Source organism: Gadus chalcogrammus, chromosome 5 (genome assembly GCF_026213295.1).
Source record: "Gadus chalcogrammus isolate NIFS_2021 chromosome 5, NIFS_Gcha_1.0, whole genome shotgun sequence".
Lineage (NCBI taxonomy): Eukaryota > Metazoa > Chordata > Actinopteri > Gadiformes > Gadidae > Gadus > Gadus chalcogrammus.
In genome coordinates this window covers 5,400,125-5,472,213 of record NC_079416.1, presented here as the reverse complement: position 1 = coordinate 5,472,213, position 72,089 = coordinate 5,400,125, and the positions used below count along the sequence as shown (strand labels likewise).

General features: G+C 45.1%; 3 protein-coding genes across 3 annotated transcripts; 2 read left to right on the top strand and 1 right to left on the bottom strand.

Annotated features, from left to right (window-relative positions):
- Positions 1–23,128: 23,128 nt before the first annotated feature.
- On the top strand, positions 23,129–31,265 carry ankrd6a (ankyrin repeat domain 6a). The gene is made up of 13 exons (XM_056590620.1): positions 23,129–23,299; positions 23,933–24,031; positions 24,645–24,747; positions 25,037–25,131; positions 25,596–25,694; positions 25,901–25,978; positions 26,571–26,675; positions 27,021–27,203; positions 28,509–28,667; positions 28,978–29,130; positions 29,904–30,189; positions 30,279–30,640; positions 31,086–31,265. Exons 1-13 carry the CDS (start codon positions 23,129–23,131, stop codon positions 31,263–31,265), a joined length of 2,073 nt encoding a protein of 690 aa, XP_056446595.1.
- A 6,114-nt stretch (positions 31,266–37,379) lies between these two features.
- On the top strand, positions 37,380–39,831 carry gja10a (gap junction protein alpha 10 a). The gene is made up of 2 exons (XM_056590619.1): positions 37,380–38,861; positions 39,726–39,831. The coding sequence occupies exons 1-2, from the start codon at positions 37,380–37,382 to the stop codon at positions 39,762–39,764; spliced, it is 1,521 nt and encodes a 506-aa protein (XP_056446594.1). The 3' UTR covers positions 39,765–39,831.
- A 1,976-nt stretch (positions 39,832–41,807) lies between these two features.
- Positions 41,808–62,289, bottom strand: LOC130382729 (transcription regulator protein BACH2-like). The gene is made up of 7 exons (XM_056590616.1): positions 62,249–62,289; positions 54,618–54,623; positions 53,509–53,851; positions 49,750–51,393; positions 45,351–45,557; positions 44,397–44,645; positions 41,808–44,273 (listed from the first exon to the last, which is right to left on the bottom strand). The coding sequence occupies exons 1-7, from the start codon at positions 62,287–62,289 to the stop codon at positions 44,064–44,066; spliced, it is 2,700 nt and encodes an 899-aa protein (XP_056446591.1). The 3' UTR covers positions 41,808–44,063.
- Between the last annotated feature and the right edge of the window lie 9,800 nt (positions 62,290–72,089).

Here is a 72,089-nt window from a genome sequence, read left to right as displayed (position 1 = left end):
TGTTGTTCCAGGTAAAAACAACTATTGTCCTTCCCCAACAACCAGATTTCTCAAAGAAAAGAATTACACTAATTTTGTGCCTATGCACTTGTGTAATATTCATCTATAATGTTGCAAGCGAGGACAACTTGGCATTGTACATGTTTGACATACATCTGCATTTAGTCCTTTAGTCATATCATGTCTGCAATTGCTATCCTGCCCACCAGCAGTACTATGCTATTCTTCTGGCTGAGATACTTCACATACATGCTACATCTATAGTAATATGTGACAAGTGGGTCATATTAAATCTGAAGCCATAATTAAAGTGTACCTTGTCACATCCTGGCACCTTTTCAGCTTGGCAGCAGTTTCTCCAAGTGAATCCAACAGGAGTGTCTTTTTTTCAGATGGATATATTACCTGTATGCAACATAAAGACCTAAGATTATTGTACATACAATACGTTTGTCCACTATATTGACATTTAAAAAAACGCTGCTGGGCATGGTCTTCAAAAATACAAAAGAGCTCTACTGTATGTGGTATTAAACAAGAACTACTTTGGTATCAAGGTGCAAGATGAAGAGTTTACAGAGCTGAACATAAGTCTAAAAGAATACATCACATGATCTGTTACTGTATGTTATACTGTATGTAACGTGTCAATATGTGCTCTCAATAGCTGAAAAGTCAAAACTTACAACCAGGAACCAGTGATGGTGTTCATGCACAACACCAAACAGCACTTCATAATGTGCGGGATTCCACTGAAAAAGTTTCAATACAAAAGCTTTGACTTGCAAGCCATCAACATCAAATGACTGTTACCAGAAAATGTGACAAGACAGTCCGCAACTAACCCTGAATCATGGAATATTTCCGTTCCATAATGAGGTCATTCCAAATGTATCAATATGAAGCGCCTTCCCCTTAGATGTGGCATTGTGTCGACGCGCCAGCATGGCCAAGTAAGCATTTATGACCTAGTAAAATTGATTTGCAATTGTTAACATTGCTTAAAATGAACAGTTACAATTATTATTACATAATCCACATATTAAAGTAATAGGAATTACTTTTCAAATGTATTTTGGTAATTATATTTCACAAAAAATATATTTTACCTCACTTTCAAGCTCCAATCCAGGTGCTGTTCGGCCAATGTCCCAGTAAAACACCTTGTACAAACCAATTTTAGACAGCAGGACATTGGCCTTCAGACCGTCCCAGGCATCCTTCACACCTAGGCAAGGCAAGGCAGCTTCATTTATATAGCGCATTTCATGCCCAGGGGCACCTCATTGTGCTTTACATAAAACAAACATAAAAAACATGTAAATTGAATAATAAAAACAAAACCCAATAATAGTAAAAACATAATTTTCCCGACCACATAAACAACCATTTAACACTGTCTCTTCTATAGGTTCTTGTCATGTACAGTGCAGGGATGACTACATACAAATCTAGTATGTTATGAAATGTGTTTTTTACATTAAAACAGAATTAAATATTCTGAAACTTACATTTTTCAATATTGCCTGGGGCTGAGTCTGTGACTGCAGCAGAGCCTGACGCTGGGGCTGCTGCTTGGCATGTTGGTGGTGCCGGGGCTGTTGGTGGTGCCGGGGCAGTTGATGGTGCCGGGGCTGTTGGTGGTGCCGGGGCTGTTGGTGGTGCCAGGGCTGATGGTGGTGCTGGGGCAGTTGATGGTGCCGGGGCTGTTGGTGGTGCCGGGGCAGTTGATGGTGCCGGGGCTGATGGTGGTGCCGGGGCAGTTGATGGTGCCAGGGCTGATGGTGGTGCCGGGGCAGTTGATGGTGCCAGGGCTGTTGGTGGTGCCGGGGCAGTTGATGGTGCCAGGGCTGATGGTGGTGCCAACAGATTACGTGGCATTATTGGCTGTGGTGTTTTGTAAATTCGAAGGTGATCGATATTCACCTTCGGTAAGAACTGGTTGTCAGACTGCAGGTCTGCGCTCTTTTTATTGATAGCAACTACCGTAAAGGGACCAAGCCAGTTTTTGTCCAGCTTCCCACCTTTCCTTTGCTGACTGCGAATATTTTTGCGCAGCACCTTGTCCCCCACCTGAAAACATGCCTGTTTTGATGATTTGGGCAATTTATATTTGTTTTGGGCTGTGGCTATGTTTTCCCGCACTAGACTATAAATTGCATCCTGCCTTTTAATGGCCTCCGACACCACCTCCTGGTCAAGGTCATTCTCCATGCCTATGTCAATCTGTAAAAGAGAACTTTAATTTTCATTTTTTTCATTGTTATTGCTTCACTGTTACAGTTATTAGACTATATGTGGGAAAAAATGTAAATGACATATTTCCAACTATGTCAACAAAATAGATTAGGTCCCCTTAAAGGATTTAAATGGACACTTGCCTTCTACTAAAAACTATAGACTTTTCCTTGGTCACAAAATATTGATGTACCGAGCATATTACTAATTTATTGTATAGCGTGGAATAAACATTGACACTGATTCTCAATTAACTATATTTTTTCAATTTGTTATTCAAACTAAGAATTAACTGTAGATGTCCTACACTGAGCCAACCTTGTAATCCTCCGGAACCTCACTCGGGAGGCGGGCCTCTGTCCCAAACAGGAGGAAGAATGGGGAGAACTTTGTCGTCATGTGTTTTTTGGTCCTCAGCCCAAACATCACAGCATCCAGATATTTGTCCCAACTCTCTGGACGTTGGTTGACAAGTTTGCACAGTGCCCTGAAAAGTATTATCATATAAATAGGTAAGCCACCTTGTTTCAAATACATTTTTAGTTCACAATATCATAAATATATTCAACATTACATGTATCAACAAAGATATACAGAGTAAAAGTAAGATAATTACAGCAATGTTACCTCTGTATTGTCCCGTTTAACTTTTCCACAAGCCCATCTGTTTGTGGATGATATGGCGCACAAAGGCTGCGCTCAATCCCCAGAACTGAGGCCATCATTTATAACCAGTTGCCGTATGTGCGCACTGCAGCTCAGGTCTGGCATCTCAACAAGGCGCATGCCTTTCAACAAGGCGCATGCCTTTCACCATATTTGCCCCACTGTCCCTGAGCACAAGCATGACCCGCTCCACATCAATTTCCCATTCCTGAAGCATGGACAAAAATGTCTCTCCAATGTACTGTCCTGTGTGGGACTGTGTCAAGGATTTAAAATTCAAGACAAGTTGGACCTTTTTCCAATTCTTGTCAATGAAATGAGCAGTCAAGCTCATGAATGCTTCATTTGAACCTGACCAACAGTCAGTGGTAAAGGAAATGCTCTTTCCTGCATTTTCAACTGACAGCAGTTTCTGTATTTTGCTGACGACTCCTGTATACATCTCGTCCATCTTCTTTGCACGGAAAAAATGTCTCTGTTTTTAACGGGTATCTGGGCTCTGCCTGGGCCATAACCCTTTTAAACGCTGCACCCTCAACAACTGAAAAAGGCAAGATGTCAGTGGCTATCACAGGGCCGGCGATCGGCATAGGCGAGCTAGGCGACCGCCTAGGGCGACAAATGCGTTGGGGGCGCCCTCTGGTGGCGCCCTTAATTAAAAAATATATCAATTAAAATATACGACGCGAACGGAGAAGCGAGGGGGCGCGGGAGCAATTGTCAGGGCGGCCCGAAACCGTCAGTGTAGCACCCCCCCCCCCCCGCTCGCAAGACCTGTCCAGGGCGCAAGTTGATTTCGAGTCGCCTAGGGCTCCGAAACGGCCAGCGCCGGCCCTGGGCTATCATCTCCATCAGGAGTTTGTCAATTTCTTCAGTTCTTGGAACATTTGGAGTCAATTTGGTTTTGACTCCAAATGATGGTTTTCTCCATCACTTGTTTTAGGGTTGGCTGTATCAATGATGTGGTTGGAAGTTGAACTTGAGGCTGTGCATCTTTTTGCGCCTTGTGGTAGATGTCTTTGTGTTTTGATTTAAGGTGTGCCCACAAGTTGGATGTATTTTTTAATTTGAGGCTGCCAGATCCCTGGCTCCCAGAGGCTGTACAGATGTTGCATGTGATTATACTTGATGGGCCTTTCGTGAAATACTCCCATACTTGACTTCGGCCACGACTATTACTACTACTATTATTATTATTATTATTATTATTATTGACAATAATAATTAAAAGAAAATCGATGAGGATATTATTATCATCATCATCATGTAGGCCTACCTGGAACTGAACAATAATATCAGGGTAACTTTCTCTTACAGTTAATAATAATTAAAACAACAAATTATTTTAAATGTACATACATTTTCACATCTGTGCATCTGTGAAAATGCATACTTGGACACAGTAAGTATTTTCACAGAGCAAAATAATCTGAAGCAGCATTTTACATAAAGTAGGTTTACTCACTGTTTAGTTTGATAAATTTCGTCTCCTTTTTGACGAAGTCATTTGGACTAATGAATGTTATAAGAGGAATAGAGCAGCGTAACGTGTGTGTGGTAAATCGTGCGCGCGCGAGCGAGAGAGAAGAGAAGTAGGCTAGTTTAAAAACAAAACATAGTTTTCCAAATAACGGGCCGGGGAGAGATGATACGTCTCATTGCTGTCATGCTATTAAAGAAATACATCTTCAGTCACATTGTCAAGAGTTAAATCGACAGTCAGTCAACTATACTTTAACAATTAACGTTAGCTAAACCCGTTTCACTCTCAGCTAACACGTAACAACAGCAAAACTGGACATGGTAGTCATGAATTAAGTCATGCTTATCGACTTTAGAGAATTGATGGGGATATTATTTTAATTGTTATTCAAGCAATGTATGTCTCGTGACAGTTGCTAACTTACCATGAACACACTTGCACACATGACCAACACCGATGATCTCCCTCGATCTCCGTCATTCACTCTGCCTGAATCAGCGGGTTTGGGACGTTAGAGCGCCCTCTATGCAACGCCAATACGTTTTTTTATATTTTTTTAATATTCATTTATCGGTCATTATTTTGTCGATACCGAATAGTTTGAAAAATGCCTAATATCGGCCAATAATATCGGCCCGCCGATATATCGGTCGGGCTCTACGCCCCTTCATTAAGTAATGGAAGATAAATGTTGTACGGTACATATTGTATGCTTGGTGTTTGAAGTACACATACTTTCCTACGACCTTACATTACACATCCAAGTGGTAAGTACTGATTTATCTCGGAAAAAAAGTAAACCAACCTGAAGACATGCAGACAAGTGTGCCCAGCCCACCCACTGTAAGGGGGATGGATGACTGGTGTGTCATGTCTTCTAGGAATTTCCCATTTATGTTGCGGTTCTGCAGTTCCAAAAGAATCCTGGTGGTGTGTTTGAAATGCACTTCGTTCATTTGAGGAAGAGAGTATCGGATAGCTGCCAACTCCCGATTCAGCTGTTCTGCTACTGATGAGTTTATTTTGGACCGTAAATCAGGGCACAAGTTCAAACTCCACAGACTCTCTTCTGGTCTCTTTTGTTTTTTTTGGTGGAACCGGTCGTAGAATGCAAGCAAGTCATTCTTGTAATGGGATTGGGCAATATCCATGGATTGCCATTCACTGATGGTGGTTGGGGGGGTTGTTAAGATTTTCAACCCATGGCATTTGTATTTTGAGTTTTTTCTGAGCTGCAAGTGCCAGGTTTTCCTTGGTTGTTATACACAATCGTCCTCCATTCGGCTGGAAGAACAATTGCTGGCTGCGATTTTTCATGTGTCTGGCAACTTGGCCAGACACATCGGAGATGAAGCATGTTGGAAAGACTTTAAAACTCAACAAACCATCTACATGGTCCCTGGCAGACCAAAGCAGAAAGTTGACATGTTCCAATACCCGTACTGTCCGTACTTACTAGCCAAAATTTGAGTATGCAGTACGTTCCAATACAGATCCGGCGAAAAGAAGTATACTTCAAGGACCCGGATGCCGTACTCAAAACGGGCTAATCGTGAAGTGTGGATCGAAGGACACTCCCCGTACTCAACGGCAGCCATCTTAGCTACGTAGCGGAAGAGGCGGAGCCAGGCTGAGCCAAAGTCAGCGCATTTTCCACATAGCCTGCATTAATAGAGTCATTTTGTAGTTTTTATAGCTTTTTATAGCTGCTAGGCGTAAAGAGTTCACCGTTCAAAGCGGGATATTTGTTGCGGGGGAGGAGCCGTGGCGGCAGTTGTGATCGTAATTTCCGGTTAGTGCACCACGGAGTACTCGATTTGGAACAGCACTCACATCTGAAAAATTAATGTAGTAGACAGTGCGGATATTATACTTCCTTTAAGTATACTCATGGAAGTACGGGTATTGGAACATGGGGCTGGTCGACATAGTAAACTACTACTAAGAAAAGTGCAATACACCACCTGCAAAAAAGTACAAAAACACAACTGTAGACAAAAATAGATCAATAAAGACATTATGGGTTTAAACACATTTCATTTTTCTATCTCACCTCCAGTGTTTTGCAACTTTAAAAATAGCTTTGGATACACCTCTTTGTAGTTCAGGAGCTCTTCCAGTCGGTTCATGAGGTCAGTGATGGATCCCTCATCACTCACCCCTAAGGCAACACAGGCCTCCTGCAGGCTTCTCTTTTTTGGCTGTTGGTGTTTTGAAAAGTATGTTTTTAGTGTTACATTCCATGGAAATTATTAATAACAAGAGTAACTACTACCAATGTAAAAAGTGCATACCTTCTTGGACTCAATCAGGGTCAGAATGGTGTCCTCGTCCACCATTTTAGTCGACACCTTTTGTATCCTCTTTTCTTTTTTTCATGCCTTTCTTAACCTCAGTTTTCGGAAGACATTCACCACTCCTCACATCCTCCCCCATCCATGGAGCAAGTGTAGAATATGAAGTTTTGGATTGATAAGGATTTATTTTTGATGTGCCTGGTGATATTTTTTAAAATACAATCATAATATTACCAGCATACTGTATCAATTACACACATTTTCTACTGTTAAGACTACTGTGTACTGCACACTATATGTGCAAGCTAAAAATCTGTGAAAGTTGTACTGTTTTCCTGGTGCACTGGGTAACACTGCTCCTTTACTGTAGCTCCATGATAGTTCTGACCACTTTAAATGCAAAATATTAAGTATTGTAAATGGGGAAAAGTATTGAAATTCCCTCAAAGCACTACAGAAAAAGACTGAATCAGAAAATAATTACTTATACGGTCCACTTGCACCTGATAAAGAAGTATAAGTTTCAGATTTATCTGAATAGTTTCTAAATTTCATGCATTCATTACACAACAAGTATCTGGTCACACTTTAACATTAACTAATTCGCTGTTCTTGGGAATTACCCCCATTTGTTCCTTTGGAGATAAAATTGTATGCCAACTTGAATACAACTGGGCTCATCATCATCATCATCATCAGTTTTCCCGCTCGGCGCATATCTGGCCTTGGGGCGCTACTGCTGGAGAGTTGGAAGTCTCTGTTCCAGCAGCAGCAGGATGTCTGTCTTCGACATCATCGCTCTTCTGGCTTGTGTAACATCAACCCCAAGCACTGTCTCTATTTTGCTCCAGACTTTTCTGGGATTTTTAATGTTAAACAATACTTGCTTTTGTAAGGTATTGTTTTCTAACCGGCATACATGACCGATGTATTTAACATGTTGCCGGTAACAGAAGTTGCGGATAGGTAGTGTTTGTGTAATCTCCCGGAGTCTATCGTTCGAAAGTTCAAAACGCCAGTCTAAATCCTTGTCCGTCAGTCCTTGCCTTCCCCTATCTGTGGGAACGTTTTTTCGAACGTACCCCCCTTTCACCATTCTCCTCAGGAACCCAGTCCATATAACCTCAAGGGTATCAAGCTCTGCCTCCGTAAGTGCCCATGCCTGGATACTGTACAGGAGGCGAGACCGCACGCACGTCGTCAGGAACCTAACTCGCGTTGATAATCGTATCCGTCGGTCTGTGAGAACATGTTTAAGTTCGTCCCACTTCTGGAAGGCAGCCCCAATCCTTGCATGAAGGAAGCGAGATGTTTTTGCCTCGTCATTGCTAAGCGTGTACCCAAGGTACTTGAAAGTTCCCACATTCTTGATTTTGTTATTGCCAATATTTATCAGACTTTCATGGTTCTTTATTGCACCATCGACATTGAAGGCCATAGTCTCGGTTTTACTGTACGACATCTTCAAGCCAAAACGTGTGAAAGTCCGGTCATAGATTTCTAGGATGGTCTTCAGTTCTACTACGGAGTTGGCAAAAATTGCTTCATCATCGGCATATAACAGTTCCGTTACCTGGGTAGTCCCGCGAGATGGAGCTCTCGAGCGATACTGCCGTGGCGATACTTCATTTGGGATGGAATATGCAACCTTAATACCTGAGTCTGGTCGTTCCCTCAGTACTTCATGACGGGCAACTCGTACTACGAAATCCATATAAATGTTGAAAAGGATTGGCGATTCCAGTGCTCCCTGTCTACATCCTACCAATGTATCAAAAATGTGCTTACTTCCTTTCACGTATGCCTTCGTACCGGTATAGAGTGCGCGTAGTATAGACACCAAACGAGGGGATTTCAGTCGGATCTCTAGACATTTAAATAAGGCATCCCTCGGAATCCAATCATAGGCAGCCTTCAGGTCCACAAATGCTATAAACAGTGGCCTCTTTGATCTCCTTGCATCCTCGAGTAGATGACGTAGTACATATATGGCGTCAGTGGTCGATCTGTTGGCTCTAAAGCCCAACTGTGACTGCAGGAGGATGTGTTCATATACTTCCCGTATCCTTTCGACAACTATCCCAGACAGGACTTTCGATATTGTAGCTATTATACTTAGCCCTCTATAGTTCTCTGCCAATGACTTCCGGCTTGTATAAACAAGTAATGCTTGCTGTTAGCCACTTTACTGGTACCTGATTGCATGACCATATCAAACCGATGAGTAGCACGATGTAGTTTATCAGTCCTGTTGACTGCGAGTATTTCAGTTGTTCATAGATGTTATCTGTCCCTTGACATTTGCCATTCTTCAGTTTCTTTACACTGTTCTCTACTTCTCCACGTTCTGGTATCGAGTCATCAATCGTGGGCGTGTCATCTGGTGGCACTATGTGGGGGTAGCACTCCGGTTGTTCTAGTTCGGGTTGCGGCTCGCATTTACGGTCACTAAAGTGCGTAGTGAAGTGTTCCTCGAGTTTTCGAGATGAGACAAGTGGTCTATTCAGCCGTGTCATTGAAGTGTGTTGTTTCATAAGCCGGAATTCCTGTTCTGTGTCCCTTTGTTCACTCGCAAAATTCAGTTGGTCTGCCTTAGTTTTGAAGTAGGCATTCTTCAGTTCTGTATGCATCTTTCTGGTCTGATAGTATAGCGACTTTCTCTTTACCGGGTCCTTCTCAGCTAAGAATTTCCGCAATAGTTTGATAGGCTTGACATGTCCATGGTTTTTCTAACTCTTTCTTGCTACACGCTGGTATCGTTTCTTTAGACGCCCTTAAAATCGCATCTCTCACGAGTTCCTCCACATCTTCCATCTCAATATTCTTCCCTACGTCTCCCAGCAGTATAGAGTCGAGCTTGGCACCATATTTGCCTTGGATAGCGGAGTCATCCCTCAGTTGTTTAATATCAGGGCGTATGGGAGGGGTTTTGGGTCTTCGGAAAATCCTGTGTACTTGCTTTCTAGTTGGAAAGGTTGCAGTCATTACCACCTCCTATGGTCTGAGTCGAACATGTGACTTTGCATGGGGTAGACTCGGCAGTTCGTAGTTGCATGCTTTACATACCAGTCCATTAAGATGTAATCTAGTCTACGCTTATACCCGAGGTTAGAGTGGAATGTCCATCTATGTTCATTGGATCTTGTTGCAAACAGTGTTCAAAATATGGAGCTGGTTGCACTCAGCAGTTTCAAGGAGTTTCGTGCCATTGAAGCTAGTGGGATCTTCATCATGGTAGGGGCCAACATCTTTCCATGTATCATGGTTACAGTCCTGCCCAATCATACCTGCCAACATTTGACTAGCAAAATCCGGGAGATTTCGGCGGCGGGGGGCGGGGCCGGTGGTGGGGAGCATGGATGACAGAGGTGGTTACAAATGTTGGTTTTAAGGGATGTTGTGCATATAAGTAGCTATTTATAGAGAACATATTCATCATGTAGTCTTCAGTCAGTGTTTCCCCCACATCGACGAGACTATGGCGCCCCGCATCGATGCCACAGTTGCTGAATATTCGTCACAAAACGAAAACGAGAGGTCGTTTTTGGCAACCAACATTGCCATTTTCAGCTCAGCTTTTTTGCTCAGACGAAGTTTGAAGACATATAGGTGGCTGACTTGGCTGCCCTAAGTGTTTTTTTTGATGGGGTGTACTTCGAGGCAGGCTGAGTGAAGTTGATTTTACATGATAAAAGAGCACACAAAGTGCTGTTATTTAAACTAGTACGATTTTCTGTTACAATTTTCTTAACCATACTAAAAGTCCTCTCTGAGGAGGCATTGTTGTGGGATGCACAGTAATGCCTTCATCAGTCTAGCCAGCTGACTGAAGCGCTTGTCTTTCCCTACAAGGCCCCAGAATCTGTCCACTCTCTGTTCCTGAGGTAACTCCTTGCTGTCTGCAACCTGGTAGTCTGTCAGTTCCTCTCTCAGCTGATCAGGATCAAGTCCCAGTTGAGGAAACAAGCACCCTAGCCTTGACACTAACACATTTTCAAACATCCTATTAGAAGGATTTCTTACAAAATGCTTAATGTACTTAATTATTGTACAAATCTTTGCTCAGTTAGGTGACTTAAAGTCTGACAGTGCTCAATACTTTTTTGTACAAAAACATTATCATTTGAATGTTAGGCAAATGATAAAACAAGAAAGACAACCTGTTTCAGGAGAGAGGTCAAGGCGAGAGGCTGGGTCCAGCACGTCCAGGTCTTGAAGCAAAGGAGAATCAAGGGGGAAGGCCTTGAGCAACTTCCTTATGGCTTCCACGTAGAAGTCCCTGACTGTCCTAAAAACACAATAGTGACAGGAGAACACAATATATTAACCAGGAATCCCAGAGAAATACAAATTAAGCATGAAGGCGTCATAAATTAAGCTATAACTTACTGATAGATTTTGGTCATTGTGACCGATGGTAGTTCCTCTTTCTCGAGGAATGCTCTGGCCTCAGCTCCAATGAAAAGATCTTCATTTTTCAGCTGGTGTTCCTGACCGAGTGACACCTCTCTGACTGGGATATTCGCTATGGCTCTGGCTGGGAGAATGTAGCCCAAATACCTCTTCACCAGTCTAGTCATCTCGTTGTGGAGTTTGTGTATCAGCACCCCCTCTCCCTTTTGGTAAAAAATGGGTAACATGGGTAAAAATGTAATGTGAAAAAACGATTTCATGTATATATAATGCTAGGTGTTCAACATTCATCCTACCTACCTGGAAGGCAGTGTTGAACGCAACCAATGGCTTGAGAGCAGCACTCAGAAAAAGAAAATCAAACTTAATCTCAGGATCATTGAGGTAGCCTGCCAGATCCCTAACTTTAACACTAGTCTCGTCCTCGTAGCTGTTAAAGTAGGCCTGAAGAGCAGGCCACTGATTTAACATTCTCAGAATGCACGTGTGGAGGCTGAGCCATCTTGTTGAACAGTATCTTAATAGCTTCAGTTTGTCTGTGTCGGTGAACTCCACAAACTCCTTGTAGAGTTCATTTCTCTTTGCGCTATACCCGGAAACACAAACAAACAAACAAATATGGACAATAGTAAGAAAAGTTCAAAATGTGATGATGAAATAGCCTAGTAAAGATAAACCATTACATGAAATACTCCAGGTAAAATGACCAAGAATAGGCTGTCAAACTTTTTTTTATTAACTCACCTTTTATCAAAGTGGGAGTATACCCCGACCAACAACTGTTCCACTGGGGCCTTCATGGCCTTGATGCCGCAGCCTGTGGCAAGTTGGGCGAGGTGGCAAACACAATCCACATCCTGGATGTGAGGCTGCTTTGCTTTCAATTTTGTGATAACTGAATTGTGCCTTCCCTTCATAACATTGCAGTTATCCGAGTTGAAGGCCACCAGGTTATCCCATGTTATTCCTCTGGTTCTGTCATTAGTTATTATTTGTTGAAAACATAGGATGAAATTGAACATAGGAGGAAATTGAACTGAGCCTTAAGTGCATTAAACATCATTCCCTTGCTGAACTTTTAACTTTCAGTGACAATAAAGATGAATCTGATGTTATCTAAATCTGCAATAAACTTACGTTAAAGAGGTTGCCAGCTTCTCAAAAATGCTGTCTGCTGTTCCAACATTGCAGACTGGCAAATCAATAAATTTAGTGACCACCTCAAGACTATCTTCATAATATAGACGAGCCAAAATAACGAGCTCCTTCTCTTTCTGAAGTGTTGTTGATTCATCACACAGCAGACCAAATGGCTGGTTCTGGCAGGTGGCTGTCACCTCATCATTTAGCTCTGGGGCAATGGCACCTAAAAAAAAGAAATAAGTAACAGTCTCTTTTAAATACTACTGTTTTGTTTTAATTATGCTGCTGCTTTGGGTCTATCGCTGCACCTGGCCCGTGGGTATTGCTGGGGACATTAGACTTTTCTACGTCAATCTAAATAGACTGAAGGTGGAATATATGCACGGGACGAGGGGGCGTGGCAGCGGCTGTTAGTGATCCTCCCTGACAACGAGGGCGAGCCGGCCGTCACAAACATGGAAAGAAGGGGGCACGGGACTGTAAAATGTTTTAGGAGCCACTTACTTAACTGCCTAACGCCACTGACTAGGGCCCGTTGTTACGCCACTGAACCAATAAATACAAGAAATACACCACCGTTTTATGGAAATTGTGAGGAAAAAAAATGATAACTTACCTTTTAGGAGTTGTGTTGTCTTCGTTCTCCCAGACAAATATTTTTTGGCAATTGCGGAGTCAGGGAACATCGATGCCACAGTTGCTGAATATTCGTCACAAAACGAAAACGAGAGGTCGTTTTTGGCAACCAACATTGCCATTTTCAGCTCAGCCTGGAGCACTTGTTCCTGCTCGTTTTGTCCCTTAGTGATGAAACCCGTTATCGCCTGAGTGCCCTTTTGTGCCCCGGCAGCACGGACATGTTTCAGGGACTTTAAATGTTGACGGACGTCATTTTTACCGCCGTGCCCTATATTAAAATCAACCCGACACGCTTTACAAAAAGCGTGACTATTGTCCAGGTGACTATTTGATATTGAATCATACTCTTTGGTCCATTCCGACTTAAAAGTACACATATATTTAATCTTCTTCGATGGTACACCCGCTTCTGCCATTTTTATACGACCATTTACGGAGTTTGCTCCGCCATGTTTTTTTTTTAGCTCTGCGCTCTTGAGAAGTGACCATAGACGTGATCTGATTGGCTACAGCCTGTGCTGTCGTATTTGCTGCAAATGCATTTGATTGGCTGACGCTTGCGTTGCCTCTCATGCTTGCGTTTGATACATGATCTGGCAACTTTAGAACTCGACACACATTTTGATTTGATTATAAATAAAATAAGTTTGGACATCGTGAAATACGGGAGTTAACCGGGAGAAATGACAAAACGGGAGGGCGGCGGGAGATGGATCAGAAAACGGGTGAAACCCGGGAAAAACGGGAGAGTTGGCAGCTCTGTGCCCAATGGTTGCATTAAAATCTCCAGCCACAATGATCTTGTATGAGGGATGTTCTTTTCTCATTTGTAGCATGGCTCTTTGTAATGTCCGGTGGAAGTTTTCCTTAGAAGAGGTACTGTATTCTTCTGTTGGACTGTAGCATGAGTATATTGCCAGCTTCACTCCATGTACCTTGACTCTAATCATTGTAATTCTACCCTCCATAATATGCTCCACATCCATGAGCCGGACATGTGGTGCCATGACGATTGCTACACCTGCCCGTGCTATATTCATTCCGTTGTATATAACATGCCAATCCTTTAACACACGATCATCAAACTTTATCTCACCCTCGCCTCTTATACGATTCTCCTGCATACATACTATATCTTGTGCTAAATTCTTACATTGAGTTACACAATCCGCTAATTTGCTCTCGCACTTAAAGGTGCGTAAATTAATTGTTCCCAGACGAAAACGATGGTGTGTCTGCTTTGGTGTTGAGTATCTGGTGTTAACCATAACTAGTTGAACGAATAAATGGTATTATAAATGATATTATAATACTATCAGACTATCGAAGACAGTCAAAAACGCCTTTTGAAATAATCTCCTGCCTGGAAGAGGCTACTTCACAACCTGGTGCCAGTGCTCCGTTTGCTCTCCCAGTCGCAAAACCGGGATCCCCGGGGTGTACCTGTCTTAATGACGGAGGTGGAGCTGGCTTGAGTGTGAGAGGCGATTAGACTAACCAGGACTTATAAATGCCTTGTAAGCCTATCAGTAAACTGCAAGTTGCGCGTCACACAATTTACACCAGGTGGCTGGTGCATTTGCTCATGAAGGTTATGAAGGTCTTTTTCAGTTATTTCCCCTAGATCAGGCAGTGTAAATGTACCAACTGCAAAAAGTAATCAGATTTGGAACGGCAGTGCAGAATCATATCAACAGTTCTGGTTGATAATTACATAGATTGCAAACATCAGTAAACTGATGTAGATTATTAACTAAATGTATTGTTCATGTATAAGTTTCAGATGTACCTGGGATGTCAAAGGCTATTTTCCAGTTTGCATCTGCAATAATCACAGGTGGAGAGTAACCACACTGATAGCAGCTGAACTTGAATTCGTAATTCGTCAGGGCGAGAAAGTGATGGAAAGCCTTTCGAACTGTCTGGTGATGGAAGCGGTTATTGTTGAAGAAAGTCAGGGTGGACAACATGCGCCCTGGAGCAGTTTTGTTCTGTAAAGTAATTTTAAAAGTGTGATGACCATACACTTACGGTGGTCACATTTGCACATACTTTTCTCTAGGCAATAATCACAAAAACGAAAAAAAGTAATGTGTTTGTTTGCACAGCATGCAATTTGACAGCTGAAAATAAAGACCGTAGACACTGGGAGAAGTAGAGCAGTATTTGCATTAAATAGTAAAATCGAACATTAAGTTGAATTAAGATATTTAAAATGAATAATAACACCTACGGCCAGTGCGGAAAGAAGAAGTTCACATAATGGCAGAGTCAGGAACACACGGCCGTCGAAGTTGTGGAACCCAGAATTGTATTCCTGGAATCTTACATGGTTTTGTCAGACAGGGCACTGCTTGATGGCAACAGAGATACCTGTAGATGTATTATGATCAAATTAACAAAAAAATGAAGAGGACGCACACTTAATATTCACAGTGTGTAACCAATGGGTGTTAGAGCCACGGAATAGACACCTTTTTCCTAGCTACAGCACTTGCCTTTTTTAACATAGGTGTAACCATACATATTGGCCTGGTTGGTTATTATCTCATGTTGCAAAAGATCTGGTGGAGTGGGCCCTGGACAATAGGGGCATGTTTTTTCCTCTGGGATGAAGCAGGTGGGGGCATCCTTCTCCCTACTTCTCAGATCCACTGAAAGGTCATGTGGTGGTGGAATTTTCTTGCTTGAAAACAAATACTCCGTCATTTCACAAACCTTTTTTTGGCTTTCAGCATAGGAAGACATTTCAGCCTCAGACATGTGGATTTCTGTTTCCAAGTCATCTACACCATCTGTCAGATCTTCTGAGTTTGGTAAGAGAAGATGTGTTGACTCTTGGAAAATCCACCACACTGCCAGCTTACGGTGAATACAGCGATGGGATCGCCCAGTCCCTCCACATTGGCAGTTCCACCTTCCAGACCCTGAATCAAAGCTGACTCTTGTGCGACCAAATTTGTACCAGTTGTCTATTTTGTCAGTGTACACAGAAAAAAACACTCATCTCTTTGAGTAGCCCATATCCCCATAAATGATGGGGTAACCAGTATCTACTCCATGTTCAGCTGCAGTGCCATGTAACTCCTCACACATTTCACTCCACTCTTTTGAAATGAGACCTTTGTCATGCATTTCCTTTAAAGAATGAAGTGTTAGGCTTGCTGGTCGTGCATATGGGTCTGCATGTTTCGTCCTCTCAAGATGGATACACTCTTTGGCTGGGTTTCCTGATGCTCTTCCAATCTTCATAAGTTGCTGGCAGTTTTCAAGTTCGCAATCAGTGACAGGTGCGGTTGTGGATTTTGTCACATGGATGGGAAATAGAGGGCCAGATTGGTATTTAGGGGTGACATATATTTCATTTTGGTGGTCGATGAACATCATGGGCATGGTGTTTACATTGTGAACTTCTCTGAAGTGCTTTCTTAGGTTATTTGGTTGATTGAAAGTTGAATCACAGTGTCGACATGGAAAACTGCCTGCAGAAGGATTTTCATTGCTCAGTTCAGTGCTGTCTTTTTCGTCTGTGAAATATAAAAAGGCTACATCAGCAAGTGTTAATTGTTCAGCGAAAAAGTCTAATATCAAATATATAATAGAAAGATATACCAACTACAGTACATGTCACAAATCATAGAATGCAAATATTAAACCCTTTACATTAATAATATCTGTTTTTAATGACTATACAGTGTAAGACAAATTAATAACTGATGTGTAACAATGGGCTGTAGAAAACTCCTTCAGTTGGGAATATGCATTTTAAGTTAATGTCACGGTCTACTGAAGGAGTATACTGCCTAGAAATATCATACTAACAGTTTAACATGTAAATAAAAAAAAATACATTCCAATCGAAACAACATTATCATGTAATGCCATACCTCCCTTTTGTCCCACAGCACTACCTGGAAATACAGAAGGGAAAAAAATAACGCTTAGCTTTGTACTCTCAAATGCAACAAAGGTGAGAGTCCCTTTAAGGGGTAAAAAAAAAAAGAAAACCTAGGCCTACATGGTTTTTAATTTGATTCTATCTGCATGTGCAGTCCATTTACTATTAACATAATGGAACATGTAGGCTCTTAGGCAATTTTCGCTGCATATAAGACTTAAGTCACATCTAATATTAGCAAAAATGTTTAGTTATTTTGTATCATGCATGACAAATCATAGAATGCAAAAATTAAACTCTTTACTGTGTTGGGTAACAATAAGGTGCCATAATAAATAGAAAACTAGGCTGTAGTGGCAAAATCAAAAATTAAGAAATCAAACAAAGCAACGTAATCAAAATAGCGATTATAATACAAACGAGAAAATAAACATAAAATAGTCATATTATTTTATATTAAGCAATCAAACTAAATAAATGTTTTACAATTAAATCTAAGAACTGCATAGCTCCGCAGAAATTTGAAAAATGTTGCGTTTACTTCACACAAGAGCAGCCATTTCCCCCTGTTGCCATGGGAACTTTCCCATGACATTTTGTTATGGGAACATCCCGTTCCCATAACATTTCTGTAATGTTCTCGAACATTACAGAAAAATAATGCTATTCTACAAATGCAGCAAGTGGCTACGGATAGACTTGAGGTAAAGTTGTTTGCTTATTTGTCGTGTTGTATGATTTTTCACAATTGGTGTGGAGGAAGAAGAGTCACCCGAACGTTGAACAATTGTGGTCATATATTTGTGTAATAACGGTAAAATAACATAGCCTACAATAAATCATCTTGCATCTGATAATGGAAAATCTGAACTGTAAAATGCTGAAATCTTAGTATGCAGCATTTTTCTTTTAGCAACATAAACTGATTTTGCTCTGCTGTTACAAATGGGATCAACATGTAGGCTACTTCATTCAACTCTCACAACCATTCAGCCCCCATCCCCCACCAATCTCAGCACGACGGCCACGACCCCCCTTTTTTGACACCTTGAGGAGCTTCCATCGATAGATTACGATTTGGTTGACCAAATGCTTAGTAGTATTGTTGGGCAATGCTGCCCTACAATGGCAATAAAGACTCCTGGCCGTAGCCAATGCATTGGACTTTTCCTTGCAACGTTTGTTTTATTGTTTATTGTATGTTATTTTACCATTACACAAATATATTACCACAATTGTTAACCGTGGTTCGCGAATGAGTAACAACTCATCATCAGTCAGATCCAGCTCTACCAGTCGATCAAGTGTGGGACCCAAGCGAGCCCTCGACAGCGCTTGAAACCAAGGGCGCCAGGATTAAAACGTGCCCTGCATTGGTGGGCAATTGCTTTTAAGCCTTCAACATTACTAATGCCACATAATAAACCTTAAATGTGAATATTAATGTATGTATTGTGTGTATGTATTGTGAATATCTTTATTAAAATATGACAATCATCCCGTCTGTGTCCTGTTAATTTAATAACTAATTGTGAAATCCCAGGAAAAAAATGCCGATGTGGGAGCGAAACTCAATTGTCCAAGCAAATAACATGGTCGCCAAACATTGTGCTCGGCAAACTCAAATACTCGATTTTCAACAAAAAAGGTATCTGGAGGGCTTATTTGATGGGTTTTTGTGCCAAAAAAAAGACCCTGGGTTCAATTTTCGCCGGATTACACTTTAAGTCTGTCTGAGACGACCTTAGTCATATGATTGCAATGTCTCTATAGTAGTATAGAGGAAAGAACGAAGTTTGAACACAATTGACAATGAAAACAGCTGAAACCAGTCATAGAGTCACAGAAAAACTAGGGTGTTCAAGTGGAGAGGATAAACAAATACATTGAGGGCAGGCCTACGTCGTGATTTTTCATGTTATGTAACAACGGCTTCAATCCATATCTTTCCTAAAATATACTTTTGAAACCTTTAGAACTTAGAAGAAGAATCAAATAACATTAAAATATTGTAAGGAGGATGAAACATATTTTATTTTGTTACATCGTTGTAGTTATTGGGCGTGTGTCAGTGAGTGTCTGGACTGCTTGCATGTTTTTCTTATTTTATTGGTTTAGTTCAGGGACATTGCACACTAATCGACATTCAAAATGTAAGTGAGCCAGAGTTAGCCTGAGAGGCTAGTTTTCATCTGTTGTCCCCTGCCAGATATTCAAAAGGCAACCTAAAATTACAGAAATAAAATGCATATAAACAAAGATTAAAAAACAACATAGTTGTAAGTAGGGCTGAACGATCTATCGTTTTCGACCGAAAATCGCGATTTCAAGCATTACGATTTTGGGATCGTCAAAGCTGCGTTTTTTTTATTATTATTATTATTTATTTTTTTATTTATTTTTTTTATTTTAGAAAAGTGCAATTATTTTGATGCTGATGAGCCATTGAAGCAAGTTTACTTAAGAAAGAGGGCTCCCTTTTTATTTGACTTTTTTGGTTGTTGTTTCTTAGGTACTTGAATAAACAGTCTTGCATTTGAAATCTGTTGCCAGCAGTTTTCATTATTGCATTACCTTAATGGAATTCATTGGTTATATTAATTTATACTGAAACTTGATTTAAAGAAAATAAATCGTGGTTGAAATCGAAACCGCAATCTCTACCAGAAAAATCGCAATTTCAATTTTTTCTTAAAATCGTTCAGCCCTAGTTGTAAGAATGAATTGACAGACAATGGCAAACAAACAATAAAATAAGCAGACAATAAAACACAGTGTACATTAAACATTTTAGGAAAGTGCACAAAACAGTAGATTAGAGCTGGACAAATGCACCTACAATAAAAACACATTCAGCAGCATAGAACACAAACATGCAGAACAAACATATATAGCAGCAAAAAGCACAAACATGCAGCACAGACATACAGCAGCCTAAAGCATAAACACGCAGCACAAACATATACAGCAGCATAAAAACACAAACATGCAGCACAATTAACTTAGACACTAACATGACCTGCACAGGACAGGAGCACACAAGATGTGTATATAGGTCAATGCTGATACTAAATGTATTCAAATAATAAGACACAAATCAATAGACAAAGAAAAATATACTGTGCAGTCATGCAACAAAAAAGTATACCCAGTGTAAGCCTATAGTTTTTATAAATAGCACAAATTTAGTTATTTATATGCAGTTATTTTATAATGGTTTAATGAAAGCTAGCAAGCTTGGCCATTTGTTGAAGACAAAATAGTAGGATTTATAAAAAAACAACTATTAAGCATTTTTTATTTCAAATAAACTTAAATAAAAAAGTATGAGGAGGGATATTGCCTGCTGTTTGTTTGTCCTGGCCATTACCCAATTTCGGTCAACAGAAAACCCAAAACAACATCGCTCAGCGCTTCAAGCGGGCTTGTCGGGCTACAGAGCGTCACAGAAAATAATAATCCAGCACATGATCCCTGACTCAAGCTGCTTTGTGTGCACACAGGGTCGTGCATTAAGACTTGCTTCATAATCAGCCACAAAGCATGCAGATTAACCCTGGGCCTGCAGAAGCCATAGTAATGGGGTCTCTGACCATGTGGACACACTACATGGAAATCCTTTGGCGTCGGGGTCAAACGCTTAACAGAAAAGATTCATTACATTTTGCATCTACATTTAGGACACTTAGCAGATGCTTTTATCCAAAGTGACTTACAATAAGTACATTTGTGAGAAGAAAGTGAAACAATCATATCGCTGTTGGTACAGTAAGAATGTTCATAGAAACAAGTTCTGTGCACATACAAAATGTTATAAGTTCAAGAGGAAGCTCTGTGTGTGTGTGTGTGTGTGTGTGTGTGTGTGTGTGTGTGTGTGTGTGTGTGTGTGTGTGTGTGTGTGTGTGTGTGTGTGTGTCTGTATCTGTGACAATGTGTGCGTGCTGATCTTTGGTGAGTGCCTGCATGCACGAAGGCCTTAATATAGGACATACATACATAAGGCATTTCATACGAAAAATCTATTTATTTCTGCAAAACATATCTAAACTTTAACCTACCATCCATTTCACTTGTCTCTCACCAACAGGGACTTAAATCATTTAAATCAACCAAGAAAACTTAAATCTTAACTTGTCTCAACACAACTCAACTCTGCACATTCAATGCTCAAATGGTCCATATTTCCATCCACTCCAAGTCTGTGCACCGCTGGAATCAGCGCTTATGTTGTGCAATTGTGACATAAAATCAACTACTAGAAGCTGATAGTTGACATTCAACAACAACATTTTGATTCAAATGTACTGGCATCTGGGTAGAGGTCAGTATCTAAATTAAAAAAGAGCACTAAACAGTCTACCTAATGGAAGCAAGAAGTTCTAGATTCTCTTAGCTCCAGTGATAGAACCCAGAGTAAAAATAACTAATTTAATCTTAACACTATTTCAGAGGGATTTTCCCCAAGCAACATATGGGATGTTGCTTGGGGAAATCCCTCTGAAATAGTGTTAAGATAAATCATAAACATCCTCTCTTTCTATCGCTCTATTAACCTTCTTCTCAGGTTCCTACCCGCAAATTCCAGTACATGTAATACCTGAACTGTGATCCCAAGGTGAGCATACTGTAGGGCAGCTGTTGCTCCCAACATTCTTCTCCAATCCTGGATGCAGACAGCCTGGTTCTTAGTGGACTGATTGTGACACAATGAGAGAGAGAGAGAGAGAGAGAGAGAGAGAGAGAGAGAGAGAGAGAGAGAGAGAGAGAGAGAGAGAGAGAGAGAGAGAGAGAGAGAGAGAATCATCTAGTAGTGGACTGATTGTGACACAATGAGAGAGAGAGAGAGAGAGAGAGAGAGAGAGAGAGAGAGAAAGAGAGAGAGAGAGAGAGAGAGAGAGAGAGAGAGATTAACAACTCAGAATCATCTAGTACCAGATGAAAATCTAAGAGGATGTAAGAGGTTAGCTTGCAATCATCTGTGTCTATTACTGCTATTTTTTTTTTACCTTATCTAAAATAATTTCAGAAAGCAACTCTACTGAAGTGTCCACCAAAGACTCCACTTCTGAGCATTCGGGAGCAGAGGGCATCCCTTCCATGAAGGTAGGACAAATCTGATTAATGGGCATGTGATGAATTAGATCAATGCATAAAGCTGGATTTACAGTTCTGCATAGAACATGTATAAGAGAACTTCCACATAGCCTCATTCAGAATGCAGAGCAACCTGGGTTTATACATAATGGTAACATTTACCCAGTAGGCTATAGTGTGTCTCAACCAAAATCGTCATGAATCAACGAGCAAATCAAGAAATAGAATCACAAGGTTGAGTCTACTCCATTGAAAATTAAAATATGTAAAAAAAAAAAAAAAAGATACATCCATGTGAAAAAGATGTTGCAAAACAATCAAATTGTGTAGAGTGGTGGCAGCATCGCAATCAACTGAAGATAGTCTCTTGTTCTCTGCTGGTTGCCTCCTTTTATCTCTCGTGTCTGGCTGTCTACAACAATGCAAAATCCTGTTTCTATTCAAAGCTCGACCAATCAGAGATGAACTTGGTGCAAACCTTCACAGAGCAGGGGGGAAAAAGGGACATTTGTGTTCAGTTAACATTCTCAACACAAATGGAAACATGGACACAACTAAGATCAAACCTGCAATCAGTTCAAAAACACCCCCTCCTACTCTAACCCTATCAACTTATTGAAATGATGCTCTGTACCCAGAAGTCAGAGTTTTCACACTGAATGAGACACAGTGACTATCTTCGCTCAGAATTGTAACTGCACATCTCAGTTTGCAAGTCTGTCGGCATGCATAGTGGTTTGTTTACACGTAATCTAAACTTGTGGATTTGTTTGCTTGGGTGAACAAAAAGAGTTAACAACCTAGCCAGAGTAGTTTGTGTTTGCTTACCTGTGTTGAACAAAGGCAAGACACAGCTTTGGAAGCTACTATCCACTAGCTATGGACAATGGATGTCAATGGCTCGCCAAATGCCCGATTTCTATTTCAACTTGCCTACACCGCAAGAGGGGGTGAGTTGAACAAAAATCATGTCACAGATAATGACAGCAATTTAGTTGGGGTCTGAGCAAACCGGCCACAAACATCTGAGCAAACCCTTAACATGAAAATCAGCCTAAATTGAATAGAATTCCAAGTTTCGATCCACACATGGCTCCAGCAGTAAGGATAATATAATTGTCTGTTTTATACTCCAATATCAATTCCCCTTCTGATACATGTGCATGAACCCCTAAGCGTGTGAGGGCACAACATCTGGATGCATGCCCTGCACACACACACACACCTCTGCTTGCCGCTTCTTTGTGCCTGGTGATGATGGTAGTGATGAGCGAGCCGGCGTCAAAGCACGTCCCCCAGCATCAGACCCGGCCCCCCTGCCCGGCCCAGGGCCACCGGACGGCACTGCACAGGGCAGCCGCCGCGGGCAACAGCGACGCCATGGCTGCCCTGGTCCAGGGAGGCTGCGCCCTGAACCTACAGGAACGGGTGAGTTCTATCGGAGCCATGTATCGTGGTGGTGAGTGAGAGCCGACACCTGGTTCTGGGTATCAGTATCAGCCTATCTTTGGTATCAGTACTGTCGTGCATCTTTTATCTAAGTCCTAGCGGTGACTGCACCAGAGGTTTGTATGTTTGAGTATTGGAAATGTGCAACCAGTATTCAGATAAAGAATCTTTGCGGTAGTGAATCTTAGTATTTGATTTTTATTTTTTTTGCATGAGCCCTTGTGGACTAAGAAAATAAGGATGCATGTTTATTGCACTAAGAAGGGAGCATGGCAGGGAAAAAGACAAAAAACTGTCCGGATACAATTTATGAAATATAATATAATTTAATCAATGACAATTAAAGGGAGATATAGTATACAAGCATGCACCGGGACTGGGGATGTGTGGTGCGGTTATAGGGGAAACTCACATCATTACGCCAGAACAACACATTGTGCAGCCAAATACACTAGTATACAAATATCAGTATAATTAAGATTCAGCCTATTTAGAAGTAGACTCTAGCTTGTGTGTGTGTGTGTGTGTGTGTGCATGTGAGTGTGTGTGTGTGTGTGTATATAATGCTGAGTTACATTAATGTAGTATGGAAACTTTGTGTTTGTATTATAGGATGGCAACACAGCCCTCCACGAGGTGTCCTGGCACGGCTTCTACCAGTGTGTCAAACTACTGGTCAAGGCAGGAGCAGATGTTAACGTCAAAAATAAGGTTAGAGACAGCCGAGATGTCATGTAGTACGGAGAAAACCTGAGTGATGAAAGCATAGAGGATGGTGGATGGAACACTTCATGTAATGCAGTAGCTAAACCTTTTAAGTGATCCAACCGGATCATCCAGCAAGATGACCTTATTGAGAACCACACATTACATTCCCCCAACGTTGACAAATAGGCAGTCTCCTTGATATTGTATCGGAATGCTCCTGGGCTTGTCGTTTCCGTTCTTCAATGTGTACTAAAACGAAATTGGCCACACGTGAAGCAAAACGTATTCATCCGATAAATTAGATTTGTCTGCTTGAGATGCCTAGAAATCAGGCGTACACATTTGAATTTCCGAGTAACAATGCGTAACACAAAGTCGTAATTATGGTGGTCTTGGTCTAAAATCGTGAATGTATTTTGCCTAGAACGTTCACATTTTACGTTTTATATGAGAGGAGACGATCATCGATGAGGTGCTTCAGTGATAAGGATGAAGGACCCACACTGTGTTCTGATTGAAACCGTTTTTCAACATGTATTTAATATCGGAGGATGTCGTACTGGGATGAGTGTTGACATTTGACTGAAGGTAAATGATGTTCCTTCCCTTCTTGCAGGCCGGCAACACGGCTCTACATCTTGCGTGTCAGAACGCACACGCTCAGAGTGCACGCGTCTTGCTGCTCGGAGGTTCAGCGGCTGACGCCAAGAACAAGGCGAGTTACCAACACACACACACACACACACACACACACACACACACACACACACACACACACACACACACACACACACACACACTCGGCAGAAGATAAGTAATTTTGCCAAATTATATTGACCTCAGATGTTTAAGTGAAGCCTGGCTCATTTCCTCAAGGATCCATCAGTCTTTTATACCCACCTGTTCTCCCTGTGTGTAGCATGGTATCAGTCTGTTGCCTCACAGGAGAAGCGGTGCCTCTAACCTACAATGAGATAAAGAGGACTCTGTATGGTGGTTTTCAGATAGGGGACACCTGCCTGCATGTATCCTCTCGTTACGACAACGTCAAGGTGCTGAAGCTTCTGCTGAGCACACTGTGCTCTGTGACGGAGCAGAACCAGGTACTGTGTGTATTCCTCCTAGAATGACAACGCACAACTGACATTGTGCGATGTCAATGCTCCTTGATGCTATGTCGATATTAATCAATTTGACGAGGGGTTTGTTTCCATCAGCGTTTACGTTGGCCTGGCCAGGCTTATGTCTTGGCATGCACTTGAATTGATTAATTCAGTCGGCATCCTAAGTGTTCTTGTAAACGCACGCACACACACATGCACTCAAATGCACAATCGCATGCGCTCAAAAACATGCACGCACGCACACACACACACAGGGCAGAGCAAAATACATGATGTGCACTCCACCGATCTCAATGAGGTCAGTATTACGAGTCCAAATAAGTCCAGACTATTTATTCGATTCAGGGAGCGCCCTTTAAGTACCAGATACGTCCATGCACTTCCTCAGCAGTCCTTAACCAAAGGCCCTCATTCCGCTGACCCTGGTTGTGATGACCCCCCAGGAGGGGGACACGGCCCTGCACACGGCCGCAGCGCTCAACCACAAGAGGAGCATCCAGCTGCTGCTGGAGGCTGGAGGAGACGGGAACGTCCGGAACAACGTGGGTCTCTCACCTCATCCACTGCACGCATTCAAACACTAACTTGTCTTTCACCCTCTTGTCTCGTCTAAGTCAATTGTTAGGATCTCTCTTCTCTGTTTCTTGTCAAATTTGCATGTAGCGGGTTTAAAGAGCAAGTTGTTTGGCTGAATACTGAAGCGTTTAGTTTGACGGGCTCCCCCCATCCCTCCCCACTCTCTCTCCAGGCAGGCAGGACGGCTCTGGACAGAGCGAAGGAAAACAACAGCACAGAGGCAGCGTTGGTCCTCGCCCGGGCTCCCCAGGTGGGTCCATCTCTACGCTGAGCGGGAGGTTGTTTCAGAACCACACGCTCTTCTGCCCGACCGCTGTACATCTCTCACATCATACAACCGCCGCTTCAAGGCAACCAATGGCACAATGAACACTGCACTGTTGGTTCCACAAACAAACGAGTCGATGAGTTGAGCGAGTTGAGCCAACTAAACAATGATGACATTTTCTAGTTCACATTGGTAAATTAACTTTATTCCAAGATGGCGCTAGCACGGTTGCAGTCTTGCATGCTGACTGTACATATATATATATATATATATATACTGTACATATATTCTAGATTTATTTAAACATCTTTCTCTTATTTTGTTCTTAAGTGCACTGTACCATAATATTTTTATCTTCTGATACCATTTTAATTTTCATTATTTACACTGTTAAGGAGAGCTTGGGCTACCAAAATCTCATTGAGAATGACGTTGTGCATTTGAAGAAATAAAATGACTTGAATTTGAACTTTATCAGTATTTGTAAATAACATGGACCAAAACACATGTGTTTAACAATAAAAAAATAAAATAAAAATGGCTAACCAGACTCTAATTATCTTTTGCTTTCCAGGTGCATCGCTTCATGCGAGGAAGAACGATAAGGAAGCAGAGAGAGAGAGTGAGGGCCGAGCGTAGGACCCAGTCCGTCAATAGTGTCGACACACTGGCTAAAAGGGTGTGTACTTTGTTAAGGAGGAGTCAAATACTCCGCCTCTACCACAGAGCTTTTCTTGTCAAGTTAGCATGTTGTCCTATTGGACGTATTATTTTATTCAAATGGGGTTTCCACCAATCCATTGATACATTATCATAAAAATTGAGCTGTTGGCTTGTTTTGTCTTATAACTTAGAAAATACATGCATTCTTCCATACATCAATGAAAATATTCTCATTCAGAGATAATGTTATGAGCTAGAAAGACTAAAAATATTAGGCTACTACAGGGCAGGGAAGAGGAGCCAGAAAAAAAAGAGGCTACTTCATTCCACCACTGTGTCTTGTTACATCTACTCTGAACAGGAGAGCGCCTCGTCCGCCGAAGACAACGAGCTAGACTCTGTGCCGAGGGCTACCAGACTGAGGGCCACCCGACCGAGGGCCACCCGACCGACGGTCTTCGCGACTGGCTACCATTGTCATCCCCACCGTCGCCGCAAGATGGCCGCCCTCACCGCCGGAGGACCGCACGGCCGAGGGAGTGGGGTAGAGTTGCACGGAGATCTATATCAGATCTTTTCGGATACGAAAAGAGGCTTAAATACCCTAAAAATAGCCCCATCCTTCATCAGGACCACACCTGAAAATGACCAGCAATGTAATGTCATACATCAGTAATTCAATTCAGGTCAAGTTTATTTTGTATAGTCCACTTCATAAACAAAAAGGCAACTGAATGTGTATGTGAAGATGAAAACAAAATAAAATGTACATATATATACATATATGCATGAATGGAAGTGCAAAACTGTAGCTATAAGCATTAGATATAAAGATATAAAATTAAGTGAATATCTACATGTGCAGACAAATATACATTTGTAAAACTATAAAAGGGCATAGCGATAAAAACATGAAACAGGAATTAGCAGAAAACTGTCGTAATCCGAAATAGTGCCTTGAAGTCAATTCTGTGTCATACAGGAGGCCAGTGTAGAGATTTTAGTATGGGGGCAATATGATTCGTTCTTCTTGTTTTTGTTAGAATTCTGGCTGATACATTTTGTAAGAATTGAAGCTTCTTAATAGCTTTTTAGATTTTTTGCCTTAAAATTCCTCAGTTTAGCTATATTTCTAAGGTGATAAAATGCTGATTTAGTGGTTGATTTTATGTGGCAGTTAAAATGTAGATCACTGTCAATATAGACAGACAAGATCTTCACTACTTGTTTTACCTCGAGTCCCTTAGAATCCAGAATAGCAGTGCAGTGTTTCCCCCAGCACAGTATGGTTAAGGCGGCCGCCGTAGCAACAATAGGGCCCTGCCTTGAATACCAATGTATAAAAAAATACATATATATAAAAAAAAATATATATTTTTTTTAAAATATATTTCTTTGAATTATTATGCATTAAAAAAGTACAAAACTCCCATAGGGAAGGAAAACATACTTCCATCAAGTACCAAAAATAAAGGTAAATAATGCATCGGTGATACGGTTCAAAACAGTGCCACCTTGACTAAGACATTTTATGGGGGAAACACTGCAGTGACTTTGTGTCTTTCTTCCTTTTGACCAAATACGATCACTTCAGTTTTATCTTGGTTCAGCTGAAGGAAATACCGGGACATCCAGTTATTAATTTGTTCTATACAGTTGCAAAGGGAGTCAAGGGGGCTGTAGTCATTTGATGACAGAGCTAGGTACATTTGGGTGTCATCAGCATTGCTATGGTAGGAGATTGAGTTATTTTTTATGATTTGACCAAGTATGTAAAGGTTGAATAACAGTGGTCCCAAGATGGAGTAAAAGCAAACAAAGTGAAAGTAGTAGCATGTGTCATTCCCAGGCCTTGAATGAAGATCATGCAGGGAGTGGAGAGGGAGTCCCTTCAGAGACCCAAAGGAGGAAAGGACTTCTCCCGTCCGGCAACTGCAGGGAACCTCCGAAGACCAGGGCCTATCAGCTATACACACTCTTCCGAGACAGACACGGCACGGTACGACAGGTCGGTGTCTCAGTGTCACGTCTAAGCTATCAAGATGAACCCAGGAATCTTTGAATTGTTTATGTAACAGACTTTGACCAGCATCTCAACGCGGCTCCATATTGCCTTGACGCTTCTTAATTAAAACATTAGAACGACCAGAGATGAAAATATACCGACAAATATGGCGGCGGAGGATAAAATATGTTTTAAAACCTATGTGAAAGATAAATAACACACAATAAGAAGGTGTTATAAACGTATATGCCATCAACTGTCCATCTACGGTTGGGTTTGCGTGGTGGGCTGGGGTGGTGGTGGGATGTGCCAGGCTCCTGCCAGAGGGAGCCACTGTAGGGCCCGCTTCAGGAAGCTGGGGGGCCAGATCCGAGCCACCCAGGAGGAGATGAAGTGGCACATCGTGAGCTTGCAGGACCAGTTCAATGTCCAGCTGGGAAGGCTGCACCGCAGGAACCTACGTCAGGTAAACTGACTTCATCAGGCAGTGTTTCCATAAAGCAGGGGAGAGTCTCAAGATTTCCAACCACATATCATCTACTTCTAACCTACATTGAATTGCATTTGTGTAGCCCTTTTCAGGGCACTCTAAGTGCTTAACATTGTGCTTAACAAAGTGCTTAACATCTATTACCAGTGTGTAGCACCCAGCTCGTTGATGCAGGGCAGCCATTATGCACCAGCAATAGCACTGGAGAGGTGAGAAAAGATACTATCCAATCATAGACCAGGGGATGATTAGGCGGCCATGTTGGTGCTAGAGCCAGGTTGGAAATTGAACCAATACTGGGGCTAGCACCCCTACCTACACTTTGACCTGTGCCATGGGATCCTTAGTGACCACAGGAAGTCAGATCTTTGATTTAACTTCTCGTCCAAAATAAAGGATTAAGGTTTCTTAAATGCAGCCCACCATTGCTTAACTGAGATGCAGCATGCTATACCTTGATCTATTGATGTATTCTTTCAGATCAAAGTGTTGGACATGGTGAATCAGGAGAGAGCGGCCACAGAGAGAGAAGCCATGCTCTACAGGATAGACCAGCATGCCGAACAGGCCAGAGAAGAAGCCATAAGGAGCCAGGTACGGGAGTGGCACACTTCACTTAGCTGCCAGTTGACGAAATTAAACCACTCATAGTTATCTCTTGGCTTGGCCTGCCTCGATCTCATATAGCAGTATAATAAAACCAGCTTCTTAATACGTTGTGTGGTGGGTGATGTTTTCCCCCTCACAAGCAGGCAGCGATGAGCCGGGACCTCAAGCGGTGGTGCATGTCCCGGATGAGGGACATGGATCTCCCGTCCAGCCCCGAGCCTTACGCTCTGCTCCAGTCACCCTCTGTGGAGGTCTCTGTGGCAGAGTCTGACCTGCTGGAGTCGACCCTCCCTCTGCTGGATGTGGTGCCTGGAGACGACAGCAGCAGCAACAGCTCCTCCCTGGCCACCTACGTCAGCGGTCTCCCCAGTCTTCCCTCCTCCTCCACCCTGGCCAATGACGACCACAACCACCAGACACCAGAGGGCAAGAACTTTGAGATCAACGTGGAGTGGTCCCAGGCTGGGTTTTTATCCAAAACTATAGACCTGACATAATGACAACTCTATTTTCAGGCCTGCCAGTGAGCTCTGCTGACTCCTGCTGGCGGCTTCCGGGAGTGACGCTCCGGGGTTCGGTGGTTCCTCCGGCCGTCGTAGGCTTGGGGAGGGCCAGGGGCAGATCCACCAGTGGCAGTAGCAGCAGTAGCTTGTTTGCTGTCCCAGCCAAGCCCGGAAAGGCCGAGATACTGGCGACCCGGGGCCAGCGGTTAGGACACAGGAGCTACGGCTGGGCCTGCAAGAGACGGCTTAGTGAACCCGTGCTGGCCCGTGGGCGGGCTACCGCTGGCACAAGCACTGACAACGACGCTATGCTGGGGGTCTGTACCGACCGGCAAACGTTAATCCAGGAAAGGAACCATCGGCAAGCTGTTGAAGTGAGTTTATGAGGGTTGGGGGGGGAGGGAATCCTGAAAAGATGGACCAACTTGATGTTGTGTTCTAGGATTTTTGAAGTTTGAACATGTCTGAAGCAGTACCCTCTGATATTAGTAAATGGCCAAGCTGGATGGTTAACCTTTAAAAAATGAGGACAACGAGTTTTAACTAAAAGACAGTCTGCTGAAGGCAACGTTTGAGTGCAACTGGACTGGATGTATACCCTGGAAGTAGATTCAAAGGTCACTGCCTACTCAATGAAACAGATTCAAAAGTTCAGGGCCTAACTAGTTATAGTAGGAAAATCGGCTGTGATTAATGACGCCACCTCCTGAGCTGATTTCCCGTGGTTGGAAGTGTTTGCCATTTAAAAAGGCCCCCTCATTGTATCTATATTGTAGGAAACAAATGTTGGACACCCTAACCTTCGTCCCCCTTTGCCAGGTGACTCAGCGGTTCTTCGAGGCGGTGTCGGCCCAGCTGGAGCGCTGGTACGAGAGCAAGGTGCAGGAGGCCAAGCGACAGGCAGAGCTGAGGGCACAGCAGGACATGAGGCGGCTCCTGCAGCGAATCACCGCCCTGGAAGAGGAGATCCAGCGGCTGACAGCCAATGACAAGGCCTAGAGCGCTCTGGGGCCACCGCCCACTCCACCAGTTCCCTCCCCCGAAACCCATTGACTGCCACACCAATGATTGGCATGTTGTCATCCACAAAAACAAAGGAGAGAGTTAAAGTCAGAAACACAGAGGGAGAATGTTGTTCTTGCTCTTCCTCTCTGCCCATAACCAATGCTCAGTGTTTCTTTGTTTCCTGACTCTTGTTCCCGATCCTCTGGTATACTTTGTATGATGTGACATGTTATGAAAGGTCACCAGAGCAATGACTCGTGAGTGGACCATGGATCCATGAAGTTCTATAATGCACTAATGATTTAGTGTCAGTCGCATCACATGCCTACCATCCCATCATGGAGTGTGTGTGTGTGTGTGAGTGAGTGAGTGAGTGAGTGAGTGAGTGAGTGAGTGAGTGAGTGAGTGAGTGAGTGAGTGAGTGAGTGAGTGAGTGAGTGAGTGAGTGAGTGAGTGTGAGTGAGTGAGTGAGTGAGTGAGTGAGTGAGGAGAGTGAGTGAGAGAGAGAGAGAGAGAGAGAGAGAGAGAGAGAGAGAGAGAGAGTGAGAGAGAGAGAGAGAGAGAGAGAGAGAGAGAGAGAGAGAGAGAGAGAGAGAGAGAGAGAGAGAGAGAGGAGAGAGAGAGGAGAGGAGAGAGAGAGAGAGAGAGAGAGAGAGAGAGAGAGAGAGAGAGAGAGAGAGAGAGAGAGAGTCATATTCTGCTTGTTATGTTGCTTATGTTTATTTAAACAAGCGGGTTGTCGCAATTTTTTGATGTTTTTTAATGGCCACATATTACAGTTTTTTTCAATTGCTTGAACACGTTTTGCAAAATTTGGCTCATTGTGTCAAAACTCAACACACAAGCAAATAAGACAACAACACTGGGAAATAAACCATTCACATCTATGTCAAATTGAAACTCGGCTATCGAAACCTAACAATTCTTTGTAAAAATGGCACTCTGATGTCAAAATGAAACACACTTGCATCATATGAATACACTTTCAGATCAGCAGCAACACACTGGTCTACTTTATATAAAACACTGCTGTCTTTCATGTTCACTTTTTATTCAGTTCCACAGAGGGCACGTTTTCACCACAACCAAAATAAATACTAAATACTGTACATTGCAGGAATGTACATTACAGTGCAGTAAATACAGTTTGAGCAAAAATAAATAAATAAGCCCTATTGTACTGTGAACACAGAAAAACATGGCAATTGTGCATGGTGGGCTTATGGACCCTGCCGTCTGTTGGGGTCTGGCCATAGGATCTCATCAACATCACAAGCAATATTATCTTCCGCTAAGCATCGGGGAAAATATTGCCTTGTGTGCCGAATCCATCCAAGCATTGACCCTATGTTGATGTCTCCGCAGGCCTGTTCCATTGCCTGCAGAAGAGGCATGCAAGCATGAGGTTGGCGGTCATATACGCACCATCTCCAAGCCGAAAATAACACTTACCTGTACATATTCACGTCGAAGTCCTTGACCCTGACACTGTTTCTCTCAAATGGGACCCTGTACAATTGCTTCATGGTAATTTGGTGCTTTACCAAGATGCGTCTGATAGTGGAAATGCTCACTCGCTCTATGTTATTGAATACATCTCTATCTGCAAGTATTTGTTGCTGTAGCTGGTTGAGACGGATTGCATTGTTTGCTCGGACCAGGTCCACAATGGCAAGTTTCTGCTGTTGGGTGAACAGGCGTTGGCGTCCGCCCCCAGAAGGTCTTCTAGTCATTCTATAGAAAAAAGCAACCACGAAATGTTACTGTATTGGTTTGCTTCTTTTTACAGTAGTACTGTATATAATGTACTTTACTGTCTATACCATAGAAAGTACTGAAACATCTCAATGTAAGTAATCACAAAACTACCACTTTCGTTCAAAAAGGAGCATTAGCCACCCTGCAATACAGTACATGTGATATGGTACAGTACTGCAAATACTCTAGATACAGTCTGAGTAGAGTAGAAAGTAGAGAGTTGAAGACATACCTGTCTTCCAGTCGGAATGTCCTTATTATGGATGACACTGTGAAACGGCTTAGATTAGGGTGGACTCTCTGCCCAGCTTCCCTCATAGGCAGGCCATGGTTTACAGTATGACATGGTCCACCAAAGTTGCTCTTATGTCATCGGAGATAATGCTCCGTGCACGGCCTCTTCCACCACGTCCTCCTCTATGTCTCTGTCCTCCTCTTCCTCCTCTACCTCTGCCTCTTGCTCTTGCTGCATCCATGCTTGCAAGTTCTCAAAATGGCTTAACTGAGGCCTTTTTGCAGCTGGCTGATTGGTGTTCAGTTTTGGAAGAAAGTGTTTTAAGGTGTGTAAGAAAGTATTCTCAATTAACCAATGTGTTTAGGATTTTGAATAGATGTGTTTTCCCAATTGTACAATGAGACGTCATTTTTGAATTAAGTGTCTTATGTATGAAATACTGTGTAGTGTGCAGGAGCAAGTGTGTTGCAGAAAGGAGCAAGTGTGTTGCACCATTGCAACTAAAGTGCAAAGCAGCGCTTTTGTTTAAGGAATGGTTACATGTGTTTAAGGTATAGAAACAAAAACTTCAAGTTGTGTTGCTTTGGTCTAAGCATGTGTCTATAGTGTTCAAGCAATTGAAAAAAACTGTAAGTAAGTAAATGTACAACCACCATCTACCGTTGGGAAAGTCCTTGAACTCTTTCATGAAAATAGAAAAAGAAAATGATCTGGACTATCAACGTCGAATTTAATTGATGTTCATTATAACTTTTATCGACCTTACTTTTCTTACCCACACACACACACACGTTGTCTTGTGTCCAAGCAAACGATGAGACACGCATGGCTCATAACAAATGAGGACATGTTGTGCTGACCAACAGAAATCCCTTCTACCACCCGGCCTCAGACCACAGCAGGGCGAAGGACAACCCCCCCCCCCACCGAAGACAACAAACAGCATCATCATGTGGCGTCCGTGCTTAGGGTATTGTGTGCATGACGGGCAGGCCTACCGTCAACAAACAGACCGCCCGGGCTGTCAGCCGGGGCGGTCTTGATGCGGAGCACTTGATGAACCAGCCGTTGCGTAACCCTGATGATCCCGCGGTGACATCGGAACGGTCGGCTTCCATCGCAGCAGCGAGCGGCGGCGGCGGCCGCTGAAGGGAAAATCTGAATCAATGCAACATCGACTCTGTCAGCGAGCAATGGAAACCTAATTAAGGCGCCCGCAGGCCACGTGGCTGGTCATTTAATGCAGCGGAGCGCGAACCTCAGCGACTCGTGTCCACACACCACCACACACCAACGACTACAGGCTGAACCTCATGACTCTAATCCATACACCAACGACTACAGGCTGAACCTCAGCGACTCTAATCCACACACCACCACACGCCAACGACTACAGGCTGCAGTGCTGCTCGGTATAAATTATTTTGGTCTATGCTTCATTTTGGTTGAATGAGTTTGCAGTTAGGTTAGACAGTACAAACATGGCCTCTGCCATTTCCCCCCAAGCCAAGCCAAGACTGACCAAAGGTTTACCTGGGTAAATTAAACCTGTAGGCATGGCTTATTTACCATTCCGCCCTATTCCAATAAAAACGGAATTCTTACCTGGGTTCGAGAGACGCCTAATGAACCACATCCAGAGGTCAAGCTCGTTGACCTTGTGTCTCTGTTTAAATAAACCACGTGTTGAACATTAACCACTCTCCGAGTCATGCCTAGCCTGAAACGACCATACCACAAAGGGTCTAATTAGCTTTTGATAATGATGCACAGCTTTCTCTGATCTACGCTGAGGGGTGGAACGAAGAGTGGAGCAAAACACATGTAGTAACTCTACAAAAACAGTTGTGGGGTGGGGGTGATATGATGTTCTTACCTACGGTAACTCCTGAATAGGAGTTAATCATGTTCAAATAATGTGTGGCCTGTGTGGTGTTATGAATCATATTGTTGATATGCACAACATCTACTCGGTAAAGGTAATATTGTGCCACATTTGAGTATGGTTCTGCGTATCATCACCACAGGACAATAGATCGTGTTCCCGAGGTGTCATCGCAGGACAAACGCAGGCCAGGGGTCACTGCGTGTCCAAAGCGGTATAGGATCTATCTCTTTTTTTTTCAGATGAGATTTTACGCAATGTAATTGGGGGATCGGTGTGAGGTCAGGGTGGATGATTACAGCTAGAAAACGATTGAATAACAGCGCATCAAAGGGCACAGAGGCTACTACAGACCGATTCCAAAATACAAACAGATTCAATACTCGCACACAACGCAAAACAACGTAGACGCACAAGACAAAGATCAACACCCATGGCAATCGAACAATATCAATATATCACGTTGTAGACACAGTGCATGTTAGTCAGCCAAGCTATAACAGTATCCAACATCACTGCCCGAAATCATGACAAAATAGAAACAACTGAGGGAATAACTTTAACATCGTGATGCATTTGATTTGATTTTTTAATGTATTTTTAACAAATTATGGATATAAAAATGTTTCCGCCCCACAATGACACCTCTGGGAAAAGGGTCTATTGAGCCAAAGTTGAGCATATAATATATATTTTGGCATATATATTACACTATATGTTGCTTGTATAAGACCTCCTATTATACAAGCAACCTAATCAGGTCAGGACACATTTCTGGTAGGATAGTATTCATGTTATGAACATAGAACAAACATTTTCTAAATGTTTTGCTGCTTTGTGGAAATTAGCCAAATAATGGACGGATTTATCATTAATTAATGGTAGGAGAAGGCCCTTAATATGTGAAATTTATAGTGTAGAAAATCTGCAGAATTTTAGGTATTATGCAGTAATCTCACCAACCTGGAATAAAAGAAGAACAGAAAAAACAGAAGAACAACATTGCAAATGCATGTATCTACGTTTTACCCCCGTCCTGACATCCACAGTGCAATTAAGATCCGCCCCAAATTCTCGGAATGCCCAAGCCTGGGCATAACACCAACAAACAATCCAGTAGCTCTTTACATTTTTTTAATGCTACCATGCATAGACTAATTGCTACGTAAATCCTGAATTCACCCCTCCAATTAGAAAGGTCACATCTACAAAGTAAATTGGTGACAAAGGCAGCCGTTATGAGCGCCAAAACAATGAGCACATTTTCACTCTCCCCGCCAACAAGGGTGATATCGACGGTGATTGGTGGGTGTTAGAGGCCAGCACTGGCATTGCTGGTGCGGATGGAATATGGGGAGGGGGGTCGTGGGGGGAGGGGGGGGGGGATATGGACTCATCCAGGGGTGGGTGGGATTGGGGCTTACCAATTGCCTGGCAAGATGTGCCATGGGCCATTGTCCCGTCGAGAGGCAATCAATTGTCACATCCTGTAAACCCTACATGCAATGACAGGGGGGCACACTAGCAGAGTCTGCACGGCCATACTGCACACAAAACAGAGAATGAGAGGATAGGGGGAGAGTCAGAGAGAAAATAAGGAATGGGATTTGTTTTTGGGACGAGTGCAAGGCGACTTCAACCTATGAAGTTCTCCATGGGGTAATCAGGTTGGGCTATTTCCTCCGATGGAATACCTTCGCAATGGTCAACATGGCCAACTACAACAAGAAACGGAGTGACAACCCATATCATTGAGAATGTAAGTGTTGTGTCTTTTTCCCCCGCGAGCTGGTGCATTGGCTTTTTGACTTCAATGTTAGAGTTTAATGTTGGTCATGTACACTCCCAGCCTTCCAATATATGACATCCCTGTTTGGCCACCATCACCACCATTGATAATGTAAAAAAGAATAACTAATATAGTAACATTTGTATTGGAATGCTCTTAAGTCTTCTTAAAAAAATTAAGCATTCCTTATTTTATCATATTGGAAACTTTTCTAAATAATATGGGTGATATATACAACTTCATTAGCCAATACTGTTAAAAACAATAGTTGTAAGTGTAACCCCTAGGAACATTTCTAAATGAATAAACGACCCCTTTTCAAGTGATATTTTTAATTTGATGACCGTGTTAAAAAGAACACCATATTGTACGAAGGAATTGTGATAAATACGTGTGACACATATTTGTCTCTCCAGCCCAAGGGCATGTGGCAGTGAGACCATGGGTGACTGGAACCTGCTGGGCAGCATCCTAGAGGAGGTCCATGTCCATTCCACCATCGTGGGCAAGATCTGGCTTACCATCCTCTTCATCTTCCGCATGTTGGTGCTGGGGGTGGCTGCCGAAGATGTGTGGGAGGACGAGCAGACAGAGTTTGTGTGTAACACTGACCAGCCGGGCTGCAAGGCTGTGTGCTACGACCGTGCCTTCCCCATCTCCCTCGTTCGCTTCTGGGTGCTGCAGGTCATCTTCGTGTCGGCACCCTCTCTGGTCTACATGGGCCATGCCCTCTACCGCATCCGCTTCCTGGACAAGGAGCGCCACCGGCGACGTGCCCAGCTGCGCGACGAGCTGGGCGAGCCGGAGGTGGCCCTGGAAGAGCACCGGCGCCTGGAGAGGGCGCTGCGTCGGCTGGAGGAGCAGCGCCGGGTGAAGAAGGTGCCCCTCAGAGGCTCCTTGCTGAGGACCTACATCATCCATATCCTCACACGCTCCGTGGTGGAGGTGTGCTTCATCCTGGGCCAGTATGTCCTCTATGGCCTGCGCCTGGAGCCTCTCTACAAGTGCGAGCGGCTGCCGTGCCCCAACAGCGTGGACTGTTACATCTCCCGGCCCACCGAGAAGACCATCTTCATGGCCTTCATGTTCGTCATCGCCGCCGTCTCGCTTTTCCTCAACCTTCTGGAAATATCCCACCTGGGAGTGAGGAAAATCAGGCAGACGATATACGGAGATAAGTACTCCGAAGAGGACAGCTTGATTTACAAGCCCAAGAAGAAGCGCACCTTGCAGCACCTTTGTCTTATGCGCCACTTGTCGCCTCATAACGGACCGTCAACTCAAACCTTATTTAAGGGGATTCCTGAGGGAGGGACGAACACAGTTCATCAGAACATGGGGCTCAGAGCTAACCAGCAGACAACGACAACAACAACAATCAGACATAACAGCCTGGCTCCTCTTGGACACTATCAGACAAACTGCATCGCACCTGGATCAATGGTACCACAGAACCAATACCAGACCGGGCAGGAGGGGGCCACTCAAGGCCTCCAAACCCATGAAGGCCCAGAGACAAACTCCAGGGCCTTGATGGACCAACACCCTCTGGTCTGGCCTGCGGTTCCTTGTAATGTAGAAGGCTGGCCAAAGGAGCAGACTCAATACCCTGAGGAGCTCCTTCGACCCATGGAGCCTCCTCGAGTGCTCCAGACTCAGGGGTACAACATGGCCCACAGGCCCAGCCTCGCAGCCAGGGACATGGAGGAGGATGTGGAGAGAAAGTACTCGATAGGCAGTGACCTCTTTCATCTGAACCACAGGAAGACCAGCTTCATGGCAAAGCCTCCGTCCGAGAGCATGTCCACCATCAGCGGCTCAAGCAGCCCCTCGATCCATTCGTCGGAGGAGTCTGACGAGCTGGGCTCTCTGCAGGGGGACATGCCTATGATGCCCCCTGCTGGAGGGCGCAGGATGTCCATGGTGAGTGAGAAGCCACCACACGTCGGCTTCATGTCTAATATTAACATGAATGAATTCCCAATATGAAGTAGGAGGGCAATGTTTGACGCGTTGTATTTGTGTATTTGTATCTTTCTTGATGCACATTTTTAGGATTAGTTTTTGATTTCAAATACTGCTTTTTGCTTCGAGCATCAATTATGCCTTTTATGATAACACTTGATTTAGAGACTCAGACATAGAGGGCAAGTTATCCCATCCAGTAATCCCAGGTATAAATGGGATACAAATGCCACAGTGCAGCGGAAAGCAACAATTATCTCTCAATAGCAGAGATAGAGAGGCAGAAGGTATGGACATGGCTTGAAAGCTGACCTGAAAATGTCCCTACTTCTTAGAATATGTGACCAACGAAAGAAAATGTGATACAAGTATTTTTTTTAACATTATTTGATATTTGATCCATTAAAGCTATGGTAGACAATTTATTTTGGAAGCATTTTTTGTCTGAATTTTGTTGAATTCCCTTAAATTTTTGGACTGGAATCATCAATCAATAGCTCTGATCGAAAAAAGAAAAGGGTATTTGTGGCTGTCATCATTCACTTAAGTCAGTCTGAAGAGAGTGATTGGATTGCCTTCCTGTCTGTGCACCTACCTACCCACCGAGCTGCCTGTGCTGCACATGCCTGGAGTCTTCAGAAAGCATTAAAAGACCTATTGCTAAAGCTAGCAAGCTAGACTGTTTTTGAGGGAGTGGCTTATCTAGCTTACTCTGGTTGGTTTCTCCCAATTGCCTACTCTACTTTTAGAACTTTTTTTGTCTTCAATATTCCATATATTCTATCGTCCACCAATAATGTTAAATTCCCTGTCTTTCAACAGAGTGTGTTCCTGGATATCTCCTCAATCATGAAAAAGTGAAGAGAAGAAGACAACGTAGCTCCAACACAAGTCACCATAACGACTATATGGTGTTATGGGATGGTGTTCGTAGTTGTGTACGGTATGAGAAAGCAAAAAGGATATATCAAAGATTCATCCACAAACATTAGTACACAGTCCTGTTAACCTGGGCCAATAAATGCTACCAATCACACAGCACAACTCCTAGGTAGTCACAGTACCAACCTCAAATATGTATTCCATTCCAAGCACCTTAAAATACACTTTTTTAAATCCAGATTTGAGGATCATTGGTATGGTTCAAATTGATTGTGTCACCGAAAACCACATACTGTTTGTGATATTGAATGTGTGAGAATGTAGACCCCTGGATTATGCGGGATATCCTTGAAGGATGGTGATGCTTATAATAGCATGGACTATTTTAAACAAACAAATGTAAAAGTTTTATTTTTTTCTAAGTCAAAGACTTGTGTATTACTTGTAGTTATTTGTAAGCAACATTGTTTTATGGAAAAAAAATAAGAATTTATAAAATGTTAAAATTAAAAGCTTCCTAAAAATGGATTCCATTTTGCCAGCATAGCTTTTGTGATACTCATAGAAAAATGAAGAAAAAACAAACGCTAACTTTGAAATTGTCTCATGCTTTTTGTTTTATTCTGAACACAAAATGCCTAGACAAAAGAGCTGTTTTTCGTTCAAAACATTTGCATATCAAATAATCAAAACACGACATGTTACACAATATTTACAAAAGAACAAAAAAAGAACAGGCAAATTTCAAAAGTTCAACATTCATCAATAAGAAAAAATGGGAGAGGGCTAGATGAGGTTGTTTCTGCTAGTAACAGTCATGTTGTAAATACACGTAAAAAAATGTCTCACCAAAATCTACAAATACAATGATATAACCACTGTAAAAAGTTATGAAAAAAAAAAAAAAGGTAAACTGCCTACATATCTATGGTTACAGTCCTTACCTAAAAGAAGAGGTATGCTGAATTGTCCAGGTAGATAAGTGTCAAGGAGTCCAGTCTGTTTTGATGAGGTCTGAGAAAACACAACCTAGGATTCAAGCAAAGCTGCACTTCCTATCCTCTGGAGTACCCCCTTCCAACACAAGTAGTCACAATAATCACATCCAATAATCAAGTTTAGGCTTTAGTGCTATGCTGTTATAAATTCATGACGTATAATTCAAAACGTTGATTATTTTAACAAGCCTGAATCATTGAGTAAGTTATTGCTTTCATTAACAATAGTTAACTTATAGACCCTTAGCAGCCAAATTGGCAATACCCAGCAAATGTAACACATTATAAAACCTTTTCTAACTGTCAAATTAGAAGTTTCAAACAAGGCCTTCTTGTTATGCAAATTGTAGTTGTAATGTGCAGATGAGGATTTGGTTGAAATTCACTTAGAATTTCTCAATTTGTTTTGGACACACATTAAAACATTTCTCTTTTCAGCTAAAGATTTGACCATCAACTGTGTTTTCTGACTTCCTTAGATGTTGAAAGGGATGGGTACCCTGGTGATATTTAGCTTTTTTGTTGCCATTGCATTATTTAACAGTTTTGTTTGAATGCAATCTTCCGCTTTCTGAGTTTGGGTTCAAAAACAGCTAAGGCAAAAGTTTGAGCTGCACTTGTCGGTTGATTCTAATTTCAACATATTCATCTAATTAACTGTAATTTTCCTATTAAAAATGCATCTCAGGGGCTGGCCTTGAGATGCATAAGCAGAAAAAACAACTGTTGTAAACATACTCTCATCCCTCTAAGTATAACTTAGTTAACAAGGACATTTGTGAGTCATAATATATCAAAGACATAATCTCATCCGTCTTTCGAATAGTCGCAGATAACCATGATTAAACACAATAAAAAGTTTTTTTTAAAACAACCATTACCGAACACAGAATCAATGCTAGGAAATAGGTAGTGGCCTATATTTTAGTATCTACCAGATCCCCAAACCACCCGCATCCCACCCTATTCCTTACACTACCACCCTCCCCCCCACACACAACCCCCCTTTGAAAAACAACAAAGTACAAATAAATAAATTAGCATGTTCACATGAATCAACGCCTATCTAACATCAGCTGTTCTTCAGTGTTTTCTTAAGGGTCTGTCCGTGTTTAGATTTATTTTTTTGACAATCTCTGGATTATTTGTGGTGGCTAGTTTCATCTTCAGTTAAACCTTACTGTCATGCTCTGGAATGGTTGATTATTTCATGACTTTGGGTCCGTCTTTGTAATAACCTATTGGCCACGTCTTTACCATGGGTATACTTGTAATCCATAACACAATCGTACATCCAATCTACAGAGGACGGCCCCAAAACCTCAAGGTCCAAAAAGGGGACCCCGAACAACATTGGAGATTCACAATTTAGATCTAGACTTTTGTTAAAACAGGTTCTGATCCTAAAACCCTCCATGGTGTTGTAAAATGCAAAAATGTACAGGGCCAAACCCCCCCCCCCCACACACACACGTCCAGCCAACATTTTCCATGTCATTGCCTACCCTGCCACGTGCTTCGGAATTGACTTAACAGCTAAATAATTTGGCATCTCCCTCAACCAATAATGCAATGATATAGTCTCCTTTTTGTTTTCTTGAAGCTTGTAATTTGTAAGTATGCACCATTAGATGCACTTAATCGAAAGCTGAAAAGAGAATGATCGGATATTTTGCGTGAATTCAAAAAACCACAACAAAAAAAACGAAAATGTAAAACATTTTCAATTGCGCAAACGTCCTACATAAATATACCAAATGCTTATTCCGTAGGGGTAATTTGACTTCTATGTACAACACAACATCAACAGTGGATCCCAGAGCCAAATGGAGGGACAACTCACTCATAGATTCAATAGACAATAAATTACTGGCTCAAACAAACGGTCTGATTAAGTTGCTCTGTTGAGGTCCGCCTGTAAGTGCCGGGGTCATTCCTCGATCCTCTGCTTTTGAACGCTAAACGTGGCCTCTTGGAGGTGCTCAGATAGTGCTCCTACTTTGTGTTTTGCCAATTATTTGAAACATTTCCTTGTGTAGCACACATGTGTCCTCACTGTATCGCTCTGATATGGGGAAGTTAAATGTGAGGGGAGATAGGGTATGCAGAAAAGTCCACTTCAGTGCGGCGATTGTGAACTTGAAGTCCGAAGAAAGTAAAATTTGAAACCTTTGCATAATGACAGCTCATTCCACCCAGTTCATTAAAATGTACAAATTTTACAAATTCATACCTTTGGTAACATTTCACTTTAAAGTCCTGTTTCACTCCTTAAATGTTGATTGTTGATATCTGTGTCAGTTCTGACATCATTTCAAAACGTGTGTCATTTCATTTCTTTAGCAAATAACCGGAGTGGGTTGTGTTTGAACCATAGGTTAAAACAGACCCTGTTAATGCCACTGGAAAATATTTCCTGTACGTAAGTAAATAAGTACTTACAGCCACACTATGGTGGTTCTTAGTGGTTACAAGTTATGACAGGACTCTAAAGTAAAAATGTGTGTACATATTAGCAGGGAGACATTACTGAACATTCTGAGTAATTCCTGAGTTTAACCTCCCCTGGCGCACGAAAGAGAAGTGGGGAGCCGAGATAGAAAGAAAGAGAAGAAGAGTGACAGCAAGAGAGAGAAGGAGTGAGGCCCCATCCACAAGTGTACTTATGACTTATTATACTTATATTTCTGAAAACATACTTATTTTACCTACTTATATTTCTGAAAACATAGTATTGGCTATTTGTTTTGGCCTGTCTTCCGCTGAAAGTTGCAATGTGAAACCGATTTATTTTTTAAACGGTGACATCATGGCCTCAATTTGCTTTGGCAGTAAACCATCTGCACAGAGCGTCCTTGTTCAATTGGTATTTACCTTATATATTGGATACAAAGTCGCCACCTATTGGCCTGGCCAATATGCGCATTTTCTATCACTTTTGCTTTCTCGTTTGGGCAGAGATTTTCTAAAAAATTAGAAGGAACTGGAGTTTTGTATTTTCAAAATAAGATGCAAACATGTGGACAGGGCCCGAGAGAGAAAAAGCTGCCCGTGGTAATGGTATTGTAACCAGTCCAAAAGAGATACCTGGTGACCAGTATTGCTGATAAGACAACTCTAGTGTTGTTCATTACAAAAAAACAAAAATAACACCAACTACAAATTGGACTTCAAATATCAAGGTAGAGAGACATGTAAAAGTTTCAAAGACTCGAAAACACGTAAAAGAACAAAGAGAAAATAATAAGAAGTAGATAGCCAGCGGCCATTTCTTTTTTCTTTAAGCACAACTGTGTGCCTGCTGCTCGGCTGTTGTGCACTTCTCCGTCATCTCCTGACAGAAGTCTACCGTCACGGTGGCGCTACATACATCCCCGCTGGAGCCGCCCTCCTGCGATGAAGGGGGAGGACAAGGAGGCGGAGGAGAGACAGCAGGAGGCCCCCGCTCCTCCCGCCCCAAGCTGTACCCCTGCATCCCGGGCCCCCGTCGCTCCTCGTCCAGCGGCGCCCGATCCACACTCGCCGCCACGTTTGACTTCCTCCCTCCTCTTCTTGCTTTCCCCCCCCCTCCTCCTCCTCCCCCTCCTCCCCCTCCTCCTCCCCTTCCACCTGCTTCGGAGGAAGGCGACCCGGGGTTGGATGTGAGGTCGATGCTGGTGGGGGCCGCGCTGGCCCAAGCGGCCCGCGACAGAGCCCCCGCGGCGGAGGCGGAGTCCAGTGCGGGGTCGTCGTGGGCCTGGTCTGGGCTGCCCTGGGTGTCCCGACACACCTCCTGGGAGAGGTAGGAGAGGTTCTGCCAGAGGTCGGCCATGCACACCTTGAGCTGGTTGCGCTCGCTCAGTAGCTTCTCCTTCTCATTGACCTGCCCGGCCGGAGAGGACACACAGCGTACGACGTCTTAGTAAGGCGTATTCAACACCTTTCACTATTAAAGAATATGCAACACAACAACAAAACCATAATCATCATGAGACGGTTGAGAAGGGTCAGGACACCAAGGAGTATAATGTTGGTCAAGACAAATCCCCGTAAGTAAAAGCTTGGGGGTCAGGGGTTAAGGGGAGTACTATAGAGCTATAGGGTCAGGGGTTAAGGGGTGTAGAGCTATAGGGTCGGGGGTTAAGGGGTGTAGAGCTATAGGGTCGGGGGTTAAGGGGTGTAGAGCTATAGGGTCAGGGGTTAAGGGGTGTAGAGCTATAGGGTCGGGGGTTAAGGGGTGTAGAGCTATAGGGTCAGGGGTTAAGGGGTGTAGAGCCCTAGGGTCAGGGGTTAAGGGGTGTAGAGCTATAGGGTCAGGGGTTAAGGGGTGTAGAGCCCTAGGGTCGGGGTTAAGGGGTGTAGAGCTATAGGGTCAGGGGTTAAGGGGTGTAGAGCCCTAGGGTCGGGGGTTAAGGGGTGTAGAGCCCTAGGGTCGGGGGTTAAGGGGTGTAGAGCCCTAGGGTCGGGGGTTAAGGGGTGTAGAGCCCTAGGGTCGGGGGTTAAGGGGTGTAGAGCTATAGGGTCAGGGGTTAAGGGGTGTAGAGCCCTAGGGTCAGGGGTTAAGGGGTGTAACAGCCATGAAGCGTACCAGCTTGCGGATCTCCACCTCCAGGTTCTGGATGCAGTCGAGCTTCCTCTTGCGGCAGCGCTGGGCGGCGATGCGGTTCTTGCTGCGCCGTCGCACGTCGTGGATGAACTCCAGCTGCTCCGAGCTCAGCTTGTGCATCTTGACCAGGATCTGGAAGTCGTTGCGGGGCAGGTTGGTGATCTGGTCCACCGGGAAGGGAAGCTTCACCTGCACAACCACACAGTGTGAGTTTAGGTTCCTCTCTCGTGTTTCATGCGTTCTTTGCTTTACATCAATCATTTATTGACTTTACTGTCTTTATTGTTTTATATATATATATATATATATATATATATATATATATATATATTACTGTACATACATATTATTTATATATATAAATGTATACATATATACATAGATGTATTCAAGTTTTATTTAAAATATTTTGTTCTTAATTGCACTGTACCTTGTTACTCTTTTTACTATCTTTATCTACTTACACAATTTTGCATTGTTAAGGAGATCTTGGGAAATACAAAAATATCATTGCCAACTATGACTGCTTTGCCTGTTATGTTGTGCTGTGACTAATAAAATAACTTGAACTTGTGAACTCATGAAGCCGAGATACAATCCCCTTGCACACCTCTTTGGAGACAAGAGATGACTCAACCAGTAGCAATGATATGCATTTCCATTGGAGGAATTTCATAACTATTGGGAGATATGAACATGTGTACAAGAAATAAAACCACATGGGAAAGAAGGGTAAGGATTAGGTTAGGTTAATTGCTGAGGTTAGAAAGTTGTGGATAATCATTTGAAAGAAAAGACCGAAGAGAAGCCTATCTAGTTGCCTTCACAATACAGTGGTGCACTGGGAGGAATAGGTCATATGTGTCCACTAGATGGCACTACAGAGCTGCGTTCCACGTCACACGGTTGAGCGGAACAATAGGAGCTCTCTTTCATTCACAACAAAACCGCATTGTATCTCGTATTTTTTTATTTATTTTTTTTACAGAATTCCTACGCTGGTCTAAAAAAAGGGTCGGAATGTTGATTCAGTGCTTAGGCCCGAGTGCCTCTTCAATCTGAACCATGAGTTCAAATCAAAATGCTTCGACCCCCTCTGCATTGGGCTGTCGGCCTATTTCCTTTGTTTGTGCGGGCCAAAGGCATGCAGGTTACACAACTTGGAGTGAATCTCACATTGTTGCCTTGTGTGTGTGTGTGATCCTGCCAGGGGAGGCATTCTTTGGTATTTAAGCTATACCTCGTGCTAATTATGGGCTGGGATAGATTCCAGCCCATGACCTTGATAATGACTGGGGTGGGATCTACATTAGACGGACTACTTCTTTGTCATTGCCGGTCAGTTGCTCGTTAAAACAATTGGATTTATTTATTTAGATTTAAAATAAAAACGTCACGTAACAAATATGCCTCTCCAAAAAAGGTCTTCATAGTGAGTCATCGATACAGCCGCTAATTAGGCCTACTACTTCCGATTCTTCCAGATTTGTACAAAGGATCTCTCCCTTTGCTAGACGTAGGCCTAAGCATTTGCACCGTTGGGATTCTTGCGGTAAAGCCCTATGCGTGTTTGTCATTTTGATGTATACCTCTATTGTTTTAATGCAGAGATTGCATTGGCCAGTTATAAACCGGAGACTGTGCATTGTCTATTTCATATTATTTACTTTAACTTTTCTTTTTATTTGGTAATAAGCCATATATAGGAAGCAGCTGAACAACCACAAAACCATAAAATAATCTCCCGTGGGATCGTGTGTAATGACTTCTATATAGGCTTTCATACATTAGAATCGACCACGGAGCTGACGTTCGTGCTAGTACAATATGCTAGTCGTGCCAATTTCTCCATTCCCGTGGCGGCGTGTGCCTATGGAGTTGAACTTGGGCAGTGTGCTTAAAGATGAGGTCATTCACCACACTGGCTGGCAACAAAGGGAAGGGAAAATGATGTGCCGCTCTCCCTGTTACACTTTCCTGCTATCCTGCGCTTCATTCTCTCCTTGATACACATCTATATATAGCCCGATGACTCCCAACCAGTCACATAATAAGGTTAGAATGACAGAGTAAGCCTTTAGACACTCATAGTCTCTCTCTCCCTCTCTCTCTGGTGCTCTGGTTTCCATGTATATGGGCTGTGGGTCCCAGCAGGGAAACAGGCACTGGGGTGTAGAGGGAGGTTGTTGGGCTAAGCATCTCTCTCTCTCTCTCTCTCTCTCTCTCTCTCTCTCTCTCTCTCTCTCTCTCTCTCTCTCTCTCTCTCTCTCTCTCTCTCTCTCTCTCTCTCTCTCTCTCTCTCAACTGATGGCATTGTTAACTCCATCCATCAGCCCCCCAAATCCACTACCATGATTCATTGGTCTCTCTCTATGTTGTAGAAAAGGAGTTGATGTGTGTGTGTGTGTGGAGGGGTGGAGAGGCAGGTGGGTGGTAATGGCCCATATTTGAAGGTGTCACAGAGAGAGAGGGAAGGGGGGGTGGCTGAAGCAGATGGTGGAGGGAACTCGGACAGGACACCTTCCACCTGGCTACGGGGCATCCTGTGTGTGTGTGTGTGTGTGTGTGTCTGTCTGTGTGTGTGTGTGTATGTGTGCACCCCCATTCTCAGTGTGACACAACTGGGTCAATGCAAAGAACTGGGACATGCTACACACACACACACACACACACACACAAATACACATTCTCGCACACACACACACACACACACACACACACACACACACACACACACACACACACACACACACACACACACACACACACACACACTTCACCTGTTGGTCACACACCTGTGTGTATGTTTTCATGGTGTTATTTTGATTTATGTTGTGTGTTTGTGCTAGTTTCGTGGTGGGTCGGGATGGGTGCCCCAGACATAGTGCAGCAGGACATTCTTTCTTTGATATACTCTGCCAAGGTTTGATGCCAAGACAAATGTGATCCAATTCAAGCTATTCTAGTAAATCCACAGCTAAATAATAGGCTGGCTACCATAAGAACATTATAATTGCACTCTTGCATGCCCACTCATTAATGATTATAATGTCAATACGTCAAAATTAAAAAAATACCTCCTTCATTTCAACTGCTCTTGACTCACTGGCCTCCTGATTGGTTGCTCATGTTTCATAGATACGTTAAGTAAGATAAAGCACATAATAACATTACATACATTAACACATATACACCTCTTCACCAGAACTCTAATCCACAGCCGAGTTCTCTTGCGTATTGGTATAATAGTGTGTGTGTGTGTGTGTGTGTGTGTGTGTGTGTGTGTGTGTGTGTGTGTGTGTGTGTGTGTGTGTGTGTGTCTGTCTGTCTGTATGTATGTGCGAAGGCTTCCCGCGCACATGTTTCAGCGTCCAACTCACATCTCACTAGATATGGATGTGCTTAAGCATCACCATGGCAACGAGTAGCTCTCAACTCCACATAGATGGTGTGCATATGCATGTGTGTGTGTGTGCATGTGCTACTATGCGGGTGTAATGTGTGTGGGTGTGCGTGGGTGTGCAGGCTCCTCTGCTGTGTGGCATGTCTCCAAAGACACAGAGAGGTCCAAGAATAGATCTCCTCTCTAAATCGCAGATAGAATGTGCGATATATCATTTTTTTATGCAACTGAAACTACTGGGGCTCACACTGGCGGTGAATCACTGGGCATGTACAGACTGAGCTCAGTGGCTGCAAAGCCCTGCAGGGTGAGGGACAACGACCACTGACAGCACAGCATCCCTTTCCACAGACAACATCTAACTTGTATTGACATTTTATTTGTGTCTCTAATAGAAACACCAACCGAGGAAGACTGCAAACCCACTGAGACTGCTTTCAGCTGTTGTCTTTTACGTTCAGTAGCATTCTGCTTTCGGTGGCGATGCATTTTGTCAATCTTCTTTAATAACACGGCAAAAGTCCAGACATCCAAATCCATTATGTAGTATGTGTAGGCAGGCACAAAGCTGTGGTCAGGTTGGTGACTCATAGGCCTTTTCTTTTTCATTTGAAGCCATTATCTACGCAAGCTCTTTGAGGAATGTACATTCAACTAAGTGGGAGTATCACCTCAGGGCAATAGAGCAGCATACAATTAAGGCTGTGATTCAAACCGGACTTCAACTAGAGCTTCACGCACTTTCATTATCGGCAGTGTCTGCAGATCTATGACATCTCCACCTCATGACAGGACATTCGCTTTCAGACCCTCTGTTTGATTAAGCGCTGCCTCTGGAGATCTGTTGAAGTGTGGGCCCCACCAGGATCTATCCGGGCCCCGCAACCATCTGTTGGTTGGGAGATAAGGCCATGGGGCAGGGTAGACGGGGGGAATCGTAATAAAGATGCACTAGAAACAGAAGGCCGGTAAACCCACCTCAGGCCCCGGCTCCCTGGGCACGCCGCACTCGCTGTCGCCCTCGGAGAAGGATCCCGACTCGTCGCTGGAGTTGGTCCCGTTGGGCCCGTAGCCGCTGTGCTCGCGCTTGATCTTGGCGCGACCCTGAGTGAAGACGGCGTCGGCGGCGTGGTTGCCCTGCTCCTCGCCGCCCCCGGCCAGGCAGCGGGCCAGCCCCGACACCGAGCCCGAGCCCGAGCGCGAGCGCGAGCGCGGCGAGGACGAGGAGAAGTCGTACTGCGGCAGGCTGGACGGGGAGCCCCCGCTGCCCCCGTCCTCCAGGTAGGAGAAGGAGGAGCAGGAGCTGGAGGTGCGTGTCCGGGGCTCGGCGGCCGGGTGGGAGGGTGAGCGGGTGGCCATCCGGACCGGGACGGCGATGGGGCAGCTGGTGGGGGCAGCGGTGGTCGGGGCGGCGGTGGAGGCGGGGCGCGGCCGGGCGACCGAGGAGGCCTGGTCCCCGAACGGGGAGGAAGAGGAGGACAGGAGCGCCGAGGGGAAGTGCTTGGTGGAAGGGACGCACGGCGCCTTCGTGAGGTCGGGCGGCGGCTCCTTCTCCGTGAACTTCCGCTCGGACGAGGTGGAGTAGGCGTGGGGTCCTGGCCTTCCCAGACGCTCGCCGTCGGCCGAGGAGAAGATGACGCTACGGCGGTCCAGCTCCACCTCGGCCTTGGAGCCGTTGGCGGGCTCCAGCGAGGTCGCCTTCAGGTCCCCGCTGCGGCAGTGGCTCTGGGGGGCCGACTCCCTGTCGCGCTCCCGTTCCCGGGCGAGCTCCCGGTAGTGATCCAGGGACAGTCTGCTGGAGAGCAGCTGCTGGATGGTTGTGCTGGGAACCCCCGTGAGATCCAGGCCTCCCCTCTGGAGGTAGGAGCGCAGGCAGGAGCTGGGCAGACTGCCGCTGTCGCCGGGGGACAGATCCGAGGCCACGGGGCCCCCCTCCACCTCCAGCTCCATCTCCAGCACCTCCTCCTCAGCGCAGGACTCCGGAGGGCAGCTACTGCCGCCCCCCTCCCCCTCCCCCTCAAACACAAAGGGCTCCTCTTTGATCCTGGAGGGGGTGAGGAGGTGCCCCTGTGAATGGGGAGGAGGAGTGGGGGGAGGAGGAGGGGCAGCTGTGCCGTTGTCAGAGGGCCTGGGGCTCCGGGAGCCCACTGAGGTATGGTTGACTAGGTCCCCATCGGCGTCGCCGTGATGGCCGTCTCCGTTCTGATGCTGCGGGTCCTGGTACTGGTACTTCCTGTATTTGGCGCAGCGCGGCAGGTCGATGGCGGCGTGACCCTGCTCGTGCTGCCACTCAACGGTCTCCTCGGCGACGTCCGTCGACCTCACCCCCGGCGCCTTGGACAGGAAGTGCTCTTCGGTCGCGACGACGTCGCCGTCGTCGTCGTCGTCGTCTTCGTCGGGCTCTCGGTTGCCGTCGCTGTCGTACGCCGCTCGGCCGTTGGTGATGTGCTGCTCGCCGTCGTTCTGCAGCTGGGCCTGCAGGAAGCGGAAGCAGGAGTCCTCCAGGTTGTGCACGCCGAGCACCTCGGCGCAGCGGATAACCTCGCCGATGTTCTCGCGGCTCAGCACCAGCTTGGCCGTGTAGGCGAACTGGAGCAGCGGACCGAAGCCCTTAGCCGTAACCTGGGGGCGGGAAGAGTTAGCAACAGCATAGTAGTATTTAGTGCAGGATGTGTATTTGAAATAAGACTCTCGGGCCCAATGAGCAGCAGTTGGCTTTCTTTTGCTGGTGATGCCGCCCTGTTGAGTTTGATACAGCTGTACAGTTTCTACACTATGAGCAGGTACACAGGTATACATGTATACACGCCGGTATGCATGCAATGCAGTATGTGACAAAGCCAGTAAGTAACCTTGCGAGTAATTCTGGTGGGCTTACATTACAAAATAAAAAGTGAGGGTTATTCTCAGATTACATTTGAGGGAATTTTATCCCCTGGAATGAACCCTACAATCCCGGTTGCACTAGTAGTGCAAGGTCTGGCAATCTCAATTTAAATCGTCCACGTTTTAATCTCTATACTCCTCTCCTGGATCATCCTGCTCATTCATCCCACTCAGCCCATTCATCATAAGGGTGCATGGTACGCATCTCTGTGTGCGTGAATGTGTGTATGTGCGTGCACATACACGTGTGGGTGTGTGTGTATGTGTGTCTATTTTCAGCTATTTTCAGCGTGTGTCAACAGACACCTTTTGTGCAGAACTGTGTCTCTCTGGGCGTACAGAGAGTGAGTGAGAGAGAGAGAGAGAGAGAGAGAGAGAGAGAGAGAGAGAGAGAAACAGTGCATAGCCATTGGGGTATGTTTGGCATGTAACACAGGAAGAATTGCCAGCGATGGCCGTATGTGGTCGAGTCATATTAATCACCATGACGTATCTGGGCCATTATACTGTATGGTAATGTCAGATACAAGCATCCTCCATTGGAGTGGTGGATGGTTTTCTTGTTCTTCTCCTCTTCATTTAGGCTCTCCTGCACAATGTGTCCACGCTCATCAAACGCACACACACCTCAACAGCTTCAATACCTTTGTTACCTCTGAGCTGCACAAAGTAGGTACAAACGTTTGTGTGTATTCAGTTTTTTGCCTTTTTATACTTTTATGTTTGTGTGTGTTTGTTTGTACATAAGTGAGACGGAGGGAACGAGAGAGACAGAGAGAGAGAGAGAAAGAGAGAGAGAGAGAGAGAGAGACAGAGAGAGAGAGAGACAGAGGAGAGACAGAGAGAGAGAGAGAGAGAGAGAGAGAGAGAGAGAGAGAGAGAGAGAGACGAGAGGGAGGAGGAGGAGAGAGAAGAGGAGAGAGAGAGACGAAGAGAAAGAGAGAGAGGAGAGAGGAGAGAGAGAGGAGAGAGAGAGAGAGACAGAGAGGAGAGAGACAGAGAGAGAAAGAGACAGGAGAGGGAGAGAGAGAGAGAGAGAGAGAGAGAGAGAGAGAGAGAGAGAGAGAGAGAGACAGAGAGAGAGACAGAGAGAGAGACAGAGAGAGAGAGACAGAGATAGAGAGAGGGACAGAGAGAGGGAGAGAGACGAGAGATGTACACGGAATGCAGATGGATTGATCCACTTGTGCGGCAACCCCCAGGCCTATCAACAGGATTAGGGTGTCACCTTATCTAGCTGATTCCCACCGTCAATCACTTGATCACACTGTTCTACTGTAGGCGGTTCCCTGATGTATCGTGTCTACTCTTACCCCCGGCCCATACATACTGCTAATGTGTTCTGTATTGTTGCAAACTATTAGCATTAGACATACCGGTACTACTGTGCTGCTTGTTTCACCATGTAACATGGATGGAGGACATCTACATACCATCAAGGTATAAAAAAGTATTGATTTAACATTCACCCTTACCCATCCCCGCCTGTCCAGTGAGGCGGGGAGCTGCTCTATTGACTGAGTCTCACGGTTCTCAGGCATTCGGTTTTAACCAAATACACGAGAACCGTGAGACTTAATCAAAACCACCATTTGATCAAATCAAAGCGCGGCCAGCTAGACGAGCTGATGGCAGCTTGAAGGCCGTCGGTAATGTTGATGTCGGGAATGTTGACGTGCTTATATTCAGCGCCATCGGCTTCACCGCCTGCTCCTACCCTGACACACCAGCCCTACTACCCTGACACACCAGCCCTACTACCCTGACACACCAGCCCTACTACCCTGACACACCCGCCCTACTACCCTGACACACCCGCCCTACTACCCTGACACACCCCCCTCTCCTCACCTTCTCGGGGAGGCTGATGATGGGCTCGGCCTCTCCGGCGCGGCCCAGCAGCGCCTGCAGGAAGTAGCGGCTGCTGGCGGCCAGCACGGCGCGGTGCGCCCGGATCTCCACGCGGCCCTCCACCACCACCGTCACGTCGCACAGGATGCCGCGCCGCCGCTGCTCCTCCAGGCTCAGCAGCACGTTGGCGCAGTGCACCTTGGACTCGTACACGTAGACGGGCGCCGCCGACCCCCCGGCCGCCGCCACGCCCCCCGCCAGCGCCACGCCCTCCGGGTCCCCCTCGTCCTCCCCCCCCCCGGCCCGCTCCTCGCCGCCGGCCGACATCCCTCCTGCTTGAACCCTGCGGGAGACACGGAGAGGGGGAGGAGTTACACACCGTGAACCGAGAGACACGGAGAGGGGGAGGAGTTACACACCGTGAACCGAGAGAGACACGGAGAGGGGGAGGAGTTACACACCGTGAACCGAGAGAGACACGGAGAGGGGGAGGAGTTACACACGTGAACCGAGAGAGACACGGAGAGGGGGAGGAGTTACACACCGTGAACCGAGAGAGACACGGAGAGGGGGAGGAGTCACACACCGTGAACCGAGAGAGACACGGAGAGGGGGAGGAGTTACGCACCGTGAACCGAGAGACCCGGAGAGGGGGAGGAGTTACACACCGTGAACCGAGAGAGACACGGAGAGGGGGAGGAGTTACACACAGAGGGGGAGGAGTTACACACCGTGAACCGAGAGAGACACGGAGAGGGGGAGGAGTTACACACCGTGAACCGAGAGAGACACGGAGAGGGGGAGGAGTTACACACAGAGGGGGAGGAGTTACCCACCGTGAACCGAGAGAGACACAGAGAGGGGGAGGAGTTACACACAGAGGGGTAGGAGTTACACACCGTGAACCGAGAGAGACACGGAGAGGGGGAGGTGTTACACACAGAGGGGGAGGAGTTACACACCGTGAACAGAGAGAGACACGGAGACGGGGAGGAGTTACACACCGTGAACCGAGAGAGCCAAGGAGCGGGGGAGGAGTTACACACAGAGGGGGAGGAGTTACCCACCGTGAACCGAGAGAGACACGGAGAGGGGGAGGAGTTACACACCGTGAACTGAGAGACACGGAGAGGGGGAGGAGTTACACACCGTGAACCGAGAGAGTGGGGGAGGGAGGTGGAGAGAGAGAGAACGAGAGAGAGAGAGAGAGAGAGAGAGAGAGAGAGAGAACGAGAGAACGAGAGAACGAGAGAGAGAGAGAGAGAGAGAGACAGCCTGAAGGATCACCTCTCCTCTGTGCATGAAGGTTTCAGGGTTTTGTCATTAGTTGTGGTTGATTTGGCCCACGTTTGAGGATGCAGGTGTATAGGGTCAAATGGTGAATGTATAAATGTGTGTGTGTGTGTGTGTGTGTGTGTGTGTGTGTGTGTGTGTGTGTGTGTGTGTGTGTGTGTGTGTGTGTGTGTGTGTGTGTGTGTGTGTCAAGTTGTACAACACTTCCAGGTCCACTGCCTGTAAGGAGGAGGATATCTGTATACATAGAGAGAGAGGACCGGCTATTGTTCCTATAATATTTGTTTTGCAGGGAATTGAGAGTGCAAACTGGGCTGTGCCAATCCCTAGGAGGTACTAAGCACACAAATGTACGAGTCTTTGGATGTTACATGTTCACGACTACATGATGTACATAAACATTCTGTGCGTCTGGAGGAAATGGAGCAGGGCAGTCCCATTGATTGGGAGCAGCTCCCATCCAGTTTGTTATCCATTGTGTTTCATTTCAATGCTGCAGCACTTAAATCCCCAACACAGACAGCTGAGCATGCAGTCTGCCTGTCTGATCAGCCCAGGGCTCTGCATGTGTGTGTGTGTGTGTGTGTGTGTGTGTGTGTGTGTGTGTGTGTGTGTGTGTGTGTGTGTGTGTGTGTGTGTGTGTGTGTGTGTGCCCATGGGATGGTGTGCATGCACTTGGGTGCTTGTGTGTGTGTGTGTGTGTGTGTGTGTGTGTGTGTGTGTGTGTGTGTGTGTGTGTGTGTGTGCTCACTAGGCATAAATGAACGGCCTGTTGTGTGTGTGTGTGTGTGTGTGTGGGTTTGTGTGTATGTGTGTGTGTGTGTGTGTGTGTGTGTGTGTGTGTGTGTGTGTGTGTGTGTGTGTGTGTGTGTGGTGGGTGCTTCTGCAGACTTTTGCTGATTCATGGGTTTTGAATCACAGCGCACAGCAGCAGAGCCTAGCTGGCATATCCCCCCATGCCCCCCCTACTACATGCCAATCCTGTTAGAATACTAAATCACTTCTTAACCTCCTCCACAACCCAAGAACTGCTTTCCATTTGAAATCTGTTTCCGGGGAGCGGCCCACTGGGTTGGTAATTGAGGCAAATTAATCGAACTAACGGACTGTTTCTCCTGGTTTATGGCCATGGCGAAACAGGGTTAAAATATTATTCTTTTTATTATGGTACGGTAAACCATAGTTGGTTTCTCTTTAATGTTGCATGGCAGACAGCTGTATCCCATGGTTTCCTTCTTTGGACAGAACCTAAAGAAACATTGTGGTCCAGAAGCGACATAGCCGCTAGCTGTATAAATGGTGTGTGGTGCCTTGTGTCGAGTGCTTGATTAAATACATCTGTAACCTCCCCCTGTCTCTCTGACATGCACGCCGGTGCAGAAGAGAACCACATATACGCTGTGATTTCACATGGGATTAAAAGCGCACCACCTACATACTGTCAACATCTTTTGTCTTCGAATTAGCCGTGCCTTTAGACGTGCAAACAGATACAGCACCGCGCGCTACTGTGCGTTTTCGTACGTCCTACCAAACACAGGGGAGGCAAGGCTTTTTTAGATGTAGGGGGGACGGGTGGGAGGATTCCTGTAAACAAGCCATTGCTGGCTGTTTCATCATTCCTTGTGCTCAGTGGTCGTGTCTGCGCGTGTGTGTGTGTGTGTGTGTGTGTGTGTGTGTGTGTGTGTGGGGGGGGGGGGGGGGGGGGGGGATTTGTCAGGGTTGGGAGATATGTTCTGCCAGCACAGCAGTCTGACGGGCAGCTTAGAGACCCAGGACGTCATCTCAAAAGTAAAACAATTAAAATCACAGAAAGGAGAGAGGAAAGGAGAGGTCGGGACCGGCAAGAGGAGAGAGCGGCCGAGAGGTAAGAGAAGGGGAAGAGAGGAGAGGAGCTGAGAAGAAAGGAGAGAAAGCAAGGAGGCGATAGTTAGGGAGAAGAGAGGGGAGGAAAGGAGGGGCAATGAGAGGGGAGGAGGGGAGGGGAGAGGAGAGGAGAGGAGAGGAGGGGAGAGGAGAGGAGGGGAGAGGAGGGGAGAGGAGAGGAGGGGAGAGGGGACAGGAGAGGAGAGGAGGGGAAAGTGGACGGGAAGCAAGGAGACGATGGATAACTATAAGAGAGTAGAGGAAAGAGGGGAAAAGAGGAGAGGAAGCAAGGGGCGGGGGGAGCGGTGTGAGGAGAATTGTGGCTGGATGAAGAAAAGTGTTGAGGCCGGCAAGAGAAGCGGCGATGGAGACAACAGAAGAGGCTACAATAAGAGTAGAAGAGTTAGAAGAGAGAGCAGAGCAGTGAGGTGGCAGCGAGAGGAGAGAAGCGCGAGTCGCACTCCTAACCAACTCAGTTGCCAAGCTAAAGGTTAGCGCTTCCTTCTCTTAGATCTCTGACTACCAGCCTGTCAGAGTGAAAAGGCGCGCAGCAAACAGAAACACATTTCTGCATTAATACAAACAGAAAGCCAACAAACAGAAAGCCCTCGATACGTTCCCATGCGAGTTTAGCTCCATCTCTTCGCAGCTCTTCCATTGGAACACAGTAAATCACGAGGTCAAAAAGCACGGCGGAGCAGAATGAACAATGGAAGCGTCTCTCCGAGCGGCGTCTGAGAGCCTGTTAGTGAATGTCAAATGTGGAGCATGTGTGCGCAACAGGCTCTAGGAAGCTGAACACTCAACGATCGGGCACTTGTTTAACCCCTGAACCCGGTTACAACGAACACCATCACTGCCGCGATCGCTGTGTCCCTGACAGCAGCTGCAGACACTGAAGAGTGGATGTGTGCAGGGAGAGCCAGGAGGAGAATGAGTAGGAGTGAACAACAGACACCTCACGAGGGAAACAGCGGTACACTGTCCAACCCTTCCACCCCTGTTCTTCAACACTACCATCGTCTTTCATGTTTAATGGCCAATGTACGACGCCAACGACAACAACGTACACCTTATTCCTCAAGTGCAAGAGACAACCAACAGTTAAATTCTCCTGGTTTGATGAAAGAAACAAGGAGCAGTGGCCCACACACAAACGGCGGCCTCACTTTTTGTATTTCTTCAAATTCTTTCAAAATGTATCTTTTTTTATAGTTGCAGCCAGTTGCTCCGGTAGCCTACATTCAACCGAGAGACCGCATCAATCACACAGACACATCTGAGGCGGTGCCAGCCTGGCCAACGAGGACAACACACACACACCCGCGCGCACACACACACACACAGACACCACACACACACACACACACACAGAGTGTATATATAGATAGATAGATAGATAGGGGCCCGGAGGAAGGACCCAGTGGGCTGTTAAATTATTCATCCCAGTAGCAGAGACGCCTGGCTGGGACCACTCAGAGGTCTACCCACTCCGCGCGCGTTCAAAGCTGAAAAATCAAAAAATTAACAAACACTAATAATTCACTATACACATGGATATGTGTGTGTGTGTGTGTGTGTGTGTGTGTGTGTGTGTGCTTCTGACAGCTGTTAAATCCTACACTCCGCCATCCCTGACACAAACCAGGAAGACACACACACACACACACGCCTCTCCTCTGTCCTGATTATGTCTCATTTTTAATGCATGGAGTCTATGGGGTATAGTGGGGTGCGTGTGCGTGTGTGTTTGTGTGTGTGCGTGCGCTTGCGTGCGTGCGTGCGTGTGTGTGCGTGTGTGTGTAGAGAGACTCGTGCATGTATGTGCACAAGTCTGAAGTGTGAGTGAGTAAGATATTAAAATGAGATTACACATGCGTGTGGGCCTGCTTGCATTATGTACACACACATATATGAACTTGAAGTATCAACTCTGTTTCCTTTTATGAAGCCCTATTTATAAATATTTTTTTTATATAATGTAAAAGTGATCGAGAAGGAATTGCATCTGAAACAATCTGAATCATCCCAACTCCTGTCGGGAGGCGACACATCGCGGGCCGGAACACCAGGACCGCCAAGGGTGGAGTTATTCCTGGTTTCCTGACTGTTACGGAGATAGCCTACAGAAGAAAACAAATTTACCCGAGAGGATGAAGCTTGCAGAATTGTTTATTGACAGCCTCTACACGGTGTTGATTTGAAACCTTTACAGACACTTCGTGACACCTTGTCGCTGCTAATGGGAAGTTAATTTTAACCACGCATACACCCCTTCTGGATGCACAGCGATGAATCTGGAATCAAACAACTCAGCTGAGGCCGGGTGAGACTTGCCATTGCCAGTTTACAGATGTATCCCTGAACCAAATAGATACTTTGAGTAGAATAAAATACAAATTATGCATGAATAAGGGTCCATTATCCTTGTATATTATATTATCTATACAGGGCTGCATCAATCCCCCTCAAGCTCTTTTACTCCTCTCCTACTACTATGTTATTTTTCTCCAAATGCAAAATCAATGTTTCAGTGAATTGGATCATGTCAGTCGGACAAATGTACACACAAAAAATGACTGATGCCTAGAGGCTTCCATGGAAGACTGCGATACAAGAAGTTTGGATGGAATAGCAGCAACAATAAAAAAGTATTTCAATGCCTGGGTGGAAATCCTTACCCTTTTTTTATCATTATTTTTATTTTAGCTGGCCTTAAAAAAATTAAATAAAAAAATTGTCCAAAGAAGGTAAAGTGGGGCCGATTCATCGCTCCGGAAAGAACGCTAAATGCCCCCAGAGACACACTAGAGCCCCAGCCCTCTTACAGCGGCGAGCGGTGTGAGTGTCAACGCGGCTCCGTCTCCTCAGGCCAGGAAGCCCACACCGATGACATAAGCGTCTCCCTGCTTCCACAATGGGCCATTGTCACGCCACTATAACTATAGCTTAGCGGTGGCGGAGCTGGGGGGGGGGTCGTGGAGCTTCCACTCGTCCATTGACCTCCTGATATATGTCCTCTGGTGAGGTCATCTCCCCCACACACACACACACACACACACATTTTCTTATAAATCACCCTCCCGCAACTCTCACAATCAAGTGATACCTTCTGATTTAATGGGTAGGGGGGAGGGAGGGTGGTCTCAACTGAAGGACAAGCGACATGGCGATCGAATTGAGTCTGCTAGAAGGTTGGGAGCCCAACGTTCGGACTTAATGAATGTGGAGAGAGAGGTGTGACATTACCTGTGTGTGTGTGTGTGTGTGTGTGTGTGTGTGTGTGTGTGTGTGTGTGTGTGTGTGTGTGTGTGTGTGTGTGTGTGCGTGTGCATGGGTGTGTGTGCATGGGTGCGTGTGCCCACGGCTGTGTGTGTGTATGAGTGGCCATGGGTGTGTGAGTGTGTTCTGTGTGCTCAACGGATTAAATCACAATCCATAAATGCCGAATTGCTGACATAGAACCTTGTCTCGACCCGTCAATACTTGTGGTCACCTTTCATCCCAAAGCAAGAGAACTGCAAGAGAACTGCACATGAACACACACACACACACACACACACACACACACACACACACACACACACACACACCACACACACACACACACCACACACACACACACACACTGACAAACACAGTTATAAACAGTTACACACACATGCACACACAGTGACACACACACCAACACCCCATCGTCATCATAACGCTGAATGCATGCATTTATGCAAAGCGACACAGCAGGTGTCAGAAACTGCCATCTACAGAAGATCGTTTGTTATCGTGGACCGTTCCACTACGTTTCCCTGGGAAGCCCTAATTACTGCTCCGTTTGTCATACACTGGTCACAAAGGGGACGGATAGGCATAGTGTTTACACAGTAAAGAGACCCATCAATGCAACCATGGTGGCAGGTTTCAAGGTTAATCCAGACATTCTCTTGTAAAAAGGTAAACACTGAAAGGTAGGCTTCATCTGAAGAGCCCTCCATATTTTCCACCGTTAGTCTGACTTTATCGATGGCCATGCTCACACTCAAACGCCGTCATCTTAACGTTGTACAATAGTGTGATTGTATACCGTTCACAGATTTGATGCAATGAATAACAAAATGCAGAAGGGGAAGTTCAAATACTTGGCTAGTTTAGTTATGCCTTTCATTACTGACACCCATTTCCCCTTCTGCACTCTAAAACATCTCCATTTGTAGGACCTGTACCCTTTCCGTACCTGAATATAAGCGAACGACTTGGATGTAACACAAGTAAATGCATCCATCCTCAAGCCCACATCACGTGTCATAACCTCATCCTCATCCAGGGGGGCGGCCACAGAGCACAGCGTGACTGACGGGGTCAACCGGCCGGCCAGACTCCATCACAGACCGATGGCCCTGCTAAGTTTGCGATGCCTCAGGCGCAGCGGACTGAAAGAATAACTCTGGATTCGGAGCGGAGCTGAAGGAGCTGAAACCGACAGGTGATGGTGACGGTTCGCCCAGCGGAGGTATTTTTAGGGACGTTTCCCATGGCGACCGAGCCAAGCCACCAGACACAACTTCTGTGAATCCCATCAGCCATCAGTGGAGCTGTGCTAGAGCAGGGCCTGGGGGTGGGACTCACACTCATGCACACACACACACACACACACACACACACACACACACGCGCACACACATAGACACACGCACACACGCACATAAATGCATAGACACAAACACACACACAGTGTAAAATCTGCCAATCTGGACCTAGACCGTGGGTAGAGTGTGTGAAATGCAGGAAGGGCGCAGCTGAAGAGTGATTTTCTACGGTTGTTTGAAGTGCATACGTGTGGGGCAGCAGAGAAGATGGCCCTTGTCAGGACTCAGGAGGACAACCCTGGAGCTGTCCTATGTCATGTAGAACCTGGCACCATCTTACATTCTACCTCTTCTCTCTCTCTCTCTCTCTCTCTCTCTCTCTCTCTCTATCTCTCTCTCTCCTCTCTCTCTCCTTCTCTCTCTCTCTCTCTCTCTCTCTCTCTCTCTCTCTCTCTCTCTCTCTCTCTGATCATTGACTTGCACTACCTCTCTCTTCATTGTTAAGTTGCATTTTGCAAAGCTATGTCTGCATGGGTGGCTGTGTACAACAGCATTACTGATTATTAATTTAAGAAAGAAGAATTTTTATAGATCATTATGATATTTCAGTTTGGTTATCAGTTCACCCCTTCTGTAACTTAACATTTATTCAAACGTATAACAGCTAAATACAACGCAAAAATGCAAACGGAAAAATGTAAACGGAAGGATGCAAACTTTAAACTGCGAATATAATTCAAATGAAAAGTAAAATAAGTAAAAACGGACAAATGGATGGATTAAAAAAAGTAAAATTGCTCCATTGCAATGCATTGCATTACAATTTGGTAGGTTCTATTGTTTCCACTGTTTCTACGCAATTTTTACCGGTGCTTATATGAAGCGTCAGCTAGATGAGGTGATAACGACATGCACTGAGATGGCAGCTATTCTGCGTTCTATCTCATGTGATAAAGTGGTGCAGTGGATGTGAAAAAGGTGCACTGATAGCATCTCACGTCTTATCAGACTCACACATCTTGTACTGTTGTAAAGCCATCGTTCACAAATACGCCTCATATACATTTAGGCCGTTGTCTCTTTGTCGACCTATGGGCGTGAAACGAAGACGCCCTGTGCTTCTCAGTGTTGGTGGTCAGCTGAACTCTGGGCTACTTATTTTAATTGAGGTTGTGTCTTTTTCGTGGATGCATTTGTTTTTAGAACCAAAATGAATCAACCTCAAATCATATGTAACATTGTGTTGAGACGCACGTTTAATTTTTTCTTTTTTTTTACCTATATTTTCGACAAAGAATATCTAACAAAAGTAACTCCTTCAGAGCTCTCTATTCTGAGTGTTTATTTTAGCAAAGAAAAATGAACTATTGACAACACTGTCGAGAGAAGAGACGGAAGGAACTGCTTCAAAGCCTGTGAAATGTTTGAAGTTACTGTTTAATGTAAAGAAAAATACACTCAACATTTAAGAGCCGATCAATTGATGAGAAAAGTATGATGATGTTTATAATGGTATGACTTGAATTGTGTGCAATGCCTGAGCAGTAACGGTTCCACACACCGCTTTGATATTCAAGCACACAAGTCAACCGCGTGTCAAGTGGAAAGAATTATATTATTTATAAATTGATAAACAGGCTGGAGAAAATGCAAATGCATAAAATAGATTGCTGTAGTCAAATGCGTCATAAAGTGAGTGAGTGTTTAGCAGCGGTTCTAGGCAATGTAGGCGGTGAATGTGAGAGTGCGCACACACAACCACACGCACACAAACACACATACATCCTGCATTCTCAACGCCTCCTCTGTTTCCACAGAGAGAAAGTGATACGATTTGCATGAACCGTCTCTGCATCAAGAGGTTGTAAAACAAGTAAATCCTTTGAAAACAACAATAATAACAACAAACAACAGATGAACCACTGATATCTGAATTAATTCAAACATCTTCCTCCAGAGAGACTCAACTACTATTTCATGTCACACAAAATTGTCACTTGTTTCTATCTGAATCCAAAAAAATATTTTGATGACACAGGCGATGACCTCATCCCTGACCTACATACGACACAAACTTTCCCAGGCTACTCCATATCCCCCACCCCCCAACCCCAAAAAAAGGCTCATACTCATATCTCCTGTCACTCTTCTTTTCTTTTTAAGGGGCGGCCCGGGGGGGTTTGATGACATCATGAGCCTTGATGAGGCTGAATGACGAGGTCATCATGAGGTAGTGCCTCAGCAGGTAGAGTAGGTGGGCTGGAAACCGGAAGGTCGCGAGTTCGATCCCCGGCTCCTCCTAGCTGAGTGGTGAGGTGTCCCTGACCAGGACACCTCACCCTAACTGCTCCTGAAGAGCTGGCAGTCGCCTTGCGTGGGTGACTCGACCGTCGGTGTACGAATGTGTAAATTAACGGTAGTAAGTCGCTTTGGATAAAAGCGTCAGAAAAAATCCCCAAATTGCAAATGTCACGACAGTGGAGGAGGGGAGCCCTTTCAAAGATCCTTCCGTTGAAGTTGTTTTTGTCCTACAGATGTTCTCCGTGACGGTTGACAAAAGGGGATGTGTGAGGGGACGGATGTTGTGGATGAGGGGGTGGGGGTGGTGAGCTGGCTGAAGCACACCGTGGATGCATGACACACCCCTTTTCTGTTAGTCAACAACAATGTTATATCTGGGGCGGGGCTTCGGGTGATGGCAGAATAATTCCCAGTAAACGCAAAGCAAAGACCGGCTACAACGTTTATGTTAACATTGATCGGAATATATCCAGCGACGCATTTGAAAGCATTGTTGTCTTCCTAAGGCGGTATCCCATCCAACCAGTTACACAAGATCTTCTCATCTCAAAATTGATGACCAAACACTACCAGCAGAGATTGGGGGCTTGATGCGTGCGCACACACACACACACACACACACACACACACACACACACACACACACATACACATACACATACACACACACACACACACACACACACACACACACACACACACACACACACACAAAGATGGGCTTCTCCAATAAAAATGCCCGTCATGAGACCTGCGTCAGTAGGTCTCTGCAAACTTCCCACCCTAATACTGGTGTGTGTGGATACGAAAATGCACCGCATGCATTTGAAGACATTTGACTGAACACACTGGCAATGGAGATGCCTTTGTTGTTCAAGACCGAAAGGCAGAAAGTGAGATAAGAGTGTGTGCCTGTGTGTGGGAAGTGTGAATCGCTGCTACAGGTTTCAATTTCGATGGACTGCATAATTATTATTTTTACTGTGGTGTGGCTGATGGCTTTTATCCAAGGGCAGTGACTGGTCTGATTGTAAGCAAAAGGGTGGCTCCCGAACTCTGTTGGATTCCAGTTGGACGGAATGGGAACAAATCCAGGCTCATATGATGCACCAATAGGCAAAGCAGCATTAAAGCCATACAACAAAGACTTGTGTTCTTCTGTGGATTTTAACACCACACTAAATAACAGACACACACATGCCCTAAGGGCTGGAGGTACTGAACCAAAACCTGCTAACCCTGATTTGAGAATAGCAAAGAATGTAAAACAAAAGCACACAAAGAACAACCATGAAATGTTCTTTTCGTGCCACGCAGTCTTGCATACTACACTCATTACAAAGATGACACAACTGAGCTTAAGTGTATAATTAAACACATTTTAAATGTACCTTTAGTAATTGAACAGAACATGACGGACCATCCCAATGGTAGTCGCTGCAAACCTTGTTAAAACTACCTAGATATAAGCCCTAGGATACAGAAGCAAAAGGATAGATATTTATTGAACATACAGTATATAGCTACACACATATGGAGAGAGAGAGAGAGAGAGAGAGAGAGAGAGAGAGAGAGAGAGAGAGAGAGAGAGAGAGAGAGAGAGAGAGAGAGAGAGAGACACACACACACAGACAGACAGACAGACAGACAGTGAGAGAGAGAGAGAGAGAGAGGGAGAGGGGGAGAGGGGGGGAGGGTGGGGGAGACATCATGGTGTGTTACAATCCCCGGAGTGAGTGTACCTCGCTGGTCCCCTCTACATAAAGCCTGCATAAAGTGAGAGTAACAGTAGGAGTGAAAGTGATAGCGAGAGTCACTCGCTATCACATTGAGAGAGAGGGAGAGAGTGAGAGTGAGACATATCATTTTGCTCTATATTTAGAGTACATATATACCAGAATGGGTTTGGAAGTGCTAATCGGACATTATGAGCTTAGTAGCAACAGCCCCACAGATCCTGTGCTCCAGCGGGTGTTGTGGGTCAGCTGAGAGCCACTAGATAACAGGGCTCACTAAGTGCAGTTAACAACATATGTGTCAGAGCAGATGCTGGCGCACTGCGGGGAACAGGCCACCGTTAGCTGTCCTTAAATATCTCAACGGCTGTAAGACACGCAAAAAACACCATCCCTAAGGTAAAAAAAAAAGCTGTAAAAAGTAAAATAAATCCTGTTTGTGTTCTATTGTGTATTTGTAAAACAAAAACATTTGGTGTAAATGCCATGTTATGAAATGTAGGCAAGCAAACAAACAAATTTATCTGAATGGAGGCAAAGTTAGTCAAATATTGAATGAGTAAAAAAGTAAAAGGGACATCACTTACACCATATACTTCCCCTTTCAATAATTTATGACACAGATAAATCAACCACAGAACTGCCACTGCAACCGATGGCCATAAACATCGTTCTCTTTCCATCACAACACTCAACAACACATTCACTGACAATATGGATAAGAATCAATCGATGTACTGAATCGTATGTACTTATAATGTCTTGTGCCACTGTTTAATGCAGCAATGAAAGGCACGGTGTTGCATGGAGTATTCAACATGAAATGCATCAATGTCTTGTACATTATCATCCCACAGCATTACGCTATTAATTTGCTTTGTAAAACAGCCATATTTAAGGTCTATTATGTAAACGGATCATTTTCAACACTTCAACAGCCCCTGGTTCGTCTGCATCACCAGAGCCCGACTATTAATCATTAATTAAGCAGAAGTTGCGTCGCAAGACAACAATCCATTTGCTTTCTTAAACCCCCAGCGTCTCTATCCCCGGTACATAGGAGCACCCATGAGGCTTGTGTGTACATGTGTGTGTGTGTGTGTGCGTGTGTTTTTAACATGCCGCATATCATGGCAAAGTGCTTGTTTAGCAGCACCCGGGGTGCTGTAATCCCCCGCACGGAGACCCTCACAACACACCACCTCTAATCCCATCACTTCAAAAGACACAGCCCCGTCTCTCCCCCCTCACCGTGGCGGTCGGCGGGCTGAACGCGAGAGCGCATTAATCTGATACGACAGGTGGAACCTCCGCAAACATCGGCGGGCCCCGTCGCCTTCCTGCCAAAAAAGGCTCCTCCAACCGCCGCCACCGTCAACGGTTACATCAGCCACTTGCAGGAACCTCGCTAGGGGCAGGAGGGCCCTCTTTGCTGCGCTATAATCAGCGTGTGCTTGTGTGTGTCTCTGCATGCGTGCGATAAGTGTGTTTTTGTGTGCTGATTGCGTGTGTGTGTGTGTTTGTGAATTTAGTGTCTGGTGTCTGGTGTGTGTGTGTATATGTACTCAGTGTCTGGTAGTGTCTGGTGTGAATGTGTGTGTGTGTGTGTGTGTGTGTGTGTGTGTGTGTGTGTGTGTGTGTGTGTGTGTGTGTGTGTGTGTGTGTGTGTGTGTGTGTGTGTGTGTGTGTGTGTGTGTGTGTGTGCGTGTGTGTACGTGTGTTAGTGCATGTGTGTGTGTGCGCATGCTTGCCCCGTAAATCCTGCCAACCTTCTGCCATAAGACAGCGAAGGGACAATGGAGGCACAACACTTGCAACAACACGCTTGTTGGTAGGAATCATGATCATCAACCGTCCCCCCCTGCTGTGGATGTCATTGGCCCCGTCGTTACATCCACAACGTCTCCACCACCTTCACAACACGCGTGGGACAATCGCATCTAGGCTGTCTGGATGTCAGTGCTTGGTTTCTTCTGCAAATGTAAGCCTATTTTTGCATCACTTTGCTTACTCTCAAATACATTACCATGAAGTCATTAAAGGCTCAACTTTTCCCAAAGAGACTTGGTGTAGTGCATAGAGTCAATCTGGCTAAGGTGTACTGTGAATACAACAATGTATACAGTAAATATAACTGCAGGGTACTGTATACAGTGAATATAGCCTCAATGTACTGTATACAGTGAATATAACTACAGTGTACTGTATACAGTGAATATAGCCTCAATGTACTGTATACAGTGAATATAACTACAGTTTACTGTATATAGTGAATATAGCCTCAATGGACTGTATACAGTGAATATAACTACAGTGTACTGTTGAATATAACTACAAAGTACTTTATATAGTGAATATAACTAGAGTGTACTGTATACAGTGAATATAGCTACAAAGTACTGTATATAGTGAATATAATCACAGTGTAATGTAAACAGTGAATGTAGCTCAATGTACACTGTTGATAGAGGTCATAAAGGGCAGACGTCGGGGGTCAATCCCAGAGCCTTCACTCATGGAGTCGAACCCTCCAGAGCCACTTGAGTCGTATAAGTTTGTTAACCTCCACGCTCACACACCTTAATCAGCCAGCCTGAGCCGCCTTTGTCTTGACACACCTGATTGGTTGTCTGGTGTCACTCACCCACCAAGCCCCCCCCCCCCCCGCCCCCCACCACACAACCCCATCCCTGTGCTCAATCTCAATAACCCCCCCCCGCATCACAGGATTCAAAGGCAGCAGCCCCAGTGCAACACACCTGATAACCCTCTCTCTCACACACACACACACACACACACACACACACACACACACACACACACACACACACACACACACACACACACACACACACACACACACACACACACACACACACACACACACACACACATCAAATCCAGTCAAGTTGCCTTTAAAGATAAAAACACAAAATAAAGACAATTTTACTCCATATCCTATTGTGTTTCTCGTTTATTTTCTATCTTCCTGAAATTACCCAAACACACACACACACTTTGCATATACACACGCATGTATACAAATGCAGGCCTCTAAACGTTGTTTACAGGTCGATAAAGACAGGGGCTTTCTGAGGTCAAGGGTGGCGCCAGCCCCGAGCTGAGCCCGGAGGAGGAGGATGTGAAGGGGAAGTGGTCTTGGTCGGCTGGGTGGGCCATCAGCACCCCCTGCCCCCACCTCTAACCCCCCCCCCCACGCCTCTGCCGGCGGTTCAACGGGTTCAGGCTGGTTAATGAGTGACAAGGCAGTGCGCTGGTGCAGGGGCCCCAGCAACTCAAATGCATTCCAAGGATAGGAGCCTCTCTCTCACGCGCTGACCCCTGCCAGTGACCCCGGGCTTCCTCCTTCCTGTGGAAGAACTCCCTGTCTTCCACCCAAGACCCCCCACACAATCTCACACTGCCTAAAAATGTGTGCTATGCCCTCACTTTGTCGTTGATGATTCGCTTCCGTGGCTTATTCAACACCGCGTGCAGGGCTGTGAACGCACAGCTCATGTCCACACCCGTCCATGGGCTCTTGGAATGCAGGTTACGATCTATTGGCTGAGCGAATATCGTACAATTTTTGCAGTGAACAACCCTCAATGGAACCCGCCATGGCTCTTAGAGGGAACAAAGAGAAACGACTGAGATAAATAACAGATACATGTGAACCTTCCCTTTTCTGGAATCATTCATTCATTCATTCATTCAATATCCCTTTTGTTGTATTCTTCCTTTTCAATTTCAAGTCTCTCTCTCTCTCTCTCTCTCTCTCTCTCTCTCTCTCTCTCTCTCTCTCTCTCTCTCTCTCTCTCTCTCTCTCTCTCTCTCTCTCTCTCTCTCTCTCTCTCTCTCTCTCTCTCTCTCTCTCTCTCTCTCTCTCTCTCTCTCTCTCTCTCTCTCTCTCTCTGCCTGAAATACCCCCCCAGTCCACTGCGTGTCCCCCAGCTTTAGCTATCCTCGTAGGTAGCTTGGTTGTACATCGGGAATAATAAACAACAGATTTAGCTTTAGCTTAGCCAGCCCTCCTCCCATGGAATGCATGGATTAAGGCCCCTTTCTGCCACCCCCAGCCCCCAAAACGACAACAAAGACCCTGGTCCACCACCACCACCACCACCACCACCACCACCACCATCATCTCCGCCATCTGCCCTCCTGTCTGTGCTAATCACTGCCAGCCATGCCAGATGGGTTGCCGGATCTAAAGGCAAGGTCATCCGCCCAACAAAAACCTGAGCGCCGTGCCAACGCCCGGCCGCCGTCGCCCCGTGGCACCCCCTGACATTTAGGGGCTGTTGGGAAACGGGTGACATTTCTGAATTCTTGCCAACCCCCCCCGAAAATTAACCGAGAAACGCCATTGTTTGATTTGTTCTGTCGTATTTTTTGTCGTTGATCTAAAACATAAGGTTCTTTTCGATTATTATTCTGAGGGAATGATGCCGTGGTGACGGACGGACGGGCGGACGGACACAGTGTTGGGGGTGTGAGCGTGTTGTGGTTGCCATGACACAAAATTGTAGAAAGCGTGTCTTCCGTGACGCTGACACACGTCGCTCTTTGAAATCTGCCAACCGCCAAAGAGACAGACGAAGACAGCCTGCTGCCTGACCCGAGGCTTTATGTCGAGGAGACAGCGAGGTACACTCACTCCGGGGATTGTAACACACCATGATATCTCCCCCCCCGCCCTCTCTCTCTCTCTCTCTCTCTCTCTCTCTCTCTCTCTCTCTCTCTCTCTCTCTCTCTCTCTCTCTCTCTCTCTCTCTCTCTCTCTCTCTCTCTCTCTCTCTCTCTCTCTCTCTCTCTCTCTCTCAGCAACACATCGGATCGTAGAAAAGGTGCAAACAGATGGATGCAATGCTATATTAAACAAGCCATAGTACGAGCCATAGTAGAAGATGAGAAAAAAAAAAAGGCAACTTGGCCCTCTTTTCACATCGCATATGTGATAAACCTCAAGCACTTTGAAATGTTCTGTCAAGTATCAACAATGAGGTCACGGCGATGGGGGTCAGGGGTCAAGTAGCTGACTCAAACAGGAGTGATCCTTAAGATTAGATAGACGGATGGATGGATGGACGGATGGATGGATGGATGGACGGATGGATGGATGGATGGATGGATGGATGGATGGATGGATGGATGGATGGATGGATGGATGGATGGACGGACAGACGGCAAACGGCCGGATGGATGGATTGATAAATAGAGAGATGGATGGATGGATTGATAGATAGAGAGATGGATGGATGGATTGATAGATAGAGAGATGGATGGATGGATTGATAGATAGAGAGATGGATGGATGGATTGATAGATAGAGAGATGGATGGATGGATTGATAGATAGAGAGATGGATGGATGGATTGATAGATAGAGAGATGGATGGATAGAGACGGACAGAGACGCATAAGATAAACTGGGCTATTATAAATAAAGCAATGTTGGCGCATTGTTGGACCACTGATAGATAGTATTATCTCTGGTCCACCAGAGTGAGCCGCCAGTGCAGCACACCGACTGCTCTCCCCTGTTCTCCTCTGGTGTGTGTCTGGCCCGGAGCACTCCTGCCCCCCCTGGGACACTACGCCCTCATCACCTTGGAAGGGGGCTGATGGGAAGTGATAATGGTCCACGCACAACCTGCACAACTCGCATGCGCCTGTGTGTATGCGTGCGTGTGTGTTTGTGCATGTGTGTGTGCGTGTACATGCGCGTGTGTGAGTTTTTTTTTGCCTGCGTGCTCGTGCCTGCCAATCCCCCCCTCTCCTGTGTCTAAGTAAACCTTTACCCTTCACGGAGCGCAGGCTGTGGAGAATCCCCCCCCCCCCCCCCCCCCACACACACCCCCGACACACACACAGGGCACAAATAGAAACCGTGCACACTTTTCATTTCACACACATTTTTCCACAGGCACATGTGCTATGTGCCATGGAATATCTAATTTGCTTTGCGTGCGCACACACACACACACACACACACACACACACACACACACACACACACACACACACACACACACACACACACACACACACACACACACACACACACACACACACACACACACAGACGTGAGGGCATGCTCGGTATGCGAGTGTGAATTATGCATGATCGCAACATACTCGAAAGTGTGTGAGAGAGTGTGCGGGTTGGGGGTGGGGTCAAACTGTCTCTCAGACAAGCCTGGCAGTGAGGAAGTAAGCTGGATCCTGCGGTAAGACAAAACCACACTCGTCCATTCACACACACACACACACACACACACACACACACACACACACACACACACACACACACACACACACACCACACACACACACACACACACACACACACACACACACACACACACACACACACACACAGGTCCCTGTTAACGACTCACCTGGGATCAGTTAGACGCTGAGACTCAAAGGAGGGATTATATGGAGGACGCGCTGGGAAGTGCTGATCCAGGATCAGCACTTCCCAGCTCAAAGAGGAGACTGTACACCACGGACGCTGTTTGCGAACGTGTTCTGGTGACAGTTTGTTATGGATGTTATCGAGCTGGGCCATAGAGGGATGACCCGGCCATATGATTTACAATCTTATTGCTATTGAACAGTGGGTGAAGTTCACTCCTGGTCAGGATAATCACAGTTTGAACGCTGGTGCAGCCCTAAAGTCTGCAGCCCTTCTCCATTCACCAGGACCACTTAAAGCGCTTAACAATTAATACCCCTTAATCATCAGGACGCACACACATACACGCACGCCCACACACACACACAAAACCGATCAA

Bases quoted from the DNA above. Each gene is read 5' to 3' on its own strand.
- ankrd6a (XM_056590620.1), top strand. From the start codon at position 23,129: ATGGTAGTGATGAGCGAGCCGGCGTCAAAGCACGTCCCCCAGCATCAG. The intron at 25,695-25,900 runs GTGGGTCTCTCA...CTCTCTCTCCAG, and splicing joins ACGGGAACGTCCGGAACAAC to GCAGGCAGGACGGCTCTGGA. The intron at 30,190-30,278 runs GCAAGAACTTTG...CTCTATTTTCAG, and splicing joins CAACCACCAGACACCAGAGG to GCCTGCCAGTGAGCTCTGCT.
- gja10a (XM_056590619.1), top strand. From the start codon at position 37,380: ATGGGTGACTGGAACCTGCTGGGCAGCATCCTAGAGGAGGTCCATGTC. The intron at 38,862-39,725 runs GTGAGTGAGAAG...GTCTTTCAACAG, and splicing joins GAGGGCGCAGGATGTCCATG to AGTGTGTTCCTGGATATCTC.
- LOC130382729 (XM_056590616.1), bottom strand. From the start codon at position 62,289: ATGGCTTTACAACAGTACAAGATGTGTGAGTCTGATAAGAC. The intron at 51,394-53,508 runs GTGAGGAGAGGG...TCCCGCCCCCAG, and splicing joins TCATCAGCCTCCCCGAGAAG to GTTACGGCTAAGGGCTTCGG. The intron at 44,646-45,350 runs GTACGCTTCATG...CCGGCCGGGCAG, and splicing joins AGGTGGAGATCCGCAAGCTG to GTCAATGAGAAGGAGAAGCT.